General features: G+C 42.7%; 1 protein-coding gene across 2 annotated transcripts; it reads right to left on the reverse strand.

Moving 5' to 3' along the window:
- Positions 1-1,270: 1,270 nt before the first annotated feature.
- On the reverse strand, positions 1,271-43,170 carry CAPZA2 (capping actin protein of muscle Z-line subunit alpha 2). Of its 2 annotated transcripts, XM_050936352.1 has the most exons (12): positions 43,056-43,147; positions 31,967-32,032; positions 31,611-31,713; positions 23,684-23,747; positions 20,646-20,697; positions 17,283-17,346; positions 16,288-16,494; positions 14,153-14,232; positions 9,209-9,287; positions 6,807-6,878; positions 3,755-3,817; positions 1,271-2,260 (listed from the first exon to the last, which is right to left on the reverse strand). In XM_050936352.1, the coding sequence occupies exons 3-12, from the start codon at positions 31,674-31,676 to the stop codon at positions 2,120-2,122; spliced, it is 888 nt and encodes a 295-aa protein (XP_050792309.1). In that variant the 5' UTR covers positions 31,677-31,713; positions 31,967-32,032; positions 43,056-43,147; the 3' UTR covers positions 1,271-2,119. The 2 variants fall into 2 exon arrangements, with proteins under 2 accessions (XP_050792309.1, XP_050792310.1); XM_050936353.1 differs by lacking the exons at positions 31,611-31,713; positions 31,967-32,032 and having other exon boundaries at positions 43,056-43,170.
- Between the last annotated feature and the right edge of the window lie 10,553 nt (positions 43,171-53,723).

A 53,723-nucleotide genomic window follows, 5' to 3' on the forward strand; every position in this document is an offset into this window, starting at 1 on the left:
ATATAAGTATTCAAGTAGGCAGAATGCTAAAAAAAGTGACTAATCAGTTAAATTTTGAAAGAGTATGCAGCTGAGGAAAATCAACTCTTCTACAGTCTCAATACTGTAGAATTGCAGAGCTCGAATTCTTGAAGTTACTAACAGTTTTATAGCCTTCCATGGAAAGGTGTGCCATCTTAATCACTACTGTGATTAGTAAAATGCTATTGTATTTGTACAGTATAAAATATAAACAAAGTTTGCATAAGGCTACGTTCATCATCTTTCTCTTACTATGCCATGAACTACAACTTAAAAACGTAAGTGAATGGGTCACGCTGTAAAGAAGTGAGAATTCTGTTCAGGTTTTGATACTGCGCGCATCATCACTGTATCTAAGCATCTTCCAGTAGTGCCTTAATTCACACCACACTTATTCTCTCAACAATTCCCACAATTTAAGTAAAGCTTAACAGCTATAAAAATCCAATTATTTCTAACTTAGGGTATGTCTACGCTACCCGCCGGATAGCAATCAATCTATTGGGGATCAATTTATCACACGTAGTGTGGACACGATAAATCGATCCCCAATTGCTCTCCCAGCTCGGTGAGGGCAGAAGCAAAGTCAACGGGGGTGCCGCAGTGATTGACCCCGTGCTGAGGACGCGAGGTAAGTCGAACTAAGATATGTTGACTTCTCGTAGCTGAAGTTGCAGATCTTACGTCGATCCCCGCCCTCAGTGTAGACCAGGTCTTAGTGGTTAAAAAGTTAGATTTTCAATATACCATTCTTGACACAGCACCACCTTTTTAAAAAAAAGCAACAAGATTATTTTTATGCAGGTTTTTAAAATGAAACCCTATATATTTCAAACTGTTGAAATGTTTGACTGAATACATTGTTCTTTGCAGGGTTTCTTTTTTTAACCTAAAAAACCATTTCAATCCCAAGAAAATTGCAGCACAAAGGAAAGGATTCCCCTCTAGCAGACAGATTCGTTTTGGTCTTCACAGACACCTAAATCTCTTCTATTCCCTACAGCCAACAGTAAATTACTATAAGCTAAGAACTTCAAGCAGTCCTCAGTAGAGAGTATGATAATGCATCTTACAAATGGGGAGATGGAGAAATGTGCTATTACAGCAAACCATATATGTACACAGCATTTCTAATCACAACAAGTAAGCGACCACAAGTTTCAAAGTGAAAATATCAGTTTTAAGCAGTATTCATATTTTTAAAAACACCACACAACAGGATCAATCCGTAATTGATGTGCTACTCAAATAAATAGAAAATTTGCATTTTAATGTCACATTGAATTTTAGTACATTTCAATCCAAGAAAAAAAAAAGAGAGACATGGTCATGAGTACAGAATTATATATTACAATATGCCTTGTTATATTACATTTGTGGCTGTATAATAAAAAACTGGGGCAGATGGAATCTGAACTCATTTAAGTAACTGTCAGGAATAAAGCATTAAATGCATTTCTGAAATAAGTACTTTATTTAATTTCAAAATCTTAAAACAGCATAAGACTTGGCCTTGTTTAAAAAAGTTTAGTTAACACTGAGCCAGCTGAATAAGTATTTTGAAAGGTTTTAACATACTTAAAATAGAAAATGCTTTCTCCACTCTTACATCCAATGGAGGGCTAAATGATTTCTACAGCAACTTATATGGCTAAATCTATCATGAGCCTTGAACTAGAAATGTACACTACTGAACTGTTCAAGGAATCCAGCAAATTTCAGAAGTTGCTCAGTTCACATGAAAGCAAGACAGTTACTGTATGCAAAAATATTTTTCAAACCGTTCTTAATTTTAAATTGAAATCTAAAGGCATGGTCTTTTCATTATAAAAAATGTAAACGTACAACAGAAACTCCAGAGGAAAGTTTTCAACTATATTGATTTTGCAATCCCTCTGAGAAAAAGGAAACAAACTGGGGAGGGGGGGAAAAAAAAAAAGTTGATTAGTTAAGCTTTGTGCTCTAACCAGACTACTTACAGTGATTTTTCAATGGCAAAAGCCCATGCTGACTGGGTGACAACAGTTCCAAATACTTTTGTAATAATTTTTATTTGTATACAAGAACACTAAAATTATCCAGTCATGCATTGTTTGTCTTAAGCATTCTGCATCTCTTTTCCAATCTTGTAGCTAAGGATCTTGTTCCAGTCAATCTTAGTGCGGGTAACTGGCAATTGTCGACGTAAGGCCTTGAAAGTAGTGTCCGACATAGTTTGATAATTCTCACTGATAGCAGTCTGTTAAACAGAGCAAAGAGTTAGAATTATTCAAAACAAAACTATACTGGAAAAAAGAAAATAACGGAAACAGTGGCCTACATATACAGATCATTCAAATAATCACAGGATAATGTGTAACCTGTTGCCTCCTGTTAAGTCTTACTAAAATTATGCAGTCTAAAAAAATTAAGATCACGCTTGTTTACAGTAAGCTGTCAAACGAGAGCCCAAAAACTCGGTCTTGGTTTAGAAAGTTAAATATGGGTTTTGAGAGCTAACAGTATTACCATAGACCATAACCTTTCACTATTTTTTCCTATGAGGGTGATCAGTTTGCACATGCAGTATATTTAGGGTTGTCAGAATTTAAAAAATTCAAACTGATGATATCAATGTATATTTTAAAGCATTTTTTGAAAACTGATTTAAATTTTCAGTCGCAGGAAATTAATGACAGCAGATATTGAGATTCAAAAAATTAAAGCTTTATGACTGTTAAAAACAAATTGCTTATATCATATCAAAAATATACAAAGTAAATATCTTTAAATCAAATTCAAATTCTCAAGCATTATTCTTCCTTTGCCTAGCAGTAAATTTCAGTTATTGATGGAAATATTTGTTTGTGAAATCAATGCTTAATGATAAAAATCCAATACTTCCAAGCCTAAATATGTATAAGCTCTACAACAAGTAATACTTTTAGTCATATGAATTTAAAGTGTACAGTGCTTTTTAGCAAATTAACGTAAGTAGGATATAATATCCTGCCTGAAAGTGATCCCTTATCAAAAAGTTTAATGAACATGGAACTCAAATTTCCAGACTCCTAGAACAGTAATATTTTGCAAACTCTATAAACCTCATGCATTTGAAATACTTGTCTTATTCATACATCTACCAAAGCTGCTAGAAAACCATCCAAATAAAGTGAGGTCTTGATATGCTTGGATGGAAATTTCCACCAAAATGTGAACTTCTTGCTCTGGTGAAATATTATCTACATATGAAGATGTGTGCATTCAGTCAGAGTATTTAACTGTGGACTGGCCTTTCACAAGAGGTTGTGCACTCCTGAAATGAAATAATGTGCATTATACTTGTGCCTAGAAACCCTAGTGAAAATCAGAATCCTAGCATGCTGTACTGTACTGAAAAAAATCTGCCCTCAAAAAGGTGACTCTAATTTAAGACATAAGTAGGCGGAACAATCAGAAAGAATGGGGCAGGAAATGAGGGTAACAGACAGCTAGAGTGCAGAACTAAAAGTTATTAGCATGATTAGATTGTCTTGACTCTGTTTCTTAAAGTTATAAAATGAACAGTATTATAGCAATAATCCTTAACATTGAAATGAAATACCAAAACTGCATTCACTTACAAAAGCCAGTTTTCCTACTTCAGTAATATTACATGAGTTTTGGGGCTCAGTCTAAGTGTACACAATATTAGGCAAAATTAAGCATGGTTTTACATATGAGTAATATATTTTGGATGTTTCAGAAGTCATACCTGATACTCATTTTCTGCAGCCTCTACAATTTTTATAAATTCCTTTGCTGTTTGGACTTCGTTCTAAGAAAGAAAGGATTTGTTTTCAAATTAAGTAACTAAAATGTTACAACTCTAAAAAGGCTGTCAATGAATTATACTCCTCCTGCAATAATAAGATGCTTAAAGTAGCCTCCATTAGCCAGAAAGTCTATAATAGATTAATTGGGCTCACATAACAACTGCTATTCGGTTCAAGACTCAATTTGAAAAACGTTGTGCTTCCTAACACCAGAGTAGCTTCATTTTTCCTTTGGTACTATATTTCGAATGCCTGAATTATGCCTTGGTGCTGCATTTCTCTAAATATAATCTAAACTAAGCTCATTACTGCAAAGAGGAAAAACAAGTGAATCTTAAGAAAATTTGCAGCAGAATCACTGCCTAGTTACTTGTGGGCAAGTCACTATAGAACCATTTATGGAAGCCAAGGCTATTAAATACCTGGGGGCAAGTGGATATAGAACAATTTATACCAGGTAAGAATAGTACATACCAAAACAAGCAGATCCCATTGAGTCCTTCTCCAGTTATTTTTGTCAAAATTATTAGATTTGTCAAACTGACAAGATCAGAGAGGCCAGGAGAGATATGTACTATAACGTTATATTTGATTATTCAATAGAAGTGAAAAATGTCTCTAAAAATATTGTAAAACAATGGGGTTAAAATGTTTAATCTTTACACAGGGCAACCTTAAGAATATGAACAATCAGAGCTCCAAGAGGGTTTCAAGCAAGAGGGTACTGCTGAGCTGAGACATAAGGAATACTGGAATTTGGAGGTCTAGCTTGCACATTTTTTGGAAACTTGGAGATAAGAATGCATCTGGAGCAGCACATCGTAATTCCAACATTTTTAAATAGACTGGCAGAGCGCCTTGGCCAAGAGTCCTATCCTAAAAGAATGGGTAGTCCTCTCTCCTTTTCTTCTACTAGGGAGTCTGCAGTCAGAACTTGATCTTATGGGAGATAAGATAAGCTAACTCCTTGAGGGATATGCCTAGAGATGACAGTCTCCAGATCTGCAAGAGGAGCTGCTTCCACAGAGAGATGGGAGGAGTTGACTTCAGCAGTCGGTCTGTAAAAAGGTTCCTGACAATTACAGAAGAGGAAGAGGGGGAGACCAGTGGAGGTGGTGCCCACTTAGGGGAAAAAAGAAGAGGCCTGAATCCTGCAAAGAGGCAAGGAAGAGATGCTCATATGCTCTATTGAGTTAGGCAGTATTTCCTGGATTACCAGCTTCTGCTCAGCTTCCAGAAAAAAAGCCCATGTGTTGGGAGGTCTCAGAGACACTAAAGGAATCCCCTACTGACCTGGCATACTTATTCATATCTGTCTTCAGCAAGGGAACTCTGAAATTATTCATTTCAGATCTGCTGTTGCTGGTAGGAAGCTGCTGCTCAGCTACATGGTGGAGAAGAGGAGAGGGCCTGACAGCTAAGGCACTTTTCCTGCTCTCTCCAAGAGGACAGAGGTCTTTGCCTGTATAGTCTTCTATGCCTTGTATGCCTGAAGTCTAAATAAGACACCTAAACAGGAGATACTTGTTGCCCTTCTCCCTGCTAAAAAGGACGGACGGCTGTCTGAGGAAGTGCTCAGCACCAAATCTCTTGGTCCTGATTGGTCCTTCAGTACTTGACTGATACGGCAGGACAGGACCCACTGTTGGAACTGTCCCCTCAGTCTCCACTGAAGCAATTTTCAGCTGAAAAGAGCATGAGCAAGGACTTTGGTCCCTTTACTTATGACTCAGAAGTAATTTCCATGCCTACAACTTCTGAAATTTGATCATTTAGCACCACCCTTCCCCACTCTGTATGCTGTTATTGTGATTGGAAAGCCAGTGAGCCTTGCTTTATTTTTTTTTTTTTTTAATATACATTTATTTTAATTCACAATGTTCTTTGTTAAATCCAGCTTGGCACTCAGAACCCAGTTCTTCATCAGCATCTCATAACCATCTGAGAGGCTTTCAAATTGTACTTTTTCCATTCCCTTCTGCTAATTTAATGTCATTGACAAGTTTATTAATGGACACTCCAAGCAGAAAATATAAATGTTTATTCACTTCCTCATGCCTTCTACCAGTCATGGTATTTTATTATTAAGAGCAATTATTAGTTCATGCTGCACTCAGACAGCACCAGTCCCTACAGTGAACAAGCCTCAGGATGCAACTGTTGTTTCCACACACAGGGCTTTTAGGCATTTCCTCCCTAATGCACCATAATAACCTCTACCAAAAAGGGACAGCTAAGAAGAAATAAGGCCTGTATCTAGCAGGCGTGGAGCCTCTGAACTGCAGAATATCTGAAGTTTTGTCTCCACCCCCGAACTGGATTTATATGTCCATGAAAGCAAAGGTCTGACATCACTGGTTACAAATAGGCTATACAAGCTCAAGCTAACACTAGTTATGGAGTTCTCCCCTAACACATTGCTATTTTTAGAGCCCTCATCTTCTCCTAAGCAAATGCTGCCAATTGTGTGCCAATAATTGGAAGGGGAATGAGAGTGTGTTCAGCAGGTACTACTTCAGACCAAACTCATTGCACATTCAAAATCTAATTCCATAAGCCACACAGCACCTACAATTAACAGTTTAAGAAGAGTTAGAGCAAGTGCCGATAAATAATAAGTGCAGACAGTTCAAGCTAACTATAATCTCACAACTAAAATTAATCTGTCTTGTTTCTTTAAAAAAGTCACAAGTAAAAAACAAGTCATGCAGCAAATTCAGTTTACAGTATTCTGGAGGATTTAAGAGAAGACAGCAGACATCTATACGTGCAATGTAAAAATATTAGCTATCTACTTGCATGTACAATTTTTTTCACCTATTTCTAAATAGTGAAAGGATCTTATGTCAGAATGTCTAACCGGCATTGTTCTGTAGAATACAAAGGCAGAACTCATTCTGAGCATCAAAAGTCTTATTAAACACATCCAAAACCTACACCAAAAATGTGTCACTTCAACATATAATGAGACCTTGTAAAAAGATAACTTACAGACACTGTTAATGAATCTTGTATGTCTTTATGGCTCACTAGCTGAACATTACCATCTTCATAATAGTGAACCTATGCAAAAGTAAAACAAATATTATCAGTACTACAGCTACTGAATCAGCATGGTGGTAAAATGCCAACATTAAACACAATTTTCTGGGGGAAAGAGAGGGATCTGTTGGTGTTGCATTTCCACTGAAATGCAGAGTTATACTTGAAGAGCTCAGCAAGCTCAGAGCAGCAATTTTCGTGTCCACGAAATTTATTTTGCAATTAACAGTTCATTTTATCCAAGCTACTTGCGGTAGCAGAAAGGTATTGTTCTTTAGGAGACTTATTGGAAACTACTCAAGTAATGAGGATTGACTTTGTTCAAGGAGAGTTTTGGCAAAGCTTCAGGCTGCAGTGTGTTGCTGCCCTCCTTGCTCAGCCAGACTGTTTGCTGGAGGCAGTGTGACATCTTATATTAAGCAAGCCCAGGTGATCTTTCTAAAAAGAATTCTCTCCGGCACAATAATGTTAGTAACCTAACTAGTAGACACAGCAGAATAAGTTTGGAAACTCTTGGTCTTTCCCCAAAAAGGTTTACTGTACTCCCCCCTCTGCCATCAATTTAAAGTGCTACCAGTCTTAGTCTTAGGCCACGTCCAGACTAGGAATTAAAATCGATTTTAGATACGCAACTTCAGCTACGTGAATAACGTAGCTGAAGTCGAATTTCTAAAATCGAGGTACTCACCAGTCTGGACGGCGCGGCATCGATGTCCGCGGCTCTCCGTGTCGATTCCGGAACTCCGTTCGGATTGATGGAGTTCCGGAATCGATGTAAGCGCGCTCGGGGATCGATACACCGCGTCCAGACTAGACGCGATATATCGATCCCCGAGCAATCGATTTTAACCCGCCGATGCCGCGGGTTAGTCTGGACGAGGGCTTAGATTCTTCAAAGGTATTAAAACGAATCTTGATAAAGTCAATGAGTTAAAAACTGGAGCGACTTAAAGACATTGAAAATGTAGGATTATAATGCTGATCACTGGTTTCCGTGTGGGGGATTTAAACACCAATAGGAAATTAAAGGACGTACACCTTGGGCACTTAGATGTAAGGTTATTCACAACCAATGACATGGTATTGAAGAGTAATGGATATCTTTACAGTTTAAACTGGAATCTTTGGAAAGTACTAAAGATAAGAGGATTTTGGCCTTTACTGACAGAATCAAAAGGAAACGGATGTACATGCACTTGCAAATGAAACTGAAAGAAAGGTCTTGAAACAGCCTTGACACAGAAAATTAGGGTTTTTTAGGTTTTTGTGTCCCTAGAGATCACTGATAAAAAAGGGGCAACTGAACTGTAAATTGTGCCTAATAAGTTGTGGGATATGCCTATCCATGATTACCTTTTTAATGACTTTCACAGAGGTACATCAATGGCACTGTATAAATATAAATGCTATTTCCAAAATGAAACAAGGAGAATTTTCTTTTAAGGATAAGATGACACATTTTTGCCACAACTGGTAAACAGAACTGACACCATTCATTCAGTTGAATTTACAGAGAAGTTACCCCTCTAAAGAGATGGAAAAGGTGCCATTCATGATCAGAAAATGAGAAATTGATATAGTTGAAGAAACATTTCTCACAAGAGAGACAGACTCTGCCCATGATGCACAGCAAATCATAAAACACAGGCAACTATATTAGCATCAAGCAGATTCCTCAAGTAGAGGCTCCAACAATCGCTCTTTTGGGAAAAGCTGACTTTCTGCCTACCAATAGGGACTAGTGAGGAGGTACGTTAGTGATTTCTAATGTATATGTGTATTCATTAATTTGGCTGCTCTTGTAATGAGTCTAGTAGGATATACAAGGAAATGTTTGACCTTTTTGACAATGTAAACACTGATTCTTAATCCTTTTTTCAGAAAGTGTTTCCATTTGCATTGCAGAAGCAGCATACACCTCCTGGAACAAGGAGCATATTCCTCTCATCTTATGCCCTCAAGAGAAAATAGCCTAAAGCTGCATTCAGCCTTCTTTGACCAGATACCAACCCTTTTGATACAGGAGGTGAGAGAGGAGGGAGAAAAAAAAAAAAAAAAAAAAGGACACTCAACCCCCTGCTCCACAACACACAAAATGGGATGAGTCTCTGAAGCCCTCCATCATCCATTTTTACAATATAATATATATGAATGCATGAATGAATATTTATAGACAGAATTAATGCCAGTTTATTTTAAAATACTGCAGAATGATTAGTGAAATGTGTATCTGTTCCATTCTTTCTTGCACCACAATTATTATTGTTACTATATCACCATGAGATTCCCCCAGTTGAAAAAAAACTAGAGACCTTCTAAACACTGAAGTATACAATTTATGATAAGCCTACCTGAATTTTCAAGATGCCAGCCACCTGAGTGGTTGAAGGGGTGATTGCAAACTTCCATTCTGACCTCCAACGACCATTCCTTAAAAATAAATACAGCAGATATAAATAAGGCAGGGAAAATAATTTGAATAAAATGTTGAATTTCACTACTAGTGCCAAACTTAGTTTATAATTTGAGATCGTTAAGGGAGGTAGCATGGAAGAACACAATATTCTTATAAGAGAAAATCACTCATGGTTTTAAGACACAAACACTTGGGAAAAATGGGAACTCTGTGGGAACACTTATTGCTGCTTTTGGATACGGAGCAAGATTATTTATTCATACAGACATTCTAAAAGGAACGTTTTGTCTCTAAAAATGTTCCTCATTATTAATTACTTGCCAATTGGGCACGTGTAGCTGAGTACTGTTTAGAGCAAAGGAAGACTCACTGGATGATTTCCAGGAACAGTCACTTTTTTGCAGCCCACTAGCTTTAGAATCTTTGCATTTTTATTTAAAAAAATACTAAAATACCTATGAATCACTACAATATTAACTGTAGCTAAGGCTTTGGACTGCTCTGACAGAAATATAAAGCTCCAGAACTGTAGGCATTCCTTCCATTAGAAATGAATGTAAGTTTTCCCAAACCACTCAAGGGGAGATTGTATCTTTCCAGATGTCTGAAATACAGGCAGGCTACATTTCAAACTTTGCCTCCCTGCAAGGCATGCACTTCTGAAAAGGTTAGTGCAGGGGTCAGCAATCTTTCAGAAGTGGTGTGCCGAGTCTTCATTTATTCACTCTAATTAAAGGTTGTGTGCGCTAGTAATACATTTTAATGTTTTAGAAGGTCTCTTTCTATACATCTATAATATATTAACTAAACTATTGTTGTATGTAAAGCTTTTTAAAATGTTTAAGAAGCTTCATTTAAAATGAAATTAAAAGGCAGAGCCCCTCCCCCCCCCCCCCCAGGAACAGTGGCCAGGACCCAGGCAGTAAGAGTGCCACTTAAAATCAGCTTGTGTGCCGCCTTTGGCACATGTGCCATAGGTTGCCTACCCCTGGGTTAGTGGATCATTCTGTCAGGAAAAAAAGCTATATTAGGACAGCTTCTGGGCTGTCTCAATTTCTATTCCATGTATGTATTCAAGAAAGAAACAGTTTGGGTACGGCATAAACTGACTTTCTGCAAGAAGATTAGCTACAGATTTTATTCCCTTTCAGAAGGTAACAATATTGAGACAAAAAAAGCAGTTTAAGATTACCAAATAATTAATCCACACAGATTGATGTAGAAATGTTCCACTGAATAGATTTTAGGTGATAAGTTAATGCGTAAATTCATAATACCTTAGGCTATAATTTCAGAACTCAAAGTCCAAGCAAGGTAGGGTTTGATAAGTACTTAGCGATCTTTGGGTGTGGTAGAGAGCGTAAAGTTCTGCAGAAGCTGTTGGTTGAGTCACTCGTTTCCCAGCTAGGCTGCTAGATGGCACTGTAATGCTACAAGTGCCATAACACTGAGATCCTGCCATCTTGCAGCTACAAGAAGTGCCAAAAAATCCTTTATAAACAGATGTTGGCCACAGTGCCCTAACTAAACTCTAACTTGTGTTACTACATTCTGCATAGTTAGGATTCTTCTCGTTTCAGTGTGAAGAACATATTCTTCACATCCTGAACAGTTACAGGATGGTAACTAGTATTCTGCAGGTCATTAAATAATTGCAATGTTTCACTCCAGCAGAGCCTACATTTTAATGAAAAATAAGTCATTTAAATGGTTTGTAAAGTCCTTATCATAATTAAAGTCATAACCATTACAGTGAGTAATCACTGCTGAACCAAGGATTTCTAGAAGCTTGTTGCACACATACCAAAAGGCTTTCAACTGCTTTTTAAAATTATTTTATGCAATGTGTCTACTAATTTATCTATTTTATTTACTAGCTGTCAGCTGTTTTCCAACAGAACTTTCCACTGGAAAATTTCCATTGATAAAAGTCATATTGCATTTCACAGGAATATGTCAATTTAATTGGCTCTTCGACTAGGCAGATCTGTCTGTTTTTCTGCCAGCTTGGCTGCTGTGCAGCTGGGAGAGCCTGGTAACTCAGGCTCTGAGAACCTCTAGTTTCCCTGATCTACAGCAGAAAGCACAGCAGCCCTTGAAGCCCCAATGCAAATCATAGCTATCAGGGCTTCCAGGCTCCCAGCTTCTCAGTAGCCTGAGTTCTGGGCAGCTTAGTGAGCCTTGTCAATTTTGTTTGTATTGTGTATCCATTTCTCCTTTTAAAGAGAAAACTCAGCCATTTGGAATCTAAAAGTTACTTGTATTTTTGGACTAAAATCAATATTATGTCAATATATTCTAACCAAAGAGACATTAATATCAAATTAATTCACATTTATAAGCTAGTCAGCATAAGTCAGAACATCAAATGCATTGGCATTTTACATTTTGTCAGCTCTGCTGGTGAAGTGAACAGACTGCAAGGCATTATATTGGCTAACACCAAATCATCTCACTGGCTGATACAGATGCATAATGGAATAATTATGCATATCCAATGTTGGCTTCCTGAACTAATGACGTATGACCTCTCTTTGTAGATGAGAATGGAAAGATGTGCATGGATATCGTATTACCAAAGAAGACATAGCACAAGAGATAGAGAAATAGTGTTCTCTAACAATTACATCCACTAACTATGGAGCACTCTCTTCCTTAACAATAATAGCAGACCACTGCATGCAATGCAGTCAGTACTCCTCCTGAAGCTATCCAGCAGTTCATTTCCAATGTTGCAAAACAGTCTTCACACAATTGTGAGTGATTTGATTTTAGTTATTAACCAGATAAACTTTTACAGAGCAAAAAGGAGAAATATTTAATCTATCCAACAAATTCCAACTTACATAAAAGTTTACTGTTTGCCAAATTCTGGTGGGTAAAGGTCTAGTGCATGTGACTAATCAGAGAAAATTTGTTAAAATGTTAGCATTTTCCATTCTTTGCCAGTCACATCCACACATCCTCACTATGGGACTTCATCCTGAAGAGTAAAGAAATTAACAGGAGGGAACACACACGTGGAGACAATATATTGTGTGTATTTTATATATAGAAAAGAACTATAAAGCCACATAAGGAAAAAAGTTACTCATTTTTAATTCTGCTTTTTTGAGGACATTATACAAGATTCCACTCTTGGGTCTCATCTTCATAGCATGACAGAGGTTGGAAATTCCCTGGCTCTCAGACTTTAGGTCCTCTAAGGTTTAGTCATTGGCTTGAGCACCTATATCTGAAGCAACAAGTGTGCTACTCTGATGGGAAAACTTCCAGGGAGTTGTATGTAAGAATTAAAAAGCCTATGACACTGATGGGAAAATATCTGCTATGCGTTTCTCTCTTAAATCTTTTCTACTGTGAAAATTAAATATTAACAACTGATGACATTTTGCATCATCAAGTGTTTTGCTTGAGTTTCTGACACACACTTCTCGTTCTCACTTGGTGTGCTCTTTTGGTGATAGTATCAGACGGGTAGCCGTATTAGTCTGGATCTGTAAAAGTAGCAAAGAGTCCTGTGGCACCTTATAGACTAACAGACGTATTGGAGCATGAGCTTTCGTGGGAAGTGGGTATACACCCACGAAAGCTCATGCTCCAATACGTCTGTTAGTCTATAAGGTGCCACAGGACTCTTTGCTTCTTTTGGAGAAGTTGAAACTAATGGATTTTTCATTTTTAGTATAGCTCCTTTATTTTGGGGGGAGGAGATGTTGGGGCGGGAGCTGGATTTCCCTTTACCTAGAGTAACAAATTCTTAGGAAGTTTTAAGAGCTGGAGAATTTGAAAAGTTTCTGGTGAAGTTTCTTAGCCACCACAGCTTGTCCTTTTGACACATGTTGCTCTAGGATAGAGACCGATCTGGCCAAGAGGACTCATGAAGAAAAAAGCCCTAACAAGGCATTTCTCCTTATTTCTAAAACAAACAAAAAAACTGTGTAAGACTGGATTCTGGGGGGTTAGAGGTGTATTTTGATCACTGATCAGGTTCACTGATTATTCTTCCCTTTGCCTTGTGAGGAGTTGGTGGTGAATGACTCATGACCAAGGAGCTGTTGGGAAAGAATCCTGCTCATCTCCCTTCTGACAAAAAGGAACCACTAATACCTCTGGTATCAGAGGGTAGCCGTGTTAGTCTGGATCTGTAAAAGCAGCAAAGAATCCTGTGGCACCTTATAGACTAACAGACGTTTTGGAGCATGAGCTTTCGTGGGTGAATACCCACTTCCTCAGATGCAGTTACCTCTGGGGTAACTGAGGCCTTAGGTATTGATAGTTTAAAGGAAAAAAGTGCCAAGTGGGTAGAAACTAATGAGTCCACATCCTACAGTAGGCTTCCAATCCCCACTGGTTGCCTGAGTGAACCTAGAATACTCCTACATCTGTGAAAGGACTGCTTCTGGGACTGGCTAGGAGAAAGAGAGTGAAACAGTCTCCTTTGACACTTCTTCCTCTGCCAGTGGAAAATAGCTGTACATTTCCTGGTCCTCAATTTGCTTTTCGTTGTTGACATCTTACAGTTAAGAGAAGAGGACAGCGTTTTAAAGCTGAAAATAACTGGCTGAAACAATTGTCAAGGAAGAAAAAATGCAAGTAAGAAAATCACTGGAAAGTCAAGGCAAAAGCATGGGTGGGAATTTCCCAAATGCTCTGCAAAATAACAGATTGATAGCCTGCCATTTTGCTTCTTTTAGAAGCAAAGCTTTTTGTATAGCTCCTTATACAAGTTTCAAAGTCACATACAGCAGATCTGGAACTTCTTCCCATCAAAAGGGGAGCAATATCCTATACTGAAGATGACTGGATATGATTGTGATAGACAGAGTTACTTAAATATAGTGAAATATAACAAATACAGGATCAGTTAAGAACTTACCAAAAATTTTTTGCTTGGAACTGATGGCTCTCTATGCATGCAATAATGGTTTGCTGTCCATCAATTGTTTTACCATACACCTTAATTGCAAATGAGAGTAAAGTCATGCCAAGTTTTGAATGAATTCCTTAACCAAATTATAAGTACCTTGTGCAAGACAGATTTTAAAAAAGATACTTAGCTCTTGTATTGTACTATAATTCAGTGACATTACACTACAGAATTTTATTTTTATAACCACTTTCCATTATTTCTATGCATAAACAAAAGCAGCCAATAAATTAGCTTTAAACCATGCCTTGAGTGCTTGTATGATTCACAAAAGGAGGAAAATTTAAGGACACAGTATTTGAAATATCATTAGACCTGGTCAAACTAAAATTTAGATGCTGCAGTACATAAAACTTTCAGATTAGCAATAAACTAGGTATGTCTCAGCAACAAGGGATTTTAACCATGTAACTATGAGTGGTCATATGAGAGTCTTCAAGAACAGTGAAACAATGACTGAGTTTCAGATTATTCTTCGTCTAACTGGATATTTTTAACTTTTTACTAGGTGAGAGGAAAACAGAGCAGTTAGACACCACATGTACAACAGCAAGGCATATATTTGTTTCAGTATGTCTATGCCTCAGTATTTTGTCCTCTACAAATAATGGTACAAAAAAAATCTAATAATCTAAGGAAATGTGCTTTTTCTCTCTTTATCTTGCCATGCTATACCCAAGACTTTGTATTTTGTGTCTCCAAAGCATCTCAAATAAGGCCATGAGTATATTTCATGTATTCTTAAAGCAACACACCAAAGACAAGATTTGTTCACACCAGTCTACAAGAGGCATTAAATATTAAACATAAAACCTTACAATAAAAGGAGTGAACGCCTCTTCATTTTTCTTACAGACAGATGACTGCAGCCGTAGTAACTTGGCCTACCCCCAGCAGGTTTGCAGCAACTGCACTTCCAAACTGAGCCTTTCCCTTATTGTTTGCATCAGTGTTGTAGCCATGTTGGTCCCAGGATATGAGACAAAAGATGGGTGAGCTTTAAAGCTTGTCTCTCTCACCAACAGAAGTTGATCCAATAAAAGATATTACCTCATCCACCTTGTTTTTCTAAAATCTTCTATTGGACCAATTTCTGTTGGTGAAAGAGACAAGCTTCATAGCTTACAAACTTTGTCTCTTTCCCTTATCTCTAACTCCACTCAGAGTTCACTTAGTCACAGTGAAACTTCAATCCCTGCTTACTCACCCCCATATTATTTGGGTTTTCTTACCAACAAGACATTCTCTAGAGAAGATATAGCAAATCAATGTTCGCTAAAATTTATGGTACTTCAGAGTCTAGTTCCTTCATGTTTGGAACCTTACAGATGTAGAATTGAAGAAGAGAAGGAACTGTTGCTGCAGAACTGCCTACATTTTATAAAGAGACTCACTGGTGCTGAAGAGTTCTCTCCCTGTTCCCCAACTCCTGCAAGCCTGCACATCCAAATTATACTTAGCTATGATTTCAAAGTGGCCTTTTCTTCCAGTTGAGATTAAGCATTTAATTGTAGGTGTAAATAAGGGTAAAAATAAGTCACCATGCAAAATTCAGACAACTAGATTTCAAATAGCTCCTCAAGGCAGAGGCTTTGTCTTCATGAACAATGCTTAAAATGTTCTTAACAATTCAAGTAATAATGCTAATATGATTTAGAAAAACAAAATATAATCAATCAATCAATAACATTATCAAATGTTAGCCAGTCAGGTATCTCCGCTGTCACAAGCAGAACAGGATTTGGGACTACTCTACGGTCTCACACTTTGACCTTGGAGCAATACAAGAGATCCACTGAGTCTCAAGAGGCTAGTGAGTGGCCGATGCTGCACAATGCTCCAGGAGTTTTAGGAGAATGTTGTTGGGGACAAGGAGAGAGAGAAAAGACATGATTGTAGGATGTGCAGAGGGGTGGGTAATGAGAACACTAAAACCGAAGACATTCCCACCTATGACTTTAAGGGAATGTCTATATTAGATTTTACTTCGTGTTTACATTATATTGTATTTCAGGTACTGATATTCTCTGCAGACAAAAATATAAGCAGTCAAGGGAGGTTTCAATCAGCTGTCTAGTACTTACTGTGCAGACACCACTTGGGTAGTGTTCTTTCACATAGGCTCTCATTGCAGTCTCTACTGAATTTCTCCAGGACTCAACCGCATTTTCAGCTTCATGGGGCCTAGGATCAGTAGCCTCCTTTCTTAAGTGATCAAATTTAAAAGCTATCTTGTTTTTTGGATCCAAAAATTTTCCATTGCCCAAATCACCGTGTTCTGTTATCAAGACCTGCATTACAAAGTTGTACTTGTAACCTACTTTTATTTTATTTATATATTTTTCACATGCGCGCGCACACACACAGAGTTTGGTCTTGATATTACATCATTCAGTACTGTGTAACCCCACTGAATAAAGAAAAAAAGACTAAATTGTGCCAAAGTGAGACTCATCCAAATCTCATGCTTTAAAACTTAAGATGTGAACAAAGTTCATGCACAGCAGCAGCACAGAGGGGGGGATATAACATATTAAACAGCAGCAAACCTTGAGTTCTCATCTAGTTCACCCCTCATTAGGGTGACCAGATAGCAAATGTGAAAAATGGGGACAGGGGGTGGGAGGGTAATACGAGCCTATATAAGAAAAAGACCCAAAAATCAGGACTGCCTCTATAAAATCGGGACATCTGGTCACCCTACTCCTCACTGTATCAAATGCAGAATTCATACATTAAATGGAGATCTTCCAACATCCATGGAACTAGTGAATAATAGTATTTCAAATCCTATATTAGATTAATCTGATTTTTAAATGATAGGGGTTTTTTCTGTTCATAGGCAGAGTTAAGATTGTTTAGGTGCCTTTACTCTGCATTTTACAGGATTAGAGGCCATGTATCACCACACTGCTTACACTGTAGCTCTTTATGGTTTACATTATTAACAGGTTATTAACTTAGACTATTAGCCAATGCATATTTTTGCAAGAAAATAAAGGCAAAAGTTCTAATATCACAGTGTGCTCCTTAAACTTTAAGAAACCTGTTATGAGATAATATTTCATCATATCCATACCTGTTCTTCATAACCTTCAATTTTCACTGGAGTAAACTGATCCAGATTGTATTGTGCAAATGCACTAAAAGAAAAAAAAATGTGTATTAAGTTTACCAGACCACCCGTTTTGCAATAAATTTCTATACCGTAGCACAGTAAAGACATTTCACAGAGTAGTGCAGGGGTTGGCAACCTATGGCACGCATGCCGAAGATGGCACGCGAGCCGATTTTTAATGGCACGCTGGAGCCTGCCGGGACTCCAGTGTGCCATTAAAAATCCTGCCAACGCAGCAAGCTGCAGGGTCCGCGCTCCCTGGTCGGAGCGCCGGCCGAGCGCAGCAAGCCACCAGCCCCTCCCCTGCCTTCCCCCAGAGCCCTGCCATTGCGCATGCAGGGCTCTGGGGCTGTGCGCTCCCGCAGGGCAGCGTTTGGCTCCGTGGGGAGGGAAAACCGCTCCCCACTCATCTGGAGCCCTGTTGCCACACGCGCAGCGCTCTGAGGGGCGGGGCTGCACGCGCACGGCGGCAACAAAACTCCAGATGAGCAGGCAGCCTCATGGTAAGGAGCTCGGGGCTGGGGGGGGGGGGGGAGTTGGATAAAGGGTGGGGGCAGACAGGGAGCAGGGTGGGTTGGATCCCCGGAGGTGGTTAGGGGCAGGGGTCTCTGTAGGGGGCAGTTAGGGAGCGGGGGGGGCGGGGGTTGATGGGGCATGGGAGTCTCGGAGTCTGTTAGGGGGTGGGGGGTGGATAGGGGTCAGGGCAGTCAGAGGACAGGGAGCAAGGAGGGTCCTGGGGGGCAGTTAGGGTGGGAGAGTCTCTGGAGGGGGTGGTCAGAGGACAAGGAGCTGCGGGGGTTGGATGAGATGGAAGTGCTGGGGGAGGAGCTGTCAGGAGGTAGAGGTGTGGAGAGGAGTTGGGGCAGGCAGGGAGTAGGGAGGGGTTTATGGGTCCAGAGTTCTGGGGGTCCTGTCAGGGGGCGGGGAGTGGTTAGATAGGCATGGAAGTCCAGGGGGTTCTGTCTGGGTGCGGGGGTGTGGATAAGGGTTGGGGCAGTCAGGGAACAGACAGGGGGTAGGGTCCTAGGGGGGCAGTCAGGGGACAAGGGGCAAGGAGGCTTAGATGGGGGTGGGGTCCCAGGAGGGGGTAGCTGGGACAAAGAGCGGGGTGGTTGGGGGTTCTGGGGGGGGGGCAATCACCCAGCCCTCTGCCCTGAGCCCTGTACCACCCAGCCCTCTGACTCCTTTACCCCCCCCATGACCCCAGCCCTGACTCCGACACCTCCATACATACCCAGCCCCCCTACCCTGACACCTGCACCCCCTCACATGCCCCCAGCCCTCTGCCCTAACTCTTGCACCCCCCACATCCCATGCATCCCGCATATCCCCACCCCCACCCTGAGCACCAAACGGGAGCTCCTGCACTCCCACTCACATTCCCACCTGCACCCCTCACACCAAATGGGAGCTGACCAGGTAAGTGCCCCCACACCCAAACCTCCTGCCCCAACCCTGAGCCCCCTCCCTCATTCTAGCTCCTGGCCAGACCCTTCACCCCCAGCCCTGTGCTCAGTCCACTTCCACCCTCAGCTCAGCGCAGAGTCAGTGCAGGAGAGGAAGAGAATGAGCCAGAACCAGGGAGAAGATCGGTACCCACTGTATGTGGGCAGGGCCGGGACCCTAGACTGGCAGCGAGCTGAGTGGGTCCAGCAGCCGGGATGCCGGCTGGCAGTAGCCGGCGGATGGAACCCCTGAGCAGCAGTGGGCTGAGCTGCTGTCGGTCTGGGGTTCCAGCTGCTGGCCCCGCACAGCCTGCTACCGGTCTGGGGTTCTGGTTGCCAGACCCTTCCCAGCTGGGGTCCCGGCCGCAGGTCCCACTCAGCCCACTGCCGGCCTAGGTGAACAGAACCCCAGACCAGCAGAGGGCTGAGGGGCTGGCGGCGTAAGATCAACATTTTAATTTAATTTTAAATGAAGCTTCTTAAATATTTTGAAAACCTTGTTTATTTTACAATACAACAGTAGTTTAGTTATATAATATACAGACTTATAGAGAGAGACCTTCTAAAAAACATTATAATGTATTACCGGCACAAGAAACCTTAAATTAGAGTGAATAAATGAAAACTCGGCACACCGCTTCTGAAAGGTTGCCGACCTCTGGAATAGTGTATTAGTTTAGTACACTGAAGTGCCCAGGATATATACACTGATAAAGCATACACGCACGCACACAAGATGTGTGCAGAATCCAAGAAGTCTATTTATTCCAAATGAGAATGAAAATTTCTGTCCTCTAAGGTGGAATCTATTTTTGAAATAATTTTTAATATATAGTGTTGCTACATATACAGAAAGCTTTTAGCATAGAGGGCATGACTATTAACCATTCAAAAATCTTGACAGGGTTAACCAACACTTTAGAGATATGGTGTTGTCTAAAAAAAGGAGCAGTGAGATTCAAGAGACCTGGGTTCTATTCAACCACTGCCCTGTTAGGTGAACTTGGGTAAGTCACTTTGCCATTATATGCTTCAGTTTCCCATCTGTAAAACAGGGATCACGCTCATCTCCTTTCTAAAGAGCTTTGAGACCTATAGATGAAAAATGCTATATAGAGCTAGGTATTAGAGTGCAATAGCTGAAACCTTTTGAGTAAAAATTTCCAAACTTATGGAGATAAGTATAAGTTCACTAGATGTGGTTCATGGCATGGGAAAATAAAGTTAGTCTACTTATTCCATCCCCCATCTCCACCCATTCCACCATCTTTGGGAACTTACATTTACGCATAATCTTTCATCCAAGAGTCCCAAATAGGCTCAAACTTACCAAACAATTTACTTTGTAGTGATAACTTTGCCAACCACTGCAACATTATACAACTTTTTATGACAAAAAGTGAGAAATACGTCTAGCTGAAACTGGAAGGGGATTTGTAGATAGGCATTATGTAAGTTATCCAAATAAATGTAGGCAGATTAACACCCCTGCAAAAATGTGCTCTGGAATCTTTAGTGAACACAAGATACAGGACTACCTATGCTTTATCCAAAGAGACAGCACTTGCAGGAGCACTGCTCCCTTTAGAAAACTGCTCCAATGTGTTTCTATATTCAAAGGGCTGATTCAATATTGACAGAGCACTGCACAGTCATATACATGATTCGTGTAACTCCTGAGTCTTCCTTGGACATCTCCAATCCAACTATTGACCAACGCTAAGTACTTAGTTTATTCGCTCTGATGAACATACAGCCAGAGTTACAAGTGCAGAAATTAACAAGTCAGATAGCTGTGATCACTTGTTGGTAAGAAAACTTCAATAGAATGTGAAAGACTGAAAGTGTTTAGGTGCTAAGTGTAGTATGTGGTACTTACTGGGCTGCTCCTTCCCTGAGAAGATTATCGTTATTAAGCAGCAACCGAACGTCTGAAAGAAAATATTTAAAGTCTTAACACTATTTTCAAGATGTTAGAAGAATACTTAATATTATTAGCCCATAAAATAATTTTAATTTATACAGTATCAAATGTAACTTATTCCCCAAGAAAATGGGGGGGGGGGAGGTAGCAAACCTGCTAAATAATAGATACTTCACCATCATGACTGCACAGTAATTGGATGCAAGACAGATGACTAAAATGGATTGCCCCAGCAAGTAGGTAAGCAGATATAAGTAGGGCCCTACCAAATGTATGGCCATGAAAAACAAATCACAGACCATGAAATCTGGTCTCCCCCTGCGAAATCTGGTCTTTTGTGTACTTTTACCCTATACTATATTGATTTCAGTGGGGGAGACTAGCATTTCTCAATTTGTGGGGTCCTGATGCAAAAGGGACTTTCAGGAGGGTCACAAGATTATTCGGGGGGGAGGGGGGGGGGTGTCACAGTATTGCCACCCTTACTTCTGCACTGCCTTTAGAGCTGGGTGGCCAGAGAGCTGCAGCTGTTGGCCAGGCGAACAGCTCTGCAGGCAGCAGTGCAGAAGTAAGGTTGGCAATACCAAACCATGCCATCCTTACCTCTGCACTGCTGGCGGCGGTGGCTCTGCCTTCAGAGCTGGGCTCCCAGCCAGCAGCCACTACTTTCTAGCTGCCCAGCTCTGAAGGCAGTGCCGCCACCAGCAGCAGCACAGAAGTAAAGGTAGCAGTACTGCCCCCCCGCCCTACAATAACCTTGTGACTCCTCCACAACTCCTTTTTTGGGTCAGGACTCCTACAATTACAACACAGTGAAATTTCAGATTTAAATAGATGAAATTTATTATTTTTAAAATCCTACGACTGCGAAATTGACCAAAATAGACCATGAATTTAGTAGGGCCCTAGATATAAGCCATACTATAGACGAGGCATGACCAACAATCTAGGAAACTGTGCCAGATTTACAAGAACTGAGTAATTGCTCCACTTGTCTACAGACAAGTGTTCAAAGATTACTAAAGGTCATTGCACAGCCGCCTAGCCATAGACTTTAAGTACAGTTTTTGAGTGGTGATTAGTGTTGTACACATAGTTAATTTTCATTTCTTGTATTTTCCCTGCCCCTGTTCCAATCTCCTAGAGGACTTTGCTAACCTGAACATATTTTTCAATCTAGGTTTCAAATCCGAAGGTGGATCAGAAATTGAATTGCAACTGACTTTTTACATTCTTAAAGCAATATTGAGAATTATTTTTAGACAAGGACAAACCACCCTTCTATGCCAGCAAAATCCTAATCTGATAAATCACCACTTTGTGGATAGCTCAGGTAAAATATTTATATGCAAAGTCAATCACAATACTGTTCAGTAAAGAATACATATAAATGTAAAAAGCTGGCTACAGGGTTAAAATTGAAAATAAAACCTAATATATGCTCCCACCTGCAAATTTGAAATTCAGATTTTAATTTAAAAGAACAAGTAAAAATATTTCCTCATCTGAATGACTAATTTTACTATCATGCCACCTAACCCATAATATTCTCTCCTCTCACCCAAATATTTATAAGAATATATACATGGACCAAAATGATCAGATTATCAGAAACTGATACCTAGAATGGGAGGTGGAATCTTTGTGTACTTAAAAAAATAAATTATTTAACAGATTTTGGAATTTGTTTTTCCATTGCACATAAAAACTTTGGTTGGTGTATAGTGTCTGAAGGAGAGTCCTCTCAACCATAGCTCAAAGCAGGGTTTTTCAATAAACATTAGCAAATTCCTGAGGCTTGTGGGAAGGAGAAGGTAAAATATGGGAGATTTATCCACATGGAAAACTCCAAGTTTTATACCTAAAAAGTAAGCTTAACTTTTTAAATGACAACACAAGGCTGCTTGTTCCTGTCCCCTGGTCCTCTGCATTACTCTTCTATGTCTCCATCTTGGTCACATCATGTATAACTGTCCCACCTATACCATCATGTATAACCATCCTTTCAATACCTCCCTTCTATCCTACTCTGTGCCCGACCCCCAATATCATGCTCTCCCAGCTCCTGCCGTCTTCCATGCCCCCCCCCCGACCTCCCAATACTCCCTCTTAGGCTGTCTCCTTATGTACTCCCCTGCCGACTTTCTCTATATCCCCAGCATCTCCTGTACCCTATCACCATACCTTGGGCACTCATACCTCAGAGCCATCTCATTCCAAAATAGAGGAATACAGCTCAATATCATTCCTCCTGCTCCCTACCCTGCCCATTTCACCTTTCCCCCCCTCAACCCTAAAACTCTTGATTCACTACATTTCCCTTTGAACTCACAGCCTCCCCATCCATGCCTCCCCCCTCTGCAGCTCATCCCCACAACAGCAGTATCAATGAAGTCTAAAAAAATATCAGCACACGGTCAGTTTAACATTTATTCATAAACATTTATACTTTAAACACTGCATTTTATACACTTAAAAAAACCAACAAGCTCTTAAACCGTCCCCCACCCACCTCCAACTAACCACACCCAATACTACAAGGCATTTTTCAGCAAGGTCAAAAAAAAAAAAAACTGGAGTGTCTAGCCTAGATATATATCAAAGCACAAGCAGTTAACTGAAGTCTCCTTCTTTTCATCATATCAAACAGTATTAGCAGTGGCCAGTATTGCAGAATTGGCAATGGTGGCAAAACAAGGTTTCATCCTTACACTAAGACAAAAGTTTTTTCCTTTGCAGTCAGAAGGCAACGCAGAGTCTGGGAATTTAAGATTGGTCAGAAACTCACCAAGCCAAGCTTTAAAAGTATTTCGTAGTACTTCAGTAGCAAAGTAGTGACTGAAGATAAACAGCATGAAATGGCAGAGAAGGGTGAAAAACAAAACAATGAACTAATCTGATATCTTATTTAAAGTTATTAAATATGTATACACAAGATAACTGAAATGCATTAACAAGTTAGACTCAGAACAAGGAAGCACAAAGATACTCACCATTGAACACCTCATTAAATTCCCCAGGAGGAGCATGAATGATGAACTTCGCTGCTATGCGCACCTTAAATTAAAAAAAAGTATATTCTTGTATAACTGTACATCAAAAGAAATAGAAATAAGTAAATACCAAGTCTTCCAAAACTCAGAGTCCATCCATGCAAAAGAAATCAGTACTACTTTGTATGGTTTTAAAGTCCAAAATATAAAGTCCTCCAAATCCCACTATTCAGTACAATCCACATTCCCAAAACTATTTTTATCTCTGTACGTATCAGGAACAGGGACTAGGAATGGTTTCTAAGCATGGAGGACAACATGGAGGGAGGCTATCATATGCAACACAGAGGAGGAGAGAAGGGAAACAATAAGTAACAAGACCCAAGTTGTAGAGCTTGCAATTCATAACATAATTTGCAATCACTATAAGGTCCCTTTGTAATGCCAAGGCAGGGGAAATAGCTCTCTCTAATAGGATCAGGCCTCTACATTGGAAGCTGTCTATGGAAAGGGTTGTCTTATTTGTCTGTACAAAACCTAACAGAGAGGGGTATTTGTTCCATTTTATAGTATTAAACTAAAGAAACACGTACGAAACATCCACTTCAATTACCATAATTTCACTTTTTTTCTATTAAGTTTCAAACTTAAAGCTCATCTATGCCAAAACAGATATAACCAAGACCTCATTAACATAATTACTGAGAGACCACCACAAACTCAAACAGAAAGTTGTGCCTGTGCTATGTGAGCTATAGAACACCGCTTTCCAATATATTGAATTTTCACAAATCAGGAAAACTGAAACGCTTCAGACTATATTCCATCAGGGTTTGCAGTTTCAAGTCAATAGGCCTGGTGCTTGCAGGTCACTTACATGTTTTTTTTGTTTTTGTTTTGTTTTTGAAGATCCCACCTAAACACAAGCTTAGGAGCCTAAGGCTGTGTCTACACTACAGATATCTACCAATTATTGACAGCTGTATGAAGAGGTATGATCTAGAGCACCGGTTCTCAAACGGTGGGTCAGGACCCCAAAGTGGGTCACAAGTTCGTTTTAATGAGGTCGTCAGGGCTAGCATTAGACTCACTGAGGCCTAGGGCAGAAAGCCAAAGCCCAACTCTTGCCATGAGGGGCTGAAGCCAAAGCCCGAAACCTTTGTTCCCATGGAGTTTGGGCTTCAGCTTTTTGCCTTGGGCCCCAGTGAGTCTAATGCCAGCCTTGCGAAGCCTGAGCCATGCTACATGGGGCTGAAGCCCAAGCCTGAGCAGCTTAGCAGTTCATGGGGCCTCCTGTGCCATGGAGTCATGTAGTAATTTTTGCTGATTTGCCCTGCAGTGGGACTATGATCCTGTAGGACCCGCTCCCATAGTAGCAGAAAAATGTACTTTATGGCAGGTGGGATTAGGTATGCAAAAAACAAACAAAACAAACAGTGCAGTAATTTGTGGAAAACACTAAATCTCATCAATTTGTAAAGCAAGTTTTCCTCTGTTTTTTAATAAAGGTTTTAATACTTAAATTGAAGCAAGGGTAAAAAGAGATTTGATATCTATTATAACAGAAGTGTAAACCATGTAAAAACTACTTTAACAAGATTTGTTTTATTCTTTTAGCAGTAAAAATTGCGGTCCGAATTCTGTTTATATATTTTACATATAAAAATATTTATTAACCAACTGTTTTGGTTTTTTAGTAGCATGGGGAAATCTGTCTCTCTTGCAGGATCTAAGGTTTTTGCAGGTGGGAGCAGGATAAAAATGCAAGAAACAATGTAGGAGCAGGTGGGAGTGGGTATTGTGGGACAAGAGCGGGATTAAAAAAAAATAGTCCCGCACAAGGTTCTAGTGTGATCCCCGACTGACACAGCTGTGCCAGCACAAGCCCCTAGTATGTGCAGTTTTACTACACCGGTATAAAGCACACTTTTGCCAGTATATTATACTGGTATTCTTTCATCACTTCTAGTTTCAAGACAGCCAAGTTGCTGTTTTTGAAAAATTTGGATTGTATAGATGTGAAAAAAAAAAGTCAAAATAATTTAGTTCACTGAAAGTCTAAACTTGTCATATCAAAACAAAATTGCTTCAGTGTTACAAAGTTGATTCTACTATGAGTATTTATTTAAAATAAAACTAGTGTTGGCTCCTGATGCTGCAAAGCATATTAGTCTAATTTACAACAATGGAACTATTCATGTGAGTAAAATTACATACCTGCTTAAAGGGATCCTGCAAACACTTTTTCAATATTTTGATTTTTGCCTATAGCAGTTTTGTAGAAGTCAAATAAGATATCCTACCAGTAGTGGCATTTAAACAATTTAAATTTAATATAGAATTTCATTATAAATTCAATCTAGAATCATAAAAACACAATTTTTACTCAGTTTTATGAAGTATCAACCTGATTTAAATCAGGTTAGGCCATTTCACCCCAATCTGTACTCATCTGCCATTTCCTAGTTTTTAAAAATATGACAGTCTTCACACAAAACAAAGCTGACACTGAGGGGCTCAACTGATGACTTGTGCTGTTTTAGCCATTTTATTAAGAGCAGCTGCACTAATTCAATCCCTGTCCCCAATCCACTAATCCAGCACAAGGCCAGCTCTTCAAAGATCTGACATTCTTTCTCACTTGTTAATCTCTCACAAACAATGGTATGAAATACATAACATACAGAGTGCCAATCCTTGAAAAAGATGAATTGTTTCATAGCATTAAAGAAAACATTCATAAACTCAAACTTTCACTAGGCTTTTGAATAATGTTTACCTGGAAGTGGCTTTTTAGAATAACTTAATGCTTTGCACTATTTTAAGCCTAAAGTTAGCTAGCAAGATGTATGCTATAACATGGATAGTACTTTCTAGTTTCAGGTTTTTTCTTACCAGAATAATGGATTCTATCAGTAGTCCCCAACGCGACCGCGTCCCCGCCCCCAGGAGAGCACCTGCTGAAATGCCACCGAATTTCAGCGGCATTTCGGCGGGGACGCCTCTCAGTGACAACGCTTGTCACCGACAAGTGATGTCATCGAGAGGCGTCACCGTTGAAATTCGGCGGCATTTCGGCAGGTGCTCCACTGCCACAGTGGTCCTTCGGCTGGTGCCCGCCAGCCAAAAAGGTTGGGGACCACTGGATTATATAGTTTATCAGAGGTCAATAAATAAGTACATTAGTAATGATAAAACTAGTTCTTTTCCATGATAAAATAACTAAAGAGGAATTTTCAGTACCAATTATATCTGCTTCCCCGAATTTAATGGTCCTTTTTATTCTTTCCAGGACAGATAGGGCTCCCTTATTTGGCGCAATAGTTTTATGATAAAACTAGTCACTATTCTTCAGTATCAAGTGAAGTTTCTTGTTTTGCAGAGTACAGAAAGTCTTAGAAAAAGTCTCAAAATAGGCTATCAAACCTTTCATAACAGCCATCCATTCAAGAACAGAATAATTTTATAAATAGGTATTAATGGAATTTTTTTAAACTTATTGCAATATTTTAGAAAACAAAGTATTTACTAATCATAAAAACTTCCAACAGATAGGGGTTTTTTTTGTTTATTTTAAACAAATTCTTCTTTTGGTATCTTCAGTCCATCCTTACTGACTGAAGTCAACTGGGACTTTGCTATTGATTTTACATTTAAAGCACTCAGATTAATGGGGTGATGGTAGTGGTACTGAAAAATATGCGATAGATATCAAGAAGGACCTGCCATTTTAATGATCTTTCTACCACAGATCCCACTGGAAGATGTAAATTAGAATAGGAAGAGAGTAAGTATAGCCATTTAAACACATTTTTGAATGACTTTACCAAAAAAGTCTACAGGAAAGGATACAAATACACTAAGAGGCACAACTATTTATGTTTTGCTTTTATTCTTTTATGTTTATATGATGCAAATCAGTATAAATTATAAACTCAAATGTTGACTTTTTACAACTTAGTTGGAGTTAAATATTTATGGTTACACAGAATGATGTTTGATTATCCTATAAAACAATGTAAAATAAAGTCTAAAGACACCATTTAAAATTAGTTTCACAATTTACTGTAGAAGTTCTATAATTTAGAAGAGATTGGTTATTTAACAGTTTAACTAGGAGACTGGTTAAGAGTTGGATTAGAATTTCTTAAATTGATTACGAACACTTTTAGAAGAGTCAAAGATGAACTCTGAACAAATCTCAAACTCTGATTTAATTGTTTCAAAAGGAAAAAAATTCTCAGACCCACTTCGCATAAAATTGTCTAGACAGCAAATTCTTAATTTTTAGGTTTTTTTTAATTCTGAAATTAAAGATAAGGAATTTAAGACTACACTTGTGTCTTCATTTTTAAAAACATCTCATGTTTAAAAACTCAGACTTCCTTGGCTTTTGAAACCATCATATAGTTTGTATGTGAATTAATGTTATACAAAAATTAGGCAACATTATGGTAGTAAGAGATAGCAATCATCATATAAATTCACAGAAAAAAGTTATTTATCCGAAACAGATCTTACAGGTTTTACCATTAGTGTATTTTCAACAACACATACTAATGCTTTTAAGTTAAGTCAAACAGGCTAACCTAAATATACTTTGTGAAACATTACAACTCCCCGCCACCCCCCATCGCTTGCTCCCTCATCCCCCGGGACTCATCTGCCACCTGCACAGCCAGGCTGGGAAGAGCTGATGTGCAGCCAGCCCAATCAGGGCACAGTGGGGCATGGCAGGGATCAGTCCCCAGAGCAAGGTGCTGGGGTGGGAAAATCAGAGCACAGCAGGGTGTGTATGTGGTCTATCCCTGGAGCAAGGGGCCAGGGAAATCAGGGCACAGCAGGACTGGGGCATGGGAGAGAACAAAAATGTTACCCCCCCCCCACCACACACACACACCCTCAGATGACACCGGTACTTATTTTGGAGCCTGGTCCAGTAGCCAACCAGTTCTCTCCAACAGACTTGGGGGTGGGAAGAGCGACAGTTGCTAAACAGAGTGGCTTCTCCAGGTTCCTGCTCTTCCCAACCCTTGGTGGCAGAGAATGGTTAGTGCAAGTAACTGGACTTTACTTATGCTGACTAGATGCTGCCAGTTTCCCTTTTCGCCAGACATTCCAGCCCAAAACCGGACACCTGGCAACCCCATCCCTAACTCCAGATTTACCACCAACACCACCTCTCCGCCCCGAGCCCAGAGACTAAGGTGACTATTTCCCTAAACTAAAAATGGAATGCACGAGGCTGGCCTGATCCATCTGGCGTTGCCGCCCCACCGCCCCCATCCTAAAGTTCCTCCATTCCTCCAATTAAGCCAACCAGAGCTCGGGCAGAGGGGGAGAAGAATGAGTACGGGGCTGGGATCTGGGCAGAAAAGCAGGGTGTGAAGGTGAGTACTTTTGAGCTCGGAGCCAGGAGATGAAGCTGTTGGACTATGATCCTGCTAGTGGCGCGACGCCCCTTTGGTGCCTGGGATAGCTTAGGGTGGGGGTAGAGTTCTGGGGACCACTCGAGGGCAGGAAGCTCCAGGAACTTCCTGGAGAACAAGCACAGCTTCACATGGCTCCAGGTCAGCCAGGACATGTAGCAATGGCTAGTGGGGTATGGGGCCACAAATGAAAAGTTGTGGGGAGCGTGATATGCCCTCGATTTCTCTGGACTCCCAGAAGGAGGCAGCACTTCCCCTGGCAGCAGCATCCTCCACGCGTAAGTGCAGCATGAGGAGAGAGGAAGCAGTAGGGCAGCTGGCTGAACTCCTCCAGCCCCCCCACACGGTTACTTTGCCTTCCCTGCTGTTGTCTCATGCATTGTCTCTCACCTGTAGATAGTCTGCAAAGCAGGCAGCAGTGCTAGGACTCCAGCAGAAGGGAAGGCAAAGCAGGCGGGGGGACGGGGCAGAAGGAGAGGAAGAGGAACTCAGCCAGCCACATTGCACCTTCCCTGCACTGCACAGACACACAGAGAATGCTGCCTCATTGCTTCTGGGCATACCCTCCAGAAGCGTCTGGAGCAATTGGGCACGATAGAGGGAGGTAAAGACATGTGACCCTGCATACCCCGCCCACGCGTCACCTCTGCCCCCGTGTTCCACTGAAACGCTTCTGGTGGTCTGGATTTGAACTGTGGTATAGCTATTGACTACCCCAGTGTAGAGGAAGACAGAGGCTATACCTCAGCCCAATTTCAAATGCATGCAATAATCTGAAACTTGTGTGATTTTAGAATTGAAATGTATTCGGCATTCAAACTGACACTTGATGGAGAGGGAGAAAGGGGAGTACATATATTAAATGTCAAGAATTTCAAAGAAGTTAGACTTCTGTATACTTGAGATATTCTGTTTATTTACAAAGTAGCTGAAGGCTCTTTTGACCCAGAGTTGATTGACATATCAAAAAAATTGCTAGATTTCACTTCCATTTCATACTCGCAATAAGCCAGCAGTTCAAAGACTGATATTAGCTATCCTAGGTCTTGTCTACACTACAGAGTTAGGGCGACGCACGGCAGCTTACAGAAATGTCTACACTTAAATTTTGCTCCTGAAGACATAATTGCCCAGCTATGTCCACTTAACTCCACCTCCATGAGCAGCATAGAGTCAAGGTAGTTAGTGTAGCAGAAAGCCTAAGACATAAGACCTTGTATCAGAGGCCTGAGCTAAACTGGTGGTCAAAATATAAAGCAAAATCAGATGCAGCTAGAGGCAGGCCCTGCTCACAAAATCTGGCAAAAACAAAGCTAATATTGCAAAAACACACATTCCTAAGAGGTGGTAGGCACAGAGCACTCACACAAACACATTCCAAAAGGGTGGTACCAAAATACCTCAATACCAACACATTCCCTAAAGATAACAGAAATACACTGACCCATCCTAAAAATAAGGTCAGAATGACAGTGTAATAAATAAAAATGTACAAGGTAATGTGTGGCAACTGGCTATGTCAGAGGGTGTCAACTAATTACATCAGAGGGACAGTTTGTGGATTTATTGGGCAGTTCGATCGGAGCCTGCTGTTCAGGCTATCTGGCCAACATCAGTACAGCACGCAAAAAAACATGCAGCCAAACACGTAACAACAGTTAAGTCGACAGTGTCAATGTAGACACTCCATTGATTATGTTGACTGTTACTGGCTTTCAGGAGCCATTCTCTTGCCCTACACAGACAGTACAATCAATACAAGCACTCCAGGGGAAGGACGTGCACCCCCAACAGAAGGAGCGAAGTGTAGACACGCACAAGAAATCTAAGACCCAACTGAGTTCGGTCAACTTAATTTTGTAGTATAGACATCGCATTAGAAATGCTATTTTCAGAGTCAAATCTTTGCTCCACCCATCAACTCTCCTCTCAAGGCATGCTATTAATCAACCAGAAATGCACTGGCTAAGCCCAATGTTCTATTTCCTCTTCAACTACTTATTTAAAAAAAAAAAAAAATTCTGTAGAAGATGAAATGCTCCAAACCACTACTCTTCCTGTTTCTGGCCACATTGGAAACTGACATTGGTTGAAAGGCCAGACTGTCTGCAATTTACATGTCCATATATGGTAGTGAGCATCTGCAAACAAAAATGCTATTACCAGCAGCTCTGAGAAAGTCAAACTACAGTACCAAATATAAAACACATTACTCCTGTTAATCAACTAACATTTAGCTACCAAAAAAAAAACAAACAAAAACAAAAAAACTTAACAGAACTAGTTTACAGAAAATGTAAAAAAGGCTTCAGAAAAACAATTTGGCTTAAGTCTCTACATTATCTGGTATTCTGACAATGCCTTCCACAAGAGTTACAGATGAAAGAGACAATAGTATATAAGATGATGCTCTGAAGTTTAAGCAAATATGTTTTGATATAGTCCCATATGCGGTTACCCTCCACCCTTGTGCCTGGATTCCTTCCTTTGTCACTTACATATTTCCAGTTACATTGTGAGCTCTTTGGGGCAGGAAACCATTCCTTCCTCTGCATGCACAGCATCCAGCACAGCAGAGCGCCAATCCTGAGGCTTTGGGCACTACCATAATAAAAATCAGTAAGCTATACGTTATATATAAAATGTAGCTTACATATCAAGCAAGCCTCATTTTTTTCTAAAATGAGAAATAGGTTTGAAGTTTTGTGATTAAAAAGATTACTCAACTTTGCTTCACAGAACTATTATGACAGTAGAAAAAAAACTTAGTGTTTGTCACAAATGTAAGAATGTTTTGCTAGGACTTTTCAGAACCTTGCCTTTAAATGGAATTTTCTTCTGAGGCTGTACTTACTTAAAAGCTGTAGCTTTTGGTTTCTAAACAAGCCCCAACTTGGCCAAACATTGCCAGTGACAGATCCTGAAAGATTACACAAAAAACAGTAGTTCAGATTTCCACTCTAGAAAGCCAGAGAAGAGATCATCAGTAATTGTTAGATGAGCAATATTTTGTTTCCACTTTTACAGTAACTTTCATCGAAAGATTTCAAACCATTTTACAAAGCTTTAAACTTTCAACACCTCTGTGAAGGAGATACAGTATATACTGGCTCAATATCAGGGTCCTTCCTTCCATTTAGCTATATGGGAAGAGCAGGATGGGCATGATCCCCTGGTAGGAAGAGGGAGGGCAGCCCCTGGTTGAGAATACATAGGTTTAAACAGAAGCAGATCATATTCACCAAGATAGTAATGGGATTTTATTTTCCAAAAAGAACTAGAGCAGAAGAGTTTCGTTCATAAAGATCATAAACTGTACTTGCAATCTATTAGTAATCCTTCCTCACACAACCAGAAATCATAGATATTTGGTGGAGAATCATACCTTCAATGCTTCATGTAGAGTTCATATTCAGCCACTGGAGAGAAGCATTCAGAGCAAGCCAGCACTCAAGTATTTGGCAAGGACAGAAGCACATTCTGCAGTAATATTTTTACCTCCTCTAAGCTTAAACAAGCTATTCAAAGACTCATGTACAAGAGGACCAGCCACTGTCACGTATCCATCCCTTTACATAAATGAAGAGGTATGCACTGGTAGGTTTATCTTTAATGAAGTTCACAACTGTTACAGCTTCGTCAAGTCCCATTGGCATCCTCTTTGCCACCAATGCTTCCCAGTAAACTAAACAATGTATCCACATGGCTTGGCTGCAGACTAAGTTCTTGTCACAGGCTAAAGTGTTTTCTTGTCATATCTTGCTGTTCGTTAATGCAAATAATCAACACAGCTAAGCCAATCCAACCCAAACATACCCCCTTGTAGCATGCCTCGTTAGAGGACTGAAAAAACAGGAAGTCATGCATGGATCCTACCCACTCATACCAGAGTAATGCTGCACAGAAGACATCTGTAGTTTCATCCAGTGTATGAAGAAGAGCACTGGCTCACCTGAGCTCTTCTTGAAAGCTGTTCAGAATTAGCTGGCCAATTTTTGATGGAGAAGGGGATTGCTTTGACTTGACTGGCAGCAGCAGATCCCAATTTAACACTGACATTTGGGGAAAATGCTGATTGCAACCTATTAGGCTGATAGCTTTTGTTATTTGCAGTGATGCATGGACAGCTTTCCTGTTTACACTATATACAAATAATAAAACAAACAGTCTTGATTTTGTAAACTCATAAGCTTTTGCTTGAATAATTCAATGGGTTTTGTTTGTAAGCCCACTGAATTATCATCATCAGTAGCTTTGCTTCTCCGTTTTAATAGCTATAGGTACATGCCAGAATCCTTCACCAACTGCTGCAACAAATCCTTTAAGAGACAGTAACTAAAAAGCATACTGATGTATGTCTTGGGCCAAGCCCACAGGAGAGGCTACAAGCAATGACTCCCCAAAAGGAAGAAAGGCTAAGCAACAGAGTGGTCATGACTGCTATGCTGCCTGGCTCAATGGAACACAGCAGGAAGCATGTACTGTAATCCAATTAACTCCCCCTTCCGGGGAAAACTGGAGAGATCCCAACAGGGCAAAGAGACAAAACAGCAAAATGCAAATCTTCTGGCAAAAAACCCTACCATACTGAATTCTGTGGCATACTGGCAATACTGCCAGATTTTATGGCAACAGAATAACTGCTCACAAGGCCCCAACTGAGATGAATGGAGCAATTCACACTTGTTGTTTTATGCTGTCTTTACATATAGAGTATGTCTACACTGGCAGAGTTACAACACCGCTCAGAGCACGCTGAAAGGAAATCGCTGTTGTGTGTTCACGCCGTCAGCTGCCTGCACAATAGCGTGTTCACACTGGGCAGCTATTCCACAGAGCAACTCTTCCTCTTCTGCTGGTAAGAGTTGCAGGAAGGCGGAAGAAGTTGCGGGGCATCCTGAGTCTTGTCCCAATGCCCCATGATGCATTGCTTCGGAACCCAGCAATCTCTGTGCGTCCGTCCACATTTGGCACCATTTTTCAATGGTTTGTGTACTGCGTGATCTGCCTCTTTGGTCCACAGGAATGGATCCTGCACTGTTGACCAATATGCTGCTTGCTCTCACTAACATGTCACGAGTGGTAGTGAAATAATTCCTTAAACTACAAAGGCAAGAGGAGTTTCACACTGATCTTGCCCCGCATAGTAGCTATGATACGAGATTGCTTGTGGCATTCATGGAGGTGCTAACCACAGAGAAACACTGCTTTTGGGATCGGAAACAGGCCCCAAGTGGTAGGATCACATAGTCATGCGCATCTGGGATGAAGAGCAACGGCTGCAGAACTTTCAGATGAGAAAAGCCACATTCATGAGACTGTGTGATGAGCTCGCCCCAGTCCTGTGGCACAGGGACACGAGAATGAGAGCTGCCCTGCTGTTGGAGATGCGAGTGGCGATTGCACTGTGGAAGCTGGCTACTCCAGATTGCTACCAATCGGTCACTAACCAGTTTGGAGTGGGAAAGTCGACTGTGGTACTCATGCAGGGCCATTAATCGCATCCTGCTCCAAAAGACCGTGACTCTGGGCAACATGCGTGATATTGTGGATGGCTTTGCACAAATGGCCTTCTCTAACTGCGAAAGGGTGATAGATGGCATGCATATTCCAATTCTGGCATCACACCACCTAGCCACTGAGTACATTAATTGGAAGGGGTATTTCTCAAAGGTTTTCCAGGTGCTTCTGGATCACCGGGGGCGTTTCATGGACATTAACACAGGCTGGTCTGGAAAGGTGCACGACACATGCATCTTTCAGAACACCGGCCTGTTCAGGAAGCTGCAAGCAAGGACTTTCTTCCCAGACCAGATCACCATAGGGGAAGTTGAAATGCTCATTGTGATCCTGGGAGACCCTGCCTATCCCTTAATGCCATGGCTTATGAATCCATACATGGGGCATCTTGACAACAGCAAGGAGTGGATCAACAACAGCCTGAGCAAGTGCAGAATGACTCTTGAGTGTGCTTTTGGCTGTTTAAAGGCCTGCTGGTGCTGCCTGTATGGGAGGCTGAACCAGCCTGATGACAATATTCCTATGCTTATAAACGTGTGTTGTACATTCTATAATATTTGTGAAGGGAAGCATGAAAGCACAGCACCTGGAGGCTGAATTTGAATAGCCAGAGACTAGGACTATTAAAAGGGCGCAGCATGGGGCCATAAGGATCAGGGATGCCTTGAGGCAGTAATTTGTTGCTATACTTGGGAGTAAAGTATTTCTAATGCTAGGAGGTGAATGTGATTGGTGCAGATGATGCATTATGAAGGTTTAAGAAAATTGCCTGTTGCTTTGCAGTGCTCTGTTTGCTTTCAGTTAATAGAATAAAGATTGCTTTCAAACGAAAACAATTCTTTTATTAACAAACAAACAACCAGAGGGAGAGACAAACAAAAAACACATCAGCTCTGAGGGGAATGAGAGAAGGGAGGGTCCCAGGATGGTTAAAGATTTGTGTATGTCCAGGTATCATATCCAACCTTCTCCTTTTGAGTACGGTGCAGCCAGTACTGTACTTCAGCAGGGTTAAACTGCAGAGGGACAGGTGTTGAGTGCAGTTGGTATTGGGAGTCTGAAGGGCTGCACTGTGACAGGGAAGGAGTGGAATGCAGTAGGTATGGACTGGAGCCAGGAGGTTGATAAGAGTATGTTAGCAGTGTCTGGGAGGCGCATGGGAGATAGTTTTGCGACAGTGGTTACAGGGCAGGGCGGGCGCGGAGCTGCTTGGTTTGCAGTACTAGTAGCGCCTGGAACATGTCTGTTTGGCGTTCCATAACTTTTAAGAGCCACTCCATGGCTTCATTCTGGCACGCCACATTCTCCTTTTGGTCCCTTTTCTTGCTGTCCTGACACTCCTGTCACTTTTGAATTTTTATGTCTGACTTTGTAAGCAAGTAGTTTTTAAGTGAGGTGTAACTTGGGGATATGCAGGACAAATCAGACTCCTGAAAGGGGTACAGTAGTCTGGAAAGGCTCAGAGTACCTTAAGCAGGGGTTCTCAACCTGTAGGTTTCACCACCTTTTCTTTCTTCAATTCTTACACTTTTATGCAAGGATTATTTTTTTTCTAGCTCTTCAGGTTGCAGAGATCATACTTTATTCATACCTTTGACATAAACGGTTGCATTAATGTCTAAGGCCTTGTCTACACTGGCAAGTTTCTGTGCAGTAAAGCAGCTTTCTGCGTTGTAACTCCCGAGGCGTACACACTGCCAAGCTACTTGTGCTGCTGTGTCACCTGCAGTTTTTAAAGGATTAAAACAGATTTTGTATGTTCATAGTTATAGGTAGCTGTCAATTTTATAGTTTTTGCTTACTTTCTCATAAACACAGAGCTTATGGAGAAGCAGTGAGGGACCTGTCCCTGCATCCAGAAAATTCCATACCAGTAAATTTGGACACCAGATTAATATCTAACTCATTGGAAACCTCAATTTTTGCTTTATCTGACACTGCTACAAGATTTCCAGAATACTCACAAAATCCAAGGATTATGAAGCAGAATTTAGGTACATCTTGCTTTATAACAAGATATTTCATAAATTGTATTTGTTAATTAACTATAAAATTGACAGTGTTACAGCTACCTATAACTATGAACATACAAAATCTGTTTTAATCCTTTAAACTGCAGGTAACACAGCAGCACAAGAGTTTCATTCTGGCTAATATGTTTTTCAAATCTTGTTTAACAACTCCAGCTCACTCCATTCCTGCTTATCTGCTGTCTCTATGTCTCATCCCAATTGACCAGTGCAGAGCATATAAACTTGCTAGACTAAGTTTGGAAGACAAGCTGGATAGCCCAGATTCAAAGGACACATCTTTCATTAAAGTAACAAAAATTAAAACTGTCCCCTGCTGTAACTGCAGTAGGATGCCTATGACTCAAAAGCCATTTCAGGAAAAAATAATAATATTAGGATTAGGGAAATACTTGAATTTCCCTATCAGTACCAGGACTAAATTTAGTGCTTGAAACAGATCCTAAATGCTTGAGCCAGGAGTTATAATCACAAGAGGTTAAGTACCCTATATTCCAAGAGATATTTTTAGTCAATGCTAATGTCCTAATTGTGTGTCTTATGATCATATACACATTTTAAAAGGGATTTCTTTCACAAAAATTATGCATTTCTTATAACTTATAATTACTCTGATAATTACTCAGGTTAAATGAAAGTTTACCTACTGATAACTTCTGCCCGAAGCCAGTATTCCCTCAACAGCAAGCGCAGCCTCTAAGATGTGGCTCTTTCATAAAATGTAGGGTTATTTTCTGAATGTTTTTACGACTCCCATGTAAGTGCTAAACAGCTCAAAAGTATGTGGATTATCTTTCGGAGGGCTGACTTTCAATAGATGCTATTCTTTCCCAATAGGCTTCAGTTAATTTATTTAGAAGAGTGTTCCTCAAATAGACAGTTAGGGAAAAGGTCTAGGTGGGTCATGCATGTCCCAGAAACAGTCCCCTTCCACGCTCTCACTTCCCCTGGGTGGCAGGCAGCAGTGTACAGGGCGGGTGCAACCCATTAGGCGACCTAGGTGGTCGCCTAGGGCACTAACATTTGGGGGGTGGCGACCGGATCTTTGGTCACCCCGGTCGTTGGTGGTATTTCAGGGGCAGGACCTTCCACCGCTTCTGTTGGGGGCGGGACCTTCCGCCGCTTCTGTCGGGGGTGGCACCTTCCGCCACCTAGGGTGCCGAAAAAGCTGGTGGCGCTCCTGGCAGTGTAGAGAGAAGGATCTGGGCAACAGTTACAGGGCAGAGAAGGTGCCTCCAGGACATGAGCAGGACAGGGATAGGCTGCTGACTGTCCACTCACTGGCTCTGGCTGCTTACATTGCCCTGTTCCACTCTCACTTCCCCTGGGCAGCAGGCAATGGAATGAGGAGCAGGATCTGGACAGCAGCAATCCAGAAGAAATCAGAAGTCCTACCTGTCTGCCACCTTCTAGTCCTACATATTCTGCCAGCCACTTGAAGTCTCAATCTGAATTGTTTCAGAGCTTCCTAATACTACCTTTTTAGTCATCCTGAAGTGGCTATATCCTTTCCTCATGACCTCAGTGTTACCCTGGCAGCACTTCCAGCCACCATTAGTACATGGAACAAGAAATCAAGCGTGATTCTTTCTGAATTGGTACTGTCACTAGACCACACAGCTCTCATTTATATGCCAGGCAAAGAGGCACTTGGATATCATAAAACCCAATACAGAGCCTGGTATTACTCCCTTTTTACTTCTCTGCATTTCTGCCCTCTTTACCAGGATTATGCCTATACTTCTGCAAGTAGCAGCTGTCCTACTAGTCCCCTTATTTCAGGCAGATCACCAGCAGCATGATTATTACATGACCCTAGTCAGTTTCACTCTATTGCATCATGAGGAAAGCAAAATAGAGAAGCAGCACAAGTGTGACCTACTGCTGGGGCAGGGGAAGATTAACATGTAAGCAAAGTAAGTTGTCATAGGATAAGATGGAAGGTCCTCTCATGGATCAGCATCTGGTTAAAAGATAGAAATCAAAGGATAGGAATAAATGGTCTATTTTCACACTGGAGAAAGGTAACTAGAGGTGCCTGCCCGAGGTTTATACTAGGACCAGTTCTGTTCAACATATTCATAAATGATCTGGAAAAGGGGTAAACAGTGAGGTGGCAAAATCTGCAGATGATACATAATTATTTAAGATGGTTAAACCCAAAACAGAATGCGAAGAGTTACAAAGAGATCTCATAAAATTGGATGACTGGACAACAAAATGGTAGATGAAATTCAGTGCGGATAAATGCAAAGTAATGCATACTGGAAAAGAATCTCAATTATATATACAAAATGATGGGGTCTAAATTAGTTGTTACCACTCAAGAAAGAGATGTTGGAGTCATTATGGATAGTTCCCTAAAAACATCCACTCAATGTGCAGCAATCAAAAAAGCTAACACAATGTTAGGAACCATTAGGAAAGAGCTAGCTAACAGGACAGAAAGTATCATAATATCTCTATATAAATCCATGGTATGTCCACATCTTGAATACTGCGTGTAGAAGATCTGGTCAACCCATCTCAAAAAAGATATACTGGAATTGGAAAAGGTACAGAAAACAGCAACAAAAATGATTACAGGTATGGAAGAGCTTATGTATGAGGAGAGATTAAAAAGACTTGGATGTTTCAGCTTGGAAAAGAGACAACTAAGAGGTCTATAAAACCTTAACTAGTATGAAGAAAGTGAATGAGTAAATGTTATTTACTCCTTCTCATGACACAATAAAATTAATAGGCAACAGGTTTAAAACAAAACAAAACAAAAAAAAAAAAGGAAGTACTTCTTCATACAACACACAGACAACCTGTGGAATTCTTTGCCGGGGTGTTGTGAAGACCAAAACTATAACAGGGTTCAAAAAAGAACTAGATAAGTTCATAGAGGATAAAAAAGTCATCAATGGCTATTAGCCAGGATGGACAGGGATGCAACACCATGCTCTGAGCATCCCTAGCCTGTTTGCCAGAAGCTGGGAATGGACAATAGGGGATGGATCACTTGATGACTGCCTCTTCTCTTCATGCCCCCTGAAGGACCTGGCATTGGCCAGTCAGAAGACAGGATACTGGGCTAGATGGACCATTGGTCTGACCCAGTATGGCTGTTTTTACATTCTTAATAAGGTGTGTAAATAAGTGCTACAGTAACAGATGCTCTAGAAGTGTAAAAAAAATAAGTGTCATCTGGGAAGCTTAATCTTTCAAAATAATACTCATGGAAGCTATAGTGGGTTATAGTGTGTATGGGACACTGCTGCTTTGGAAAGGACAAATGCAGGTCAGATAGAATATCTGATTATACCCAAGGAACCTTATCAAACAGTTTGATTTTCCCTGTTAAATGTGCCACCTTTACACAAACTGAAAACTTTCAATCTCAGCACTTCATACTCACACTAGCATACTTTTGTAAATGACTTGCAATATTGCCCTTTTTTTGTACTGCCCAACCAGACAAACTCCAGGGCATGGAAAACACACTCAACCAGGACAATCAGAATTTTGCACATGTGATAGGGTTGAGCTGAGTACCAGGAAGTCACTGCCTCCATCTTTGTAAGAAAAAAAAAAAAAAAGACACTCATATACCACTCCATTAACAAGAGAGGAGAGACAGACAGGAATCAGAGAGCCTCTAAGCTGCCAGCACATTTTAGGAGGGCACAGAAAGCACTGAAGGTACACCACTTCTCTTTAAAGACCAGGGGCAAAGCGACTTGAGCCAAGGCTAGGACAAGGAAAAGGATTAATCCATCTGAAGAGGAGTTAGTGGGAGGCACAGGGCATCTTCATGCGCTGAAACTCTGTAGTCCCAGATGAGCCCTACACTGAGGCCCAGTATTAACTTATAGCTAAGGCTACGATTTAGTCATGGAGATTGTTAAAAGTCACAGAATCCATGACTTCCATTGACCTCAAAGACTTCTGTCTGCGGCAGTTGGGAGCTGCAGGGTCCTCTGCCATCCATGGGGGGAAGGAGCTGTGGTGTACCCCTGCAGCTCTTGGCTGCCGTTGGTGACAGGGGTTGCTGCTGTGGGCAGTGCCCCCCGCCCCCTGAACAGCAGGGGAACCTAGCAGCTCCCAGCCACCTCCAGCAGAGGGGGATTGCCATGGTGGGGGCACCCCGGAGCCACAGGCGCACGCTGGAGCTCCCAGCCACTGGGGAACCCCTGGAGCTGCAGGCAGCAGGAGTACCCCAGAGCCCCCAACTGCTGCAGGCGAAGGGGGCCACGCAGCCCTCAGCCACTGTAGACCTGTCGCGCTGCAGGTGGTGCGGCTACCCGCTGATCCCCATTTTGTCACAGATATTTTTAGTAAAAGTGACGGACAGGTCACGGCTTCGTGAATTTTTCTTTATTGCCCGTGACCTGTTTGACTTTTACTTGAAATATCCATGAGAAAATCTGAGCCTTACTTGTAGCAATGGGGAGCACATGTCATTTATTTCATGAACCTATAATTTACTACTGAGAAGGAAGAAGAGAGTCCAGAATTCATGTGTGTAATTTTGGAAGAGAAATCAGAGTTGCAGGAAGAGACCTCAGAACTTCATTAGATGAGCGGTAGGAGGGAAAAGAGCCTAGACTCCATTAGCTGGAGTGAGTCAATTGATCTGAGGAGCAGAATTTATTAGACAGAGTGAAGATATCACTACTTGTCACTACATTGCCATAAGTACTTTTCAGCCAGATAAGTAGATGTTGTTTCCAAGTTTATCCCTAGGTATGCTTTGTGAATATAAGTTTGTTAACCCTACAAGAGTGCCCTGGAGTGTCCAGAAATTACAGATTAATCTTTAATTAGAGATTATGTCATGTGATGAAACTTCCAGGAACACCTCCAACCAAAATTGGCAACATTTCTACCCAGAGGATGCCAAAACATCTTTGTTTAATGTTTTTATTTCCTTATTGTTTTAAAGCAACTTTCTCCAGACAAAATATGGACCAGAATATCCAACTACAAATTTGTATCTTTTAGCCTTCACAGTAGCTAATCTTACCTATTCTGCTGACACCACAGACAGGAGCAGTACTCAATTAATTAAAAGAATAAACTACAGCCTTAAAGTCTCCATCCTGAGGAACTATGAACCACCCTATGCTCTGGTGCTAAACTACTATACATCTCACGACTCATAGTGACTTTTCATTTAGCCACCTGCTTCTGAAATTCAGTCCTAGTAGGCCTTAGATATGGAGGAAGACTCCCACATGACAATTAACATTAAGGCATTTTAAAAATCTTCCCTTTAATGTCAAGGAAATGTAATACCTCTCTCAGTTCCTTAAAATCTCCCACACTTGAGTTGCCTCCACAGCTTCAGCAGCCCTGAAAACTTGCATTTATTAGAGACAAGTGACAGTTACATAAAGACATGAGAGCTGTACACCACCATCATGTTAACACATCTCCACACCCTGCCCCTGAAGCCTCCTTTTCATAGGCAACTGCAATGAGCCTCCCTCCAACAGAGGAAGGACAGACAAAAGGAAGAAGAGCAGCACTAACACTTGGGTTTTACAAGCTGTCCCTTCCCTGAAGCACCATTTTAGGAAGCTATTTTCAAGCCACAGAGACCAAGTAAGCAAAGACATTTTTCACACAGCCAGGAAAAGATTATAAACATCTCACTGAGCCACAACCCTCCTGGGAGGGTATTTAAGCTCTAGCCTTATAATTCATCTCTCAGCGCGGGATCTGAATTCTCCACACACGCACCCACCCCCCAGCTATGGGGGCGGGCGAGACACACCACCCAAGAAGTCCCCTCTAATCTACGAGAAATCTCCCTTTATTTTACCCCCGGAAGTGAGGGGAGCCACTACAGACACCGCCCAGAAACCAGCCCCTTAGTCTCCCTCCCTTCAGTGGGAGGTGGGGGAGACCCTGAACTCAGCCCTTACACCCCAGCCTGCGAGGGCTCTGGAGACAGGGAGCTCCCAGGCAGGCCGCCGGAGCGGGGCGAGAGGAAGGGCCCGTCTCCGAGACCCCGCCACCAGGCTCGCTCTCCCCACGCCCTCGATCAATATTAGGCGGCAGCCGCCGCCCCAGGGCGAGGATCGGTCGAGCCCCGGAAGAAGGGGGTGAAGGGAAGAGGAAACTGGCAGCGCCTGAGGCCGAGCTCTCTGGGCCGGGCGGGCGGCCTCATCCATCGGACACCGGATCCTGCCCCCCAGTCTGGGGCCTATTTTCAGCCCTCGGACCGTACAAGGCGCGGCGGGAGAGGCCCTGGCCGGCCCCGCTGCCCGGCGCCCTCTCACTGACAGCGCCGGAGAGGGAGGAAGCTAAAAATACAAACGCCACCACCTGAGGCGGCGAGAGCCCGGCCCGGTCCCGAGCCCCGCCAGGGGCTGCCGCGGCCCCGGCCCCGGCCCGCGTTACCTTCTCCTCATCCGAGAGCTGCTCCTCCAGGTTCGCCATCTTCCCGTCTGACCACGAACAGCTCCCTCCGGCAGGAAAGGCGGGGCCCCTCGCGTGTGTGTCCTCGGCGCCCTCCCCGCGCGGCCCCGAGGGGGCGGGGCCACTGCCTGCGGCCAACGGACGGTGCGCCTGCACGCATGCGCGCGCAGCGGGACTAGGCGAAGCCCGCGTGGGTGGCGGATGTTAGCGCAGCGCACGCCGCGGTGGCGGGCTGGGGTCATCCCGCTGGCGGTAGCTGCGCGTGTCGCTTAGTGGCTGTGTCTCTCGTGTGGGGCCTTACAGAGGATTATGGCCTGTCAGAAGGGATAGCTCAGTGGTTTGAGTGTTGGCTTGCTAAACCCAGGGTTGTGAGTTCAATCCTTGAGGGGGCCACTTAGGGATCTGGGGCAAAAATCTGTCTCGGATTAGACCTGCTTTCAGCAGGGGGTTAGATTCTGTGACTGGCAGAGGTGCAGTCCCATGCTGATAATCTGTGACTCGGTACATAGGGCAGGTGGGCCCTTAAAAAAAATGAGCCCCCTGGGAAGGGGGTGGGTTTCACTCACAGCTGCCTCTTGGAAACAAGGAAGAGGAGGGGGGAATCACTGTGCTTCCTTCTCAGCTCCCTTGTCTGGGGGTGAGGATAATGGTGATCAATTGCATTCGGCTTCAGGCAGAGCACCCTGACTACTATACATAAGAATGGCCACACTGGTTCCAACCTAAGGTCCCTCTAGCCAGTATCCCGTCTTCCCACAGCAGCTGCCAGATGCTTTAGAGCAGTGGTGCCTGTGGGCGCCATGGTGCTTGCTGTGGCATTTATGTGTGCCCACCTAGTGCCCTGCAGGGGACAGAGAACTCAGGCTGTGGACATGGTGTTCTCTGTTCCCGGCAGGTGCGGGGGCGCACCTAGTGTCCAGCAGAGAAGAAAATCTGGGGCCCCATGGCCTGCTGGGGACAGAGGGCTGCGGGCACCAGTGTTCTCTGGCCTCGCGGCTTCTCTCTGGATTCATATATTATGTAATATTAATTTTTTTTGTATTATTTAATGTACAAATACAAAATAAGCCTTGAAAAATTGTTGGCGCCCGCCACGGTCTTCTGAAAACATGAATGTGCTACTGGTCACAAAAAGGTTGGGGACCACTGCTTTAGAGGGAATGAACAGAATGGGGCATTTAGCAAATGATCCATCATCCAGTCCCAGTATCTGGCAGCTGAATGTTTAAGAATACAGTCAACGTGGTGTGTCCCAGATGAGTTTGGCTAATAGCCTCCAGGAACTTACCTAATTCTGTTTTAAACCTCATTATACTTTTGGCCTTCAGGATATCCACAGCAATGAGTTTGGCAGGTTGACTGTGCATTACATGAAGAAGTATATGACTCTATGACTTCCTTGTGTTTGTTTTAAACCCACTGCCTGTTAATTTCAGTGAGTGACCTTTAGTTCGTATATTACATGAATGGGGTAAACAACACTTTCTTATTCACTTTCTGCACCCTATTCACGATTTGATAGACTGCTAGCATCTCTTGCCCCTTGGTTGTCTCTTTTCTAAGATGAAACAACCCAGTCTTGTTTAATTTCTCCTCTCATATGGAAGCTGTTCCATACCTCTCATCCTTTTTGTTGCCTTTCTCTGTACCTTTTCCAAGTCTAATATATCCTTTTTGAAATGGAGCAAGCAAAAATGCAGAGTATTCAAGGTGTGAGCATACAATGGATTTATATAGTGGCATTATTATATTTTCTGCTTTATTATATATCCCTTTCCTAATGGTTCCTAACACTGTTAGCTTGTTTTGTCTGCCATTGTACATTGAGCAGATATTTTCACAGAACTCCTGGATTGTCATTCCACAGATGACAGTAGTCATATATATACCTCTCTGATGCTATTATCAGTAGTAAGATGATACACATGGTAACATGGAGTAGGCAAGGACTATAATGGTGTTTAAAAGAGAACTAGATACATTCATGGAGGTTAAGTTCATTTCCCCTTATCCTTGGTTGCTTGCAGGGGCCCATTCCATTCCCCTTTATCCTTGGTCACTTGCAGGGGCGGCCTGTCCATATAAGAGAACTAGGCGGTCACCTAGGGTGCCAAGTTAAACGAGGCACCAAATTCGAGGAAAACATCAAATTAAAAAAATATAAATAAAATAACAAAGATGTCATTATTTAAATTCCCGTGTGCGTACAGAGGGAATATGAATTATTAATTCATTTCTGAGAATTTATGAATATGTCAAATCTTTTATTTACTGCAAAAATAAATAATATTTTTGCAAAAAAAATTCTGTTTGCGACATAGGGTCAAGATAGCCCACTCCACAATTTTGACAAGCAATAACTCAGCCACAATGAAACACATCTGCGAGTGGCAGAAGCTGCAATGCTAATGACACCTAACTCGAATATACATCAAGGTTACATAGCCGCAAATTCATGTAGAGTGGAGATATCGCAAGTTGATACGTGTCAAACGGTCATTTTAACACGTCGCAGGTAGATGGTTAAGAAGCGAATGCTGTGGAAAATTGTGTTTCATGGTTGTAAAGAATAAAGAATAACATATTTCAGCATTATAAATCCAAAATGTGAGTATCTTTAAGCGTTATTAAACCTTAGTGTTATTATCGGGCTGTATAATTATGAACATTTCTTTGTTATAACTGATTCACATGTAATAAATAAGGTCCATAAAAGAAAAGTAACAGCATTAAGACTTAATAGACTACGAAAATGGTGATGTCACCAGGGGCGGCTCCAGGCACCAGCACGCCAAGCGCGTGCTTGGGGCGGCAAGCCACAGGGGGCGCTCTGCTGGTCACCGCTAGGGCAGCAGGCATGTTGCCTTCGGTGGCATGCCTGTGGAGGGTCCGCTGGTCCCGCGGCTTCGGCCGACCTCCCGCAGGCTGCCGCCGAATCCGCAGGACAGGGGACCTCCCGCAGGCAAGCCGCCGAAGGCAGCCTGCCTGCCGTGCTTGGGGCGGCAAAATACCTAGAGCCGCCCCTGGATGTCACACTCCAGGCGGGTAACCATGGGGAAGGGGATTACTTTTCAAACAACCAGTGTTGAGTTACAACGTTGAAAAAGGTCATTTTGTTTCCGTGTAAATGCTGTAACTAACTGTTTTAATAGGTAAGTGAGCGTATGTTATAATCATTGAACCTTTAAGCAGTGAAAAGGCATATTGGGATGACTGCAATGTGGTTTAAATCGCCAGCCAGGTGGTGGGTGTGTTAGCCATCCTTAACGTTATAATGCTTGCAGTTGGGAGCACAGTACATAACAATATTCAAATGCCCCATGGTAGAAAGAGGAAAAAGAAAACCCTCAGGAGCTGAGTATTGTAAATGAAAGGCTGAGAAGGAAAAGGACCAAGCAAAATAGCAGGGATCCTTCCTGAAATATCTTCTCTTTAATCCAAATAAAGATGGAAGCAGTTCACAGCATCCAGATGAAGGAATTTTACTTGGACAGGAGGTTAGCTCACGTCTGCATGGAAGCAGTTTGGAACATCAAGATGAAGGTATATTATTTCGAGATGAGGGTAGATCACATCCACAAAAAAGCAGTTTGGAAACTCAAGATGATGGAAACTTATTTCTAGATGAAGGCAGCTCACAGCTTCAGACTGATATGGAATGGAGAAAATGTATTCATCTTCAGAGACACATGCAGAAACTGAAGTAAATGAAGTAGAAGGAAGAAAGGATGAGGAAGTTACAAACAAGTTACAATATGGGGACCCAGCTTCATGGCCCAGATGTGATGACAGTGTGCAGCAAATTCTTGTGGAACATGGACCCGAACAAGTTCATGAATTTTCCTTCCTTAAGGATGGAAATAAAAGAAAATTCTCTGCTCAGCATTACAAGAGGAAACTCATTAATGGGGAAGAAATTCATCAAAGCTGGTTACAATATTCAGTGTCGAAGGACTCCGTGTTTTGCTTTTGCTGCAAGTTTTGTTTAGAAATCAAGCAATTGGTACATCACTTACTGAAAATGGTTTGAAGGACTGGAAAAACATATCTTCAATTCTCTCTTCATATGAAAGAAGTACAGAACATTTGGAATGTTTTCAAAATTGGAAAGAACTTGAATTACGATTGAAAAAAGGAAAAACTATAGATGAAGAAAATGTATGTGATATCAAGGAAAAAGAAGAATATTGGCCACAGATATTAGAGTGTCTGACTGCTTTAATGAGAGTTCTTGGTGGGCAAAATTTAGCGTTCCACGGACACGTTAGAAATGAAAAATTATACACTCCAGGTAATGGAAACTTTTTAAAATTTGTTGAATACTTAGCTTTGTTCGATCCTGTCATGAAGGAGCATCTATGTAAAATAACTGATCATGAAACACAGGTTAATTACTTAGGAAAAAATATGCAGAATGAACTGATTCAAATCCTAGCAAATGCCATCAAAAAGAAAATTATAGAAGCTGCCAATTTTGCAAAATACTTCTCAATAATACTAGACTGTACACTAGATGTGAGTCATGTTGAACAAATGACGATGATCATTCATTTTGTGAATATGCAAAAGTCTGCAGATGAAGATAATGTTTAAGTGCTCATACAGGAACATTTTTTGGGTTTCGTGCCACTGAAAGAGACGACTGGAGCATTTATGACTGAAACTATTCTACAGGAGCTTGAAACAATGTCATTATCTGTTGAAAACTTACGTGGCCAAGGCTATGGTAACGGGAGTAATATGAAGGGTAAAGACAATGGTGCGCAAAGGAGAATGATGGAAATCAATCCTAGGGCCTTTTTCGTTCCTTGCAGTGCGCATTCTCTGAATTAGATTGTCAGTGATGCTTCTAGATGCTGTTTGGAGGCAAGCAGTTTCTTTGACCTGGTCCAATGTGTTTGTGTTTTTCTCAGGCTCAACACGCCGTTGTGAGATTCTGACTCGCCATGTGAATTCTCTAACTGTGAAACCACTTAGTCAGACAAGCTGAGAGAGTCACATTGATGCTTTGAAGCCTCTTCACTATGAACTTGGAAACATTTATGATGTCTTAATTGAAATTTCTGATGATATTACCTTTACTGGATCGTCTGCCAATATGGCATGTTCAGATGCAGAAGCTCTTGCAAATGGTCTTTCCATGTTCAAATTTGTGACTTCACTCATTTTGTAATATAATATCCTTTTCAAGATTAACCTCACTAGTAATCAGCTTCAGGAAAAGAACTTGAACATACATTCTGCTACTCAAAAACTGCAGCAAACTAAAAATATTCTGGATGAATTCAGAAGTGATGAAGGGTTTGAAAGAACACTGGTAGATTCTCTCGGGCTTGCTGAAGAAATAGACTTTCCGACAGAATTTGAGCCAGAGCCAGTTCACATTCGGCAAAAGAAACAGCAGTTTTCATATGAAGGATGAGACACACCCATTCAGAACCCAAAACAAAGGTTCAAAGTGATTTTCTTCTTCACAGTCCTTGATACTGCTATTCACTCAGTTGACAAAAGATTTCAACAGATGCAGCAGCTAGAGTCAGTATCCAGAGCTTGCAAAAGAAAACATCAAAACAGATAAGAGAATTTTGTATAAAACAGAAGTTGGCAGTGACTCATGAAAATTCAAAAGACATTGATGCTACAGATTTGTGTAATGAGCTTCAGGCTTTTTCAAGACTTAAGAAACATTCCACTCCTGAAGAAGTACTGAAGTTTGATTATGAAAATAAACTCTCAGACAGTTTTCCAAACATTTTTATAGCTCTACACAGTCTTTCAACTTTGCCAGTTTCTGTAGCTACTGGGGAACGTAGCTTCTCAAAGTTAAAATTGATAAAAACATATCTGCGTTCAACAATGGTGCAATAGAGACTTGTTGGACTTGCCACAATGTCAATAGAGCATGAAATACCTGGAAAACTGGATCTAAAACAGAAGTGGGAAAACTATGGCCCGCAGGACCGTGCTGCCTGGCCCCTGAGCTCCTGGCCCGGGAGGCTAGCCCCTGGCCCCTCCCCCACAGCCTCAGCTTGCGACGCAAATGGTCTGGGCAGCAGGGCTGTGAGCTCCTGGGGCAGCGCAGCTGCAGAGCCCAGCCTGACCTGGTGCTCTGTGCTGTGTGGTGGCAGTGCGGCTGTAGTGCCGCTAGCCACCAGTGCTCCACGCAGCGCGGTAAGGGGGCAGGGAGCCGGCGTGGGGGTTGAATAGAGGGCAGTGGAGTTCGGGGTGGTGGTCAGGGAGTGTGGGTGTGGATATGGGGAGGGGTGGTTGGGCAGGGAACAGGGGTTTGAATGGGGGTAGAAACATTGGTCGGACGGATGGACGGATGGACAAACCAAATAATTAAGCCTCTGTTTAAAAAAGAAAAAAGCTTAAAAAACATTAAAAGGAAAAAAGGGGCAAAATGTTTCCCAGTTTACCGAAATCGTCAGCCTAGATCTGCCTTTGGGGGTGGGGGTGCTGATTGCATGGTTTGCCTAGGACGCCAGTTGCTGGCAGCTAGTCTAGGGCTGCCCCTGGTTGCTTGACCCCTACCTGGCTCTGTCCTGCTCAACCTGTATGCCCATTCTCCCCTAGCGCTTGTGAACCCCCCCTTTTTCATTGCTCCCCCCAGTCACTGCACCCCACACTGTTGTTATTGTCCCCCCCAGTTCAACCGGAGGAGTTGGTATCCTACCTTGCACTGGTTATCACGCTCATCCCCTTCCTTGCCTTGTTTGGTGCCCCGTGGTCCCTTCCTGTAGGCGCCCTCCTTCCCTGCCTGCAGCCTAGCGGGAAGGAGTGGTTAACAGCTCCTCCTCCCCTGACCACACCCTCCCACCCCCCGAGATTGCTCCTGTCCCTTTTCCTGGATGGCGGTGGAAACTGGGGGAGAGAGCCCCCTAGTTTACATCTTACCACCATTAGCTTGCTCCCCCATCTGCCCTTGTGGCTACCACTACGACTGCCACTGCTGGATCCATCGCCATGGCCCCTACCAGAGCACTGGCAGCAGCGGGAATGGAGAGGGCTTCCACCACTGCCACGGCTTCTGCCTCCAGCACTCTCAAGGGAGCCCCCTTGGCCGGCAGAAAGGCCAGGGGAAAAAGAAGGGCAAGAGCCTCACCCAGAAGACAAAGCCTCCTGCAGCAGGGACCACTCCTCCTACCATGGCCCCGCCATCGGCCACGGCTCCCCCTTCCCCTGGCATTCCCTAAACCAGCTTTGCAGATGACCATCTCTCAGCCCCCAACGTGTACACCCATGTGGCTGCAGCCCCTCTGCTCACCACCTTGCCATGTGCCCCCAGCACCTCCTCTAGTGCCATCCCTCGTAGCTGGTGTTTCTTCCCCACCCTGACCACAGGGTGCATTGCCTCCTGGTGTCTGCCTCGCCCCATGTTGAGACATAGGTGTAGGTGTTGTCACAGGTGGTGGGGCCCCCAGCCATTATGATGGCCTCCAAGATGTATGGAAAGGTCCTCTTCTTCCTTGCATCAGTGGCCTGTTTAGGAGGCAGTGGAGAAGGGTCTCACAGTGGGGGGCCTCTAGATCCCCCTCGAGGCGCTGAAGAACCTGAGTGTGTGGATGGTTCATACCTCTGTCCTGGCTGTCCTCCACAGTGACCTTTGTTTGATAAAATCTGCTTTTTTGAAGTTCATTATCCTTATTATGCTGCTCTCACTGCTTCCTTTCCTTAGAATCATGAAATCTAGCATTTCATGATCACTTTCACCTAAATTGCTTTCCATCTTCAGATTTGTTACCAAATTCTTCCCCGTTGATCGGAATCAGGTCTAAAATGACTGTCCACCTGGTTCCTTCTTCCACTTCAAAAATTTGTCCCCAATACATTCTAAGAACTGATTGGAAAAATTGTGTTTTGCCACATTACTTTTCCAACACATATCTGGGTAGTTAAAGTCCCTGTAACAGGGTGCTGCCTAGGAGATCCAAGCCAGGCCCCTATTAGCCCAGCTCTGCTTAAAAGGGGGATTAGTTAGGACTGGCTGAGGAGGCCACCCCCTAATCACCTGAGGGGATGCACCTGTGGGCCTGAGTGGCCAGCCTGCTATATAAAGCTGGCTGGGAGGAGGCGGGTGTGTGTGTGGGGGCGGGGGATAGGAAAGGGAGAAGCAAGGAGCTCTAGATCCTTGCTGGCAGGAGACACTAGCAGTCTCCCAGGGTGTTGGTCTGTAAGATATGTAAATAGTAGGCGGTGGGAATAGGCATGAACAATAAAAGAGCACCGGTGCATGTACTTTGGCATGGTCTCTGACTGAGTTTGTGGAGGGGCTGGGAGAAGGCACTGTTACACATGGGGGCTTGTCCAAGATTTGGAGCCAACGACCGTGGTTGGCGACCCTGGACAAAGAGGAAACCCTCAAATGGCTGGTGAAGCAGCAGGAGGAGATGTAGTAGGCTCTGCGGAACATCCAGCTGTCCCACCAGACAGAGAAGCAGACCTTCCTGACCTGGCAGGTGGAACAGCAGTGGAGCCTGCAGGACTTTATCAGGGAGCAGACCAACACACAAGCACAGCTCCTACAGCGGGTGGTGAGTCTTGCGATGAGTGAAGGCACCCGACCCCTAGGCTAGGGACTGTGTAAAATGAGCTCAGTAGATGGCCTGGATGTGTTCCTGGGGACATTTGAGCGGGTAGCCACAGGCGCTGGGGGGCGAGAGGGCAACCTGGGCTCTCTGGCTCATGCCATATTTGGTGGGAGAGGCTCAAGTGGCCTACATAGCACTGAGTGAAGAGCACGCCCGGGATTATGAGACCATACAAGCTGCCATTTTGGACCGAATGGGCCTGTTGGGCAAGTGCTATTGGCAGAAATTCCGGGCCGCGTGCTGGTCCGCAGCCGTGCGGCCTCAAGCCTTTACCCAGAAGCTAGTGAATTGGGCGACTCGGTGGTTAAGGCCTGAGACGCATGTCACGGCGGAGATAATGGACAGTTTAGTCCTGGAACAATTGTTACAAAGCCTCCCCAGCCAGGTCTGGGTGAGGTGACATCAGCCGAGAACTCTGGAGGCAGCGGTCTGATTGACCGAAGAATACATTGAGGCTGAGGGACCCGGAGGGAGGACCGGCCCCGGAAGGAGAGGAACCTGGGAGGAGACACTCTGACCCGGTTTCCGGGGCGGCCCAGGGGAGGAAGGGCGAGCCCCGAGGGGAACCCGAACGAGTGGCTGTGCTAAGCTGCTGACAATGTGGAAAGCCAGGACATATAGTACGACTGCCCGGAGATGGAGTGCGGGTGGGCCAAATTCTGTGGGTGGACTCAGGTAGAGGGGTGGACAGGGAGACGTAACCTGACCACCATGCCCGGGTAGGGTAGGGAGAAAACCCCTAGCTGGCCTGCTGTATACTGCATGCAGTTGTACGCTTGTGCAGCAAGCATTGGTAAAACCTCATTGGCTCGTCAAGGGGGCAAGAATGGCCCTTGGCTGCATACATAGGGATAAAAAGTTTTGCTAGGTGGCCCAGGTACCCCTAGAAGTGAGGAGCCACTTCAGGTGGAAGCGGGTGGGGGTCTTGGAGGGGCTACCGTATCCGGTGGTGGTGGGCAGGGACTGGGGCCTGCCACTAAGAAGGGAGCAGGGGCGTACCCCGGTTAGGGGTGTGTACCACTCGTGCCAAAAGGCTGCGAGATGTGACAATGGGCAAGCATCCATCAAGACCAACAAAACTCCTAGACAACAGAGCATAAAGTGGGTGGACCTGCAGGATATCTACCTGGGGGAGCTGGTGGGCCTGGGCCCCTCAGAGGAAGGGCCAGCCCCCTCTGAGGGCCCTGTGGACGTGGTACCCACGGATGAGACCCCAAACCCACAGGGGAGTGTGAGGGAGACTGAGGAGGGAAGCTCCCACCAGAAGAGGGGATAGGTTCCGACCCCGTACCTGAAGTACTGGACGAGCAGCCCTGCTGTCATGAGCATAGTGTGATGACGTGTGTGCAGAGGCAGAGTTATGGGGACAGCCACTACCACTGCAGTGTACCTTCTGCAGGTGGGGGATGGAGCAACCACCGCTGGAGGGGGCTGGGGTCCACCTGGCCACCGGTGGAGGCCAGCCCCTGTGTAACCACCCTCACCACTCACCATGTTCCATGTCTTCCTCACCCAGAGGTGTAAGAACGCATGGGGGAAGGCTTCGTGCACCCGCCCACTCCACCCCCGTGGATAGCCCAACCAAAAGGCTGTCATTACATTGAAATGTTTTTAGTAGCCTTTTTCTTCCCTCCTATCCTCCTCCCAAACCACACCCGGGATACCTTGTCATTTCTCTCCCTCTTTTTATAATGACTTTTTAATAAAGAATACATGATTTTTAAATGATAGTGACTTTATTTCCTTAAGCAAGCTGTAATCGAAGGGGGAGGGTGGGTTGCTTACAGGGAATAAGTCAATCAAGGGGGTGGGGTTCATCAAGGGGAAACAAACACAACAGTTACACCGTACCCTGGCCTGTGATGAAACTCATTTTCAAAGCTTCTCTGATACGCACCGCTTCCTGGTGCGCTCTTTTAATCGCCCTGGTGTCTGGCTGCGCATAATCAGCGGCCAGGTGATTTGCCTCAGCCTCCCACCCTGCCATAAAGGTCTCCCCCTTACTCTCACAGAGATTGTGGAGCACACAGCAAGCAGCAGTAACAAAGGGGACATTGGT

The sequence above is a fragment of the Gopherus flavomarginatus genome, chromosome 1 (assembly GCF_025201925.1).
Source record: "Gopherus flavomarginatus isolate rGopFla2 chromosome 1, rGopFla2.mat.asm, whole genome shotgun sequence".
Classification (NCBI taxonomy): Eukaryota; Metazoa; Chordata; order Testudines; family Testudinidae; genus Gopherus; species Gopherus flavomarginatus.

Bases quoted from the DNA above. Each gene is read 5' to 3' on its own strand.
- CAPZA2 (XM_050936352.1), bottom strand. From the start codon at position 31,676: ATGCTGTGCATGCAGAGGAAGGAATGGTTTCCTGCCCCAAAGAGCTCA. The intron at 17,347-20,645 runs GTAAGTACCACA...TTTTTCTTTTAG, and splicing joins CTCAGGGAAGGAGCAGCCCA to TGCATTTGCACAATACAATC. The intron at 16,495-17,282 runs GTATGGATATGA...TTTGTAATGCAG, and splicing joins TTGAAGGTTATGAAGAACAG to GTCTTGATAACAGAACACGG.